Genomic DNA, 71,179 nt, shown 5'->3' on the forward strand with positions numbered 1-71,179 from the left:
CTGCCTCACCCTTTCATATATTCTTCTTCTTTTTTTTAAATAATTAATTAATTAGTTAAATATTTTAACAATAAAAAATAACAATCCCTCCCTCTCAAACTTAAGACCCTTTACAATCTTATAAAGGACAATGGATGAAGGTCTCGAGCTCCTCTAGCTGCTTCAAGCTGGACATGGTCGTCGTCCTACCTATCCTTGGGTCAAGAATCATCCGGTGTTTGTCACACATATGCCCACTTTCTGTTTTGCAAAGAAAGAGGTGTTCAATCGTGTAACAATTCCTTTCCCACAGAGGAATGCCACAACTGCCACCACAAGAACAGCTGCAGACCAGTAGCTGTGGAACCGATCGATGTTTCTTTACCTTTCTTTCTTCCCCCTTTCTCCTCTCTCTAATAATAAATAAATACAATTTAAAAATAACTTTGAGAAGACAACATAGGAGAGAATATTTGAAACCTAGGGTCTGGTGATGAGTTCTTAGGCATGACACCAAAAGCACAAGCCATAAAAGAAAAAAAAATCAATACATGGCGCTTTATCAAAATTAAAACTTTTGCTCCACAAAATACCTTGTTAGAAGTATAGAAAGACTGGCAGAAAATGTTTGCAAACCACATATCTGCCAAAAGACTCATAGCTAGAATATATGAAGAACTCTCAAAATTCAACAATTAAATAACACTAATAATCTAATTAGAAAAAGATAAAAGATATGAAGAGGCATTTCACTGAAGAGGATATAAAGATGGCAAAGAAGCATATGGAAAAATGTTCAATATCATTAGCAATTAAGGCATATTAAAACCACAATAAGATACCACTATCTACCAAGCAGAATGGCTAAAAAAAAAAAATTAGCAGAATCCCCCCACCACCGTTGATTTCCTGACCCATGGAATGAAGAAATCATGGCAGAAAAGTCCAAGTGAAAACCCTTGGAGTTCCACCTTCCTACCAAAGTCAAAAGAAATAATCGCATACTTAGGGGACAACGCCGAAAATTAGTTCCATTATCAAAGACTTGAAAAATTCAGAGAAGGAAATTTCTATCACATCCCCATTTAATTCACCAATTTGACCTGCATAGCAGTTGGTTAGGTCTTTGTAAATGTAGCAGTTTTAAACGAGGGCTCCAAAATTCTTTGACAGTCCTCTCATTGAGAGGTGGGGTTGATGCCAACTCCCTTTTAACTTGGGTAGGCTTGTGACTGCTTCAACCGTACAATACAACAGAAATGATGCTTGGCCCTGGCTGGTGTGGCTCAGTTGGTAGGAGCATCATCCTGCAGACTGAAAGGTCGCAGCTTGGATCCCTGGTCAGGGCACATACCCAGGTTGCTGGTTTGGTCTCTGGTTGGGGTTGGGGTGCCTATGAAAAGGCAACAAATCGATGTTTCTATCTAACACAGATGTTTCTCTTTCTCTCTCTTCCCACCCCCATCTCTAAAAGCAATGAAAAATGTCCTTGGGTGAAGATTAATAAAAAAGAGAGTGAGAGAAACAAATGGTGCTTTGAGACTTCCAAGGCCAAGTCACAAAAGGTTATGAAATTTCATGGTTTTATGCCTTATCCACCCTAACATTTGCTTTTGGGGCCCTGGGCCACCAAATACAGTCTGACTACTCTGAGGCTGCCATGCTCTAAGGAAGTCCAAGCCACATGGATAGAACATGTGTAGAAGGTGCTCCTGATCTAGAGAAACTTGGCCTTTCAGTTACATTCTTAGCACAATTGGAGTCTGTCAGCATAATAAAATGGCTTTTTAATGACACTAAGTTTTGGGATAGTTTGTTATTCTGCTGACAGATTATGCTGAGGATTTCAAACAGGATACAGTGAGAATCTTTTCTTTCTGCTCCATACATAATGTCTGGAGACTCAATGAAATGACTTGATGGTTGAGGGTGGCTGGATGGGTTAGAGGTTATAATATTCTGGAAGCTTCCTCACTCCTGTGCCTGTTGCCTGTGCTAGTGTGCCTATTTTGGCTATTTCAAATGCATGGAATCATACAGTACAGAGGTGGGCGTGAGTAGGTTTACAGTGTTCATAGGGGAAAATATATATACTACAAAAATAAATAATAATACAAAAATAAACTGTGTTTCGTGTATTCACAACTGTAAATCTGCTTTTGCCCACCTCTGTATATGACCCTGTGTGTTTGGCTTCTTTGACCTAGCACGATGTTTTTGAGTTTCCTCCATGCTGTAGCATGTATTAGTACTTCATTCCTTTTTATGGCCAAAAAATATTTCATTGCATGATAGACCACATTTTGTTTCTCCATTCAACTATAGATGGACATTTGGGTTGTTTTTACCTTTTGGCTACTGTGAATCATGCTGTACAAGTCCTTGACATAGTGTTTGAGTCCCTTTTCAAATCTTTTGGGTATATATACCCAGGAGTGAAATTGCTTATCATATGGCAATTCTGCTTAACCTTCTGAGGAACTGCCAGACTGTTTTCCCTAGCAGCAGCACCACTGTACATGATGGTGGAGTGCTGCTGCTCATTCCTGATTTTATGACGGGTGGTCAAACAATGCCCAGTTCATGATGTGCAGCTCAGGTCTTTAGATGACTTGTATCACACAGTCATTCATTTTCAATCAGGGACTAAAGCAAGTCAGGAACCTTACCTCCCAGGAAATTGGTGTGTGTGTGTATGTGTGTGTGTGTGTGTGTCTTATCTTTTTTATCCCAAAATTGGTGTGTGTCTTAGCTTTTTTATTCCAAAATTGGTGTGTGTGTTTTAGCTTTTTTATCCCCAAATTGGTGTATGTGTGTGTCTTTGCTTTATTTTTTATCCCAGATTTTAGAGGCCTGAGCTGTGATTCTCCCATCAAGGTGTGGAAAAGGCTTTGTGTAGCATCTTAATGGGGTATGTCACCTCCAGAAAGAGGCCCGCCAGGCATTGTGTTTCTTTCTTAGTGGTAATAGGGTTGAGGTACAGCATGTCATTTCTCTCTTTAGAGGGAGCATCTCAATAGGCCCACTGGATGCCCAGAAAACTTCATGGAAGTGTTGGGCCCCTGAATTTTCTTGGGGTTTATCTCTCATCCTGTGGTGAAATATTTTCTTCTTCCCAAGCATCAGTCCCAGTCAGCATGATGTCAATGTAGTGAATCAGCATGATGTCTTGGGGAGACAATGAAATGATTAAGCCAGTGCCGGGGGACTTAATTATGGTAATGTGCCAGAGAATTGAAGGGATAGTGCTGGGGGGCTTCCTTTTGACTTTTCTGTTTACAATTGTCCTCAGTCCTTGAGTCAGGAAGTCCCTGTGGAAATGTTTCCAGCTGCCAATTGTGTTTATTCTAATTAAGCAATCAGGAATTGGGAAAAGAGCCACAGGGTGGTCCATTGTGAATGAGACTTGGACTAAGACTACATTTCTGAGCAGTGGAAAGCAGTGGCATTCTATGTCCCCAGGAGAAAAGCAGGAGGAAGGTTTAAAATATAGTATACATTGTAATGTTACAAGTACCTGGTCTCACCTTTACGTGAGGGCTCTGAGCCTGTGAACTGATGGGCAGGCTACCATTTACCATACCTAGTGTTTTTGTTGTTGGTTGTTGGGGTTATGCAGATCATCGTACACTACAGGTGGCTGATTAACAGGATACCATGATCAATTTGTCACCACCAAAGATCCACGGGGAGAAATCATTCTGGTTCCAGCTAGAAGTCTGCTGCCTATCATGGTGCCACTACTTGGCCTCTACTGCTCCAGGACCCCATCATTCCCACTGAGAGTGCAAGTCTGTTTCCATGACAGTGCTTCCTGCCTCTTTTCCCAGACTAGTTTTTCAGAACTTTGACCAAAGTATGTCTAAGTGTGTTGGTAAAAGGAAGGTCCTTTGAGCCCTCTCAGGGTATGTAGTTAAGGGGTGTGCCAGTGGGATGTACTTGACAACTCCATTCCAACATTCTCAGCTCCCTGAGAGTTGGGATTGGAGACAATGAAGGATGGGAGGAGCAGGGCACAAGGAGAATTGGCATCCCCTTGCTCAGCAACTGACCAGGTGATTTCATTACAAGATCTCCATGAAAGGCAGGATCTGCTTTATCAGAAGGGGAGGAGGAGCTGCTTTGATTGGTAAGGAAAGGACCATGGGGCTTTGGGGTTCAAAAGACAGATTCATTCAACAAGTATTTACTGAATACTTTCTAGGAGCCAGGTATATAACAGTGAACAAAACACACAAAAATTTCCTGGCTTCATAAGGCTAATAGTCTAGTGAAGAGACAGAAGAAAAGGGAAGAATGTGCCTGGAGTAGTCCTGAACAGCCAAGAGGCAGTGTGGCTTTTACTCTTAGTGAGATGGTATATTAATTTCCTTGGGCTACCATAACAAATAACCCCAAGCTGGGTGGCTTTAAACAACAGAAATTTATTCTCTCACAGTTAATAGTGGCTGGAAGACTGAAATCACTCTAATCTACCTCTGTCTTCACATGGTCTTCTCCTCTGTCTGTCTTTTCCCTTCTCTTTTAAGACATTTGTTGCTGGATTTGGGGCCCACTTGGACAATTCAGGATAATTTCATTTCAAGATAAATATATCTACAAAAACCTTATCTCCAAATAAGGTCACAATCATGGGGTCCAGCAGTTATTACATATCTTTGAGGGGCACTCTTCACCCCATTATAGAAGGGAAACCATTGAAGGGCTTTGAGCAGAGGAGGGACATGTCCTTATTTAGAATTTAATGGCTCTTTACAGCTGCTGTGTTGAGAAGACACTGTATCTGGAAAAAGGAGAAAGGGGAACTGCAGGAGGCCACGGGAAAAACAAAACATAGGAGAGTCACAATGATGGCATGGACTACAGTGACAGCAGTGAGGGTGGTGAAATACCATCAGATTCTTCATCTCTTTTGAAAGCAAAGCTGACAGGCTTTGCTAACAGATCAGATTACTTTTGAAGAAAGATGAAGCCCGCAGGAGAACCATCAATGAATATCTCAAACTTATTCAGCCAAACATGTACCACTGAAATAATGTAAAATAAAGGGGGAAGTAATGAACTACTCATGAATTGTTTGATATTAGGGACTTTGGTTATCTGTAGTCAACTTAGATCATTATTACTTTGGCATACACCAAAATACATTCTTGATAGACTAAAAGTTAATAGGAAAAACCAATGTTTTTTTTTTTAAGTCACAGTAAAATAAAACTGAAAATTTTCTATTCTTTGGTTGGCAGAGGATTGGAAGAAAATAACTGTTCTCTTTTGTCAGCAGCAACTCATTAGAAAAGATAATGGCAAAAGATTCCACTTATAATTGTAATAAAGGAATAACTAGGGATCAATCAAGTCCACAGAGGCTAGGTTAAGAACCCCCGTTTGAGAGATAGAAGAGTGAGAAGAGCACCAGAAACAGAAGGGAAGAGGGCTTGAACCAGCAGCCACTTTCTGGCTGTCCAGTTCCGCAGACACTGGCCACCTGCGATTGTTGCACCTGACATGGACACCTGTCTGTGGAGTTCAGATCGAGGTGTTTCCAAGTGTAAAACACGTACCTCAAAAGACTTGGTGCAAAAATTAATGTAAATTGTCCCATTCATAATATCGTGTATTTGCTTACATGCTGAGATATTTTGAATAGCTGGGGTAAGTAAAACTCGTTATTAAGAAATAAATTTCAACTTTATCTTTTTACTTTTTCTATGTGGCTGCTAGAAAATTTAAAAGTCCACAAGTAGCTCGCACTCCACTCCTATTGGCCAGTGACTCTAGGTGGCTAGGAATTGCAAGCAGCAAAGGGCTTTTAACTTCTCTGTGCCTTAACGTCTTAATTTTTCAATCGGGACTGATTCGATATCAACCTTAAAGGATCGGCAAGAGGAAGCAATAAGCTACAGCTAACAGAGTAGGGTACTGAGCCGGGTGCCTAGGTACTCAAGCCCACGTTAATCCCGGCGAAGGAAAATGAACAGCGGCCCAGGCCACGCCCACAGGCTACGGCCAGCCTGAGCGAGTTGCGCAAGCCTTCCCAGCCCAAGCTGCTGTGGGCGGGGTCGAGATCCAAAGCGCAGGCGTACGCGCACGCGCAGGCTCATCACCATGGGGGGGGGTATTTGTGGTTGGAGAACCAGCCAATGAGATTGCTCAGTTGGCCCGCGCGCGCCTCAGGCTTAGCTCCTTTACCGTGGCCCCTCCCCGCGGCGCGGCACGCACAGGGACGCGCACAAGTGGGCGGGTTCTAGCGGCGCGGCCTGAGGACGGCGGGAGTCTGTAATCGCTCTTTTGGAGGTGGCGAACGGGGCTCTCACGCTCTGCGGGGGAACATGGCGGATGCTGAAGGTAAGGGTCGTACTTTCACTATTGGTTGGCCTGAGTTTCCCCGACTGGGGTCACCTCCACCGGTTCAGAGATCAGGATAAGGGAACAGCGTCTGAATCCAAGCTCTCCGTTAGCTCCAGCCACCGCGCTAACTCGGTCGCTGCCAGGCCTCCTGCTAGCCTTAACCTCTTGGCCTTGGCTCCACGGGTGAGGGCAAGAATGCGAGAGGTCCTCGCAGTGAGCTAGTGCTACGAGACCCCGGCCTCCCACTGACGGTACAGCTTTTTTAGAGCCCAGGTCGCCGTCGAAAGGTGGCGGCTATGCCACCGACCCTGCAGTGGCAGAAGATGAAGTACCTGTGCTGCAGGCAGCCTAGACGCCACAGTCAGCGGTAGGGAGTGAACGGAGGAAAGGGTGGTTGGAATGGGTGGGGAAGCAAAGAAGTTGAGGGGCTCAGGAGCGGACGTAGTTTCGACACGCAAGAAAGTTGTAGAGGGCACAAACACGGGGGCACAGTGCAGGGGGTCACTTATGGAAATTTACGGCATGTCTGCCGAGCTCTTCTGCAGCATGTGAAGCCCCGCCACCGCCACGTGGTGAACCAAAAGGAAGCCGACACGTGCAACTGCTTCTAGTTGGTTACCGATTTATGCAACCCACGCATTTGGCTTCGCACATCGTTTGCCCCAGTAATTGTAGACCAAACATCCATTTTCCACCTGCCCTGGTTTCCTTGTCTTTATTTTCGGAAAGAACTCCCGTCTCGTGTTTGTTTTTCTAGTATTTACTTCGCCAAAGAAGCATAAGAAGAAAAAAGTGCCCAAGTCATTACCGGAAGAAGATGTTGCAGTGAGTAGGAATATGTTTTCCTTTGTTTTGATTAAAAATAAAGATCACTTAGATAACAAATTATAGAAAATATTTTTAAAGGCTTTGAAGAAATAGGCTAGGATTGGGCAGTCATTGTACACAATCCCGGCTATCCTAAATATCTCCCATCACATGTGGTTTCCTAAGTGGTGTTGGCCACACCAGCTGCTTTCCCTGAAATTTTCTTTTTACTCTACCTGCAGACCCACTATCCCTCTCTCTTTAAGTAGGTGAACCCTTCTTGGGGGCACTTCACATACCTTTCTGAGATCTGGCTCATTTCTTCCCTTTCCCTTGGAGGTCCCGGTGAAGAGGCATAGACTACCTTGTTTTCTACTGAAAGGGCATAGGCTTCTGTGGTAATAATGGAATTGTTCAACATCAAGTGGGAAGTCTAATAGGGTGTGTTTCTGTCCTGTGGAAGGAAATACAGCATGTTGGAGAATTTCTTATTAAACCTGAATCCAAAGTGGCTCAGTTGGACACATCTCAGTGGCCCTTGTTGCTAAAGGTATGTGGTTGAGATTGCATCAGGTCAGTGTCTGTCTTTTATTTCTAAGTGTTAACCAGTTCCTTAAGAGTTCTTAATTTTCTTGGGAAATGCCACATGATACAGTGTAAAGCAGTGTTCTTCAAGGTGTCTTGAGATGAAGGACCAGGTTTTTTGTTCATTTCCAGTGTACCTAACACTATCGTAGAATACAGTTAAAATGTTGAAATCACATCAAATCGCTATCAAAGTTTATAAACAATTAGTTCTTTATTTCTGTACTCCACTTTACAGACTTGGAAGAAAAAAAGTTTGTGGGCCACACTTGGAATAGGACTGACTGCTTTAGTGCTTGAGAAGCATGGGCTTTGAAGCCAGACCAGTTTAGGTCAGGCAGTATGTGACCTTGGGCCAGTCATTTAACCTCTCTGAGTCTGTTTGCCCATAATATATTAGGAAGGGAAGCCGAGGGCTACAGGAGGTAATTCCTGTAATGTGTTTAGCCACAGTGTGTGGCATGTAACATGTCGTCTAGAAATTATTGACTTATTATGTTGGGTTTTAAATAGGGTAGTTTAGTAATGAGTTGAATTGTAAGTTACATAACAGACACCAGCATAGATATTAGGAGGAAAAGGTTAAGGTAGAAAAAGTTACTGAAAATACCCCTTGACAAAGTTTTAATAAAACCAATATATATATGTGGTAAAAGAATGAGATTTGCTTATATAATTTAACACAGCTCAGTTTTTGCTTGGTCAGATGTGTCTGCCATTTAGATAGCATCTGCTTTTCTATTGGAGGCCCTGGGAATATGCTAGTGAACCTGGTAGGCAATGTCCTTTCTGTGATGGAACTTAAAATCTAGGGGTGGGAAATAGATAAAATAACTTATTTATGGTAAACTATGATGAAGCTAAATTGGGTGATATGAAAGATGGGCTTTGAGGAGAACTCTTTCAGACCAGTGACTGAGCCTCAGAAAGTAGAGTAAAAAGGAGCAGATATGAGAAAGCAGAAATAGGAGGATCTGGAGCAAGAACAAGCTAGTCATGTTTGAGAAACATTGCTGCCAGTCCTCGATTTAGCTCTCTCTTGTCCCTGACAAAATCAAAGCTAGTCCATGCTTTATTCATAGGCCTGCATGGTGAAGCCCAGTCTGTTCTGTAGTATCCCAAGAAGTCTTTCTAGAAGAGTGACCAAATTTGTCTTATTACTCAATAATTTTTTTAGTATGTAAGGAGACTTAACAGTCTGTCACAGCAGATAATGAAAATACAGAACAGAATCCAGGTCTATGAATTTGAAGGGAAACCATATCATGGTGATGCTGATTCCTTGTTTTCAATATATTAATGGTTTCTTAACTTTATTTTGTGTTGTATCATTGCTTTCTAGAATTTTGATAAGTTAAATATAAGGACAACACATTATACACCTCTTCCTTGTGGTTCAAATCCTCTGAAGAGGGAGATTGGGGATTATATCAGGTAAGTGTGTTGGGAGCAAGCACTATTCAAACTTATGTTCTTTTCAAAATAACCCTTTTTACGCCAGTTGCTCAGAGGTAGTGGCATCTTCAAGTGGCAGTGTCCTGAATGTCATACAACCTGTACCTATGGTGAAGTGTTTTTCACTCTTCAGATTTAGTTTTTAGGGGACCAGAATTGATGCCCAGTAATTTCTTTCATTCTAGGACAGGTTTCATTAATCTTGACAAGCCCTCAAACCCCTCTTCCCATGAGGTGGTAGCTTGGATCCGACGAATACTGCGGGTGGAGAAGACAGGACACAGTGGTACTCTGGATCCCAAGGTCACTGGCTGTTTAATTGTGTGCATAGAACGAGCCACTCGCCTGGTAAAATCACAGCAGAGTGCAGGTATGTGGAAGAGAAAAGGAACAGGTGGCTAATTTGAGAGTGTAAGGCTTTCTGTATTTCCTTTCCCATCTACATTTTGGCTCTTGAAATTAATTTCTTCATTAGTAAAAAAAAAAAAAATCAAAAAAAAAAAAAAAAGCAGAGATACTCTTGTTTTCTATATCCCTTCTGTGTTCTTTGTCTGCCTTTTCTTGGAGTGCTTCCTTACTAGGCATGTGCACATTGAGCCATCTACTTCCGTTCCTAGCCCTGAGGCAGACCTGTGTTCAAGTGCAGCTCTCAGCTTGTCACTCCAGGCTCCTCTGGCTTTATGCTGCTGCTTCTGCCTAAATTGCCCTTCCTGCATTTTCATTTGGGAAAATTTTACTTGACCTTGCATAGTTTTTTCCAGGCAGGCTCTACACCGGGTACTCCCAACTGTCCTTGTCATCACATTGAAAGTTGAAGTCCCCATGAGAGAAAACGTCATCATTCCTTTCCCACATTTGCACAGTGAAATTTGTCTTAATGTAAATTTTACAGAAACAGAAGGTCAAATTGCCTGCATTTTCTGCTGCACAAACTGGAAGTGATATGAGTACATAAAAAATACAGAAAACTGAGTCGCCATACCTGATTACTCTTTTGTCATTTTTCAGGCAAAGAGTATGTGGGAATTGTCCGGCTGCACAATGCTATTGAAGGGGGAACTCAACTTGCTAGGGTAAGTCTGTAATTATAGGGAGGGCATTTTTTGGTGCCTTGGGTCTCTGAGCCTCTAGGCTTCTGGAAACAGGTCAGCTTTCCTAGCTGGCCTCTTTCATGCCCGTTTCAGTGGGCTGTCTTAGCCAGCCTGAACAGGTGACTAGATGACAGGGGCACTTCCGGTCATGTCCCTTCTGAGGAGAGTTCTGATTAAGCACTGAGCCATCCCTGTGTAGTTGAAGAAAGAAGCAAAAATTGAAAGGACATTTTAGATCTTAATTTATTGAAAGAAATCTTGTATGTTTCAGTTGTGTCCCTAAACTCCCAAAATATGCCCTTTGATTTTAATTGAGAGCCCATGCAATGAGAATCTTTATTTTGGTTTGTGCTTGTTCTTAGGCCCTAGAAACTCTGACAGGTGCCTTATTCCAGCGACCCCCACTTATTGCTGCGGTAAAGAGGCAACTCCGAGTACGGACCATCTATGAGAGCAAAATGATTGAGTATGATCCTGAAAGAAGATTAGGTGAGTAATTAGACATGTGAGGAACTGAATTAACAGATCGTACATGGGGAGGAATGGATTCTTGAAAATTACATTCTGATGTTAAAGTAGATGCCCTTAGTATATGGTGCAGCCATGGCCTGTGTCTACTGTTTAGTCTTTCTGGCTCACATAGAGAATAACTGGGTTTCTCAACTGGTGATATGTTTAATCTGGAAAATATGTGATACTTTTGTGTGTGTGTATCTTAGGAATCTTCTGGGTGAGTTGTGAGGCTGGCACCTACATTCGGACGCTGTGTGTACACCTTGGTTTGTTACTGGGAGTTGGCGGTCAGATGCAGGAACTTCGGAGGGTTCGTTCTGGAGTCATGAGCGAAAAGGTACACACCATTGTGGGGCTAGCAGTTTTAGAGCTGGTACTTATTACAGGAAGGGACAAAAGTAGGTCTAGACTTGTGAATATGTGGAACACAGAGTTTATTCTTGTGTTATTATTATTGTATTATTTTCCATACAAATAACAATAAACCTACTTTTGCTCTACCCTGTATATTCTAGCTCTTGGTGGAACTCCACCTGCTTCACGTCCTGGAAAGGCAATTTCCAAAGTGTTGAGTTCAGTTCAGGGCAGCTTCCCTGTTCTGTTAATTAAACTTTGGGACATTGAAACACAGGCTAGGGGAGATGGTTGGATAGAAAGCATTGTTCTATTCTTTTATCTCTCAGCCTACAAAAATGCTTGCTCAGATTTACATATATCAGCAGGTTAAAGATGTCCAAAAGAGAAGTGATTCTGAAGAAACTGAAGACTAATGACCTTGGATTAGCAGATCAGACTAAATTCATCCAGTTTTTGGAAGTTTAGCATCCATTGGACTATTTGAGGAACAATGACAATGAATAATTTTTATACATGGCTGCTTTTCAGGACCACATGGTGACAATGCACGATGTGCTTGATGCCCAGTGGCTGTACGATAACCACAAGGATGAGAGTTACCTGCGGCGAGTTGTTTACCCTTTGGAAAAGCTGTTGACATCTCATAAACGGCTGGTTATGAAAGACAGTGCAGTAAGTTCTGGGTGTCAGGTTCATATTTGGACAAAATGTGTCTTGAAAGATAAAATGTGGTCCATGTTCTAAAGACTTTATTTAAAGAGGTGAAACATGATGTGACTTATTTTCCTTGGGGTTTCTGGGTTATGGTTGTTACTGTTTGTCTTTGGTTTTGCCTTTTTTTCCCCCTGGTTTTGTAGATTGGATCTGGGTTCTTTTTTTGTTAATAATGGAAGTATTTAAATTAATTAAAACCGAATATACTGAGTTAGCCCTGAATGGTATGGCTTGGTGGGTTGGACATCATCCTGCAAACCAAAAGGTTGTCGGTTCAATTCCTAGTCAGGGCACATGCCTGGGTTGCGGACCAGGTCACCAGTTGGGGGGCGCATGTAACTCTTGCACTTTGAGATTTCTCTTTCTCCCTTCCCTCTCTAAAAATAAATAAAATCTTTTAAAAAGAAAACCAAATATACTGAATTAAAGTTTAATGCTAGGCCTAATTCTATTTTTAAATAAGACAAATTTACCTAAAAGTTTTCCCAAAGTAACTTCATTCAAGAAATAGACTCTCCGCCCTGGCTGCTGTGGCTCAGTGGATTGAGCGTCGGCCTGCGAGCCAAGTGTCACTGGTTTGATTCCCAGTCAGGGCACATGACTCGGTTGCACGTCAGGTCCCCAGTTGGGGGCACGAGTGAGAGGCAACCACACAGTGATGTTTCTCTCCCTCTTTCTCCTTTCCCCTCTCTCTAAAAATAAAATAAATAAATAATTTTAAAAGAAAGAAATAGACTATCAGTAGTACATGGACTTTGCCCTCCCATAAACTGATAGTTCCGCATGTGCCTAATAAACTGGTTTATTTAAATAACTGCTAGAAAAAGTTGTTTTGATGGTGATAAGAAGTTGAGACTAGAGAGTTCCAAAGATATATTTCTCTTTTAGGAATTTGAAAAGACTTAGTTATGTTTAAATAAATCCTAATTTTAGTCTATAAAACCTAAACATTACTGGGCCTTTCAAGCTTTTTTTTCTTAGCATATTTACGAAGTAACATTGAGAGTAGTCCTCTTAATGATGTGAGTAAATATGTAGTTAATTATGTCAGCTTGGGTTTCCTCTTTAGTAGTGATTTAAGGATGAGTTTCTTTTTAAGTAGTCCAGAATTTTATAAACAGCCTTTTTATTCCTAACGGTATTGTGGTCAGCCTTTTATAAATTAAGATCGTCTTTGTGACCAACTGCATAATCAAGTTTTCAATATTAGGAATAAAAAGTTCTCTTAACTTTGAAGGGTATAAATTCTGTGTATATTTAATAATTTGAGGTTTATCATTCATATTCACATCTTGTGGTATATTTAGTGTATCTTTTATATGTTATAGTTCATAATAAAAATTAATGATTATACCAAAACATGCGACTATAATGATTGAAAACACTTAACCACATAAAACAGAACAACATAAATGTGATATACCCTCCTTTTGCTGGGGTCAAACTGGTAGCTCCTGGGAAAATATAAGGGGAAGGTGGAGTGTGCTCAGCAAAAGAGATCTAAGTGAGGGAAGACAAGATGGGACAAGACAGATGGTTGCACTGAGTGCCACTGAACTCAGGGAGAGGTGGCCTTGTACCTGTTAGCCTTTAAGTTATGCCAAATCTGTGTATAATTGGCCTTGGTGATCTTGCTTGCTAATTACTTCAGGATCCTGTTACTACCCAAATCTCCCAATAGATCTAATAGATCTCCTTGTTCTGTCAAAGTGTTTTATTCTCTTAATGATAAGAAGTAGAGAAGAGCAATTAAAGGAAACAAAGGCTGGGTTTTAATTTAAAGTGAAAACACCCTTAAGTTCCACAGACATAAAGGAGCAGCTGTTTAAAGTCCTATTTAACTTTTCTAAGTCAGCATGTGTAAAGTGCCTAGTGTGTGGTGAGTGGTTGCTATTCGGAATTCCTTCACATGCTGATTGCAGCCAATGGCTATCAATGGTGTCAGCCCCATTTCACAGGTTGGGAGATGCTCACAGGCCCCCTCCCTCGTGTCTGAATTTACTGTGGTGTGGGGTGGAGGGCAGTGGCTCTTACTGGTGATACCATCTTTGTAGGTGAATGCAATCTGCTATGGGGCAAAGATCATGCTTCCGGGTGTTCTCCGCTATGAGGATGGCATTGAAGTCAATCAGGAGATTGTGGTCATCACCACTAAAGGGGAAGCAGTCTGCATAGGTAAGAGGGGAAGTTGTCTAGGCTCCCAAAGAGCAGCAGGTCTCTAAATCCTGGTCTCAGTTTGATCTCACTGTATTGCCAAGGATCTATAGGGGTGGTCACAGCAAAGGGCCATGTCAGACAGCCACAGGTGAGGAGAGGATAAGTGGGCTTTACCCCTATCTCTGAGGCTGCTGCTAGAGGCCATGGTTCTCCAGTGAGAAGAGGACATCATTAAGAATGGGAATAAATGTCCATGGTTATCAGTGAAGAGTCTTTAGTTCACTTCTCGTCTGCACATCCATATGTACGTCCTCAGTGAAGGACACTTGAATTAAGGCAATAGAGTTAGTTTTAAAAAGTTGTATAAAACAGTGGCATTCGGGCTTACCTTTAAGTCATTCTTCTATCTCTTTGTGACACCTGTAGCTGTTGCACTAATGACTACAGCAGTGATCTCTACCTGTGACCATGGGATAGTGGCCAAGATCAAGAGAGTGATCATGGAAAGAGACACTTACCCTCGGAAGTGGGGATTAGGTCCAAAGGTAAGTGGGACTGGGCTTGTGCCCAGCCAGGTTATTTTGTTTAGCATTGTTGAATACTTGGGCAGCTTTTGGCATAACCACTGTGCCACAGCCTTGTCTTATGCTGGGCTGTGGGGGATTTGATGGTGAGTAGAAACTGTCCTGTCTCAGATCATAGAGATTGCTGTTTCATGGGAGGAAGCAGATTGGCATCATTCAAATTGCACAGTGGAACAGTGAATTTTAGCCAGAGTGAGGACACCTGTACAGTCTGCAATGAAAGGGCTTGACCTGTTTGAGGGGATCTGTGTAAGGGAGCTTCACTTGAGTCTTGCCAGTGTGAAGGATGTGACATTAGATGTTGATAAGGAGAAGAGGGGAGGGAGAGTCTAGGGCAAGTGGCAGTAGTATACTGTACAAAGGCCCTGTGCCGCAAAAGGGCACTGCAGAGGTTCTCACTGAGACAGTAAGCTTTGTGACCTTTAACAAGTCCCATGTTTGCTCCTATTGGAGAGAGTGGGGGAATTTTGAGTGCTCTGTAGAGGATGTAAGGAGTGAGAATACACAAGGAAGAAACTTTACTTGAGCCATGTGTGTGCAGTCAGAATACTTGCTATGTGTGTTGACACCCTTCTGACATTGAAATCCTGACATCCACCAGGCAAGTCAGAAGAAGCTGATGATCCAGCAGGGCCTTCTGGACAAGCATGGCAAGCCCACAGACAGTACGCCTGTCACCTGGATTCAGGAGTATGTTGACTACAGGTGAGGGCAGGACATTTTTAGACACCCAGGGCAGGCAGAGACTGCACACTTGCCTGGATGCACTAGTACCTCAGCTATAGGTTAGGGTGTCAGCGGCAGTGAGGACAGGAGGGTATTGAACTCAGGGTAGACATAGCATGCTGGCTACCTGGATGAGCACATCAACTACAAATGAGGATAGGAGGTCATGGGGCCCAGGTGAGGGGCAGGTTTAGTTGGGGGGGGTTGCTAGATGTGGGAGCAGAGGAACCCATGAGACTGCTTGGAAAGCCTTGGGGGCTGTAGGGTAGCAGCTGGTTGCTTTGCCTTGACTACCCGGGTCATTTGCTTGGTCCCCTGCAGCAGACAGTTATCCCTTTCTAGTCTGGCTTGTGGGACTCTAGAGGGAGTCAGTCTGCAACAGTAAGTGGTAAGTTCTTTTGTCCAGCGTCTACATTTTGATGGTGGCTTTAGACTTGCCAGATAATTTGGTTGACTGCAGGTGAAGCAGTCCCTCCATAGAAAGCTGTTCAGTGAATCTTAATGTTGCTACCTTTCCTTTCAGTGACGTGAAGACTGAAGTGGTTGCCGAAACAGTAAAAACCCCAAAGGTGGTAAGTGGCATGCTGTGATTAGTTTGGAATGTACTTTGGGAGATGGTTCTGTTTGGCTTGTCTAGCAACTGTGCAGTCCAGCCATATATCTTGCTTAGTATGGCAGGGTCCCCCGCCCCCGTGGGTGCCTGGTGCACAGAGAAATTATGTGTTGTGTTTGGGTTCTGTGGGTGCCAGTTCACTTTCCTGATGTGTCTGTTGGGAGAAATGTGGGCTCAGGAATTAGACTGGCTTCATCTTCCACCTCAGCATAGGCAACACCATTGAAACAGTGTGGGGTTACATTTTATTCTGGCCTCACCCTGGGTCAAGTGATGGCATAGGTGTGTTGAAATCGGAGGCTGTGACACTTGGACCTGTGCGGGGCTGAGCTGGAGCAGTAGTAGCACCTGAGGCTGGCAGCTGTCTAGACAGCACCAGTTCAGTGTTTCAGAAGTCTAAAGGAAGCATGTGGTGGCAGTTTGGTTTCCCGTAGTTGGGGACCACTGACATTACAGCACAGAGTGACGTGTGGCACTGAGTGACCTGAAGCACGCTGTCTGGAAGAGCTTTTCCTGCCATGCCTGCTAACTTGAGGACTGGTGGGCGCACCCCTAGGGGACATATATAGTTCAACTTTTCATACTAGTGAATTTGGCATCCCAAAAAACAGCTTGCTCAGTGCCATTCATTCCCTGAGCTCCATTCTGCTGCTGCGTTGGTGCTCCTGCTCTTTGTGGGGAGACTGTCTTTGGATCCTTGGTAAATTTAAGGACTCATTAGGGTTCATAATTATAAAACTTCCTGTTTTACCCAGTCAGGATCTTCAGGATCTTTTCTGGTGTCTCTATACCTTTTGACTTAACCTTTCTATCGGTTTTGCCTGAGATCTAACATTTCATCAAATGTCTCCATCTTAGCAGAAGCGGAAGCGAGAGAGTGAAAGTGATGAGACTTTGCCAGAGTCTCCACAGCTGATCAAGAAGGAAAAGGAAAAGAAGAAGAAGAAGGATAAGAAGGCCAAAGCTGCTCTGGAGAGTGCAGGAGAGCCAGGAGATGGGGTGTGTATAAACATGTTCAGGATACCTTGGCCTGCTTAGTCCTTGGGGGAGTGGGGAGCAATTACCCATTTGGTGCCAGCTTGGTTATTCGGGAAGCTACCCTGTATTACTAGAGTGCTTTTGCCCCCCACTGCCCCAGTGGGATGTACAGAGACAGGCCCAGGCATTTTATAGTAACTGCTCATAGTTACAATTCTGTTGATGGTAGGTGGGGAGGCTGTGTGGCTTGGGAGTCTGAATGTTCTTGTTTATAAAAGTGGACCACTGGGGCACCACCAAAAAGCATAGGACTTTGTGTTATGTGCAAAAATGATTTAACCTGGAATATCCTTTGAGATCCTAAAAAGGCTTACTCGACTGTGTGGAACTTCCCTGAATTCTTTTTGGGAGTGTGGCAACGATTCTGTTAACAGATTTTGTGAGCTTGCTTTTTTTCCCCCCCCAGGACAGTGATACCACCAAAAAGAAGAAGAAGAAGAAGAAAATAAAAGCAGAAGTAGTTTCTGAGTAGTGGACATCACTTTAAGCACTGGTCCCCTGGGAGGAGAAATTAAAGCCTTATTGAGAAAACAGTTCCTTTTGTTCTTGAGGGAATGGAACATAGGTCCCAGAAAGGTTGGAGAGCTGAGGCACATTTTAGCTGCTATCTGAGACCTCAGTGATATTACCTGGTCTGGTCAATCCCATCTTGTCCTGTTTTAAGGATATGGGTGTAGGAGGCAGATTTGACACCACCCACTTCTCTGCTTGGAAGAGTTGGGAAGCCTTTCCTTCAGACCCAGCACTGCCCAGTAACCACCTGTAGCGCTTATTTCCTAATGGCTGTTTAAACATCATTGTCAATTACTCATTTGCTTCTGCCACTCCCCCATACCCCTCTGTTTAAAGTTTGTAAGAATTGCAGTGAAATGGGCTAGAGTAAGTAAAATAATACAACAGCCATGTTTACTGAGCCGGGGGCATGAATCTCCAGTGTGCTATGAGGACAGTGGTCTATTCTGGTGTCAGAGCCGCCTTTCTAACTTCATAGATATCTCCCAGATAAAGGCTTGGTAAGAACTCGTTTCTTTTTTTTTTGTTTTTTGTTTTCATCTGAAAGGCTATTTCCAGTTCTTCTGGCCTAAGTAGTTTGTGTACAATCAAGCTTGTGTGTACAGGAAGCCTCATGTACCTGAATCCATCTGCCTACTTGTGTATGTGACAGAATCCAAAATGTATACTCTTGTTTTTATCCTCTTTCAAAGGATGCAGTCATTTCTTGCTGGAAGAAGGTTGTAATTTTTACTTATTAAAGTTGACATTACGTCGTTTAAGTATTTCTGTTGGGTTTTCTAATTATTAATGATCTCAAACTAGTAGAACAAAAATAAAATAATTTGATTAAAAATCAAATTTGAAATGTAATGCTTTCCCTTTGGTTAGTTTTCTTTCTGGTTCTGTGTCTTGCAACATGCACCTTGGGGTGATCAAACATTGGAACCTGAAATGAAGACTAAATTAGATAATAGGAATCACCACAAATTCAGTAATCTCCAAAGGAACAGGAGAAAGGTGTAACTATTATGTAATGGGTCTGGCAGAAGGTGTCAGTGTGTGTGTGTGGTGGGGGGTATACCTAGAAAAAGCCTGAGGAAGCATGAAAGAGCCAGATCTTGACAGAACCAGTGAATATAGGTACATGGGGCTCAAACTTGGTGATGGAAGCCCACTGAAGTTTTGTGCTGATGGCCCAGTGAGTGGCAAAAACCTGGGGGTGGTGATGGATGGATGTTGAATCTGAAGGGCCTTGGTGAGGTCTAGGATTGCTTTCAGTCTGGTACCAAAACCCAAGCAAATGTGAGCAGCCTGGTGGGGGGTAGTTCTCCAGATGCAGGGAGGAGAGGCCCTTGCTGGTATGTGTATTCCAGTGCCCAGGATCCACCACTAGGCCCAGAGGCTTGTCCTGCCTCCGCCCCCAAATGTGACCAGAATGTAAGCCTCTACTTGCAGGAAGCTACAATAAACGCCTGCTGTGTGCTAGGTTACCGGATAAGAATCCTAGGTGGACGACAGGCTTGAGACAGGGGGTTGGCTTTTTTTTTTGTAATCCTAGCAGTGGCTCATTTTCTTGAGTTTTAATTTCGGCAGCCAGCTGTGGGTTTTGAAAAGCATTACTTGTGAATAAAAATGCTGCAAGGATTGACTTAGGGAAAATGGCGAGATTTGGTTAGGCATGTCATAAGGCCAGTGCAAGTGGAAGCAAAAATGCTATTTCCCCATGGAGCAAAAAGTGGACAATCTTACACCTTTACTCTAAAAATATGCTTTACACATTGCACGTGTACATGTACACATATGTGTAAATACACCAAATGGTGCCCTACCCAGCACATGGACACACCACCACAGACCCTTATGATTGTTAAAGGCTTGAGGGAGGCATCTTGTGTCTATGCCATCCTCCATGAACTTAAATAAAGGGGGTGACGTTTCCCTTTCCAGAGGCTTGTGTGGGTGGAAACCCCATAGAGTTATAAGGTCATTGGCATTTTAACACAGTTAACATTTTTATTGCTTTACAGGGGTTTCCTAGAGCAGACATCATTCTGTTGCACAGCTGTTTCATTTTGGCATTTTAGAAATTTGCAGTAAAAAAGTTTTCTTCAAAGTAAAGACAAATGAAACACCCAGTGTGATTAAAGGTGAAGGAGCGCAGGCTTAAGCGGGACACAGTACACTGCTTTTCCTCCCTGTATGCATCATCTTTGATTAGCATTTGCATTGGATAGTGCTTCTGGACCCCAATTTCCAGAGATCTTTTTGAAATATGATCAATGGGGCCACAGGTACCAGGAAAACCAGAGCCCTGCCCTTCAGGACCTTGAACAAGACTGATACCCACTGGCCTAATTAAGATAGTTGCATAGAGCTGGAAGCTGACACAAATTAGCTGGCGGGGGACCCTGTTTGTCTTAAAGCAAGGGGAATGGAGTTCCAAATACTGGAGTGGGCATACAGTAGTTCCCCCCATTCTGCAAGCTTAGTAAACCCAGGAGACAGGCACCCACTGTGGAGAACTGCATGCCCGGTCAAAGGCTTCTTGTAATTTCTTTAGTGTTTCATCAACACCATTATTGACCAGTGAGAGGTCAAAGTAGTGAGCATACTGGCTGCGGATGGCCTCTGAGTCCTTCTGCAGCTGCTGCAGGGATTCCGTCTGCAAAGAAGAGCAAGAGCCAGTGATGAAGCAGGCTGCAGCATGCCCAGCCCAAGTGGCTAGTGACAGCTTTTAAGTGGCTGTTGACTGTTATGACCATTGCCTGGCTCCCAGTCACCTGCTTAAGAGACAAACCCAGAAGACCTTGCTTTAGAATGTTAACAGAGAAGGGCACAGAGAGACAATCAATTAAGAACAATTCTCAGAGGATCTCAAATGAACCTTCAAACTAATCAGAATCTTCTGGAAGATCAATAGCCATTTCCCAGTTCTTGTCTTTGAATATCGAGAGCCATTTCAGCAACCACCAGAGCTGCAATCCCAGGACAAGGTTAAGTGTGACTTACAACCCCAGGCCTCTCTAGAACCCAAAAACAAGTGGCCATGAAAAGACTGATAATTTAACTCTATAAAATTAAAATTGTTTCTGTAACAAATACCAAAAGACACACCAAACTAAAAAAAAAAAAAAAAAAAATGCTATTGATGTCACAAACGGCTAATTACCCTAATACAAAGTTCCTAGAAATCAACAAGAAAAAAGCCAATAACCCAGCAGAACAATAAGCTAAGGACATGACCAGGTGTTAACATAAAAGGCAATACAAATGGCCCTTACGAGTCTGACAAAATACCCAGCTGCCCATAGTACAAACTAAAAGTACAGCCCTGGCTGGTGTGGCTCAATGGGTTGAGTGCCGGCTTACAAACTGAAAGGTCGCGGGTTCAGTTCCCTGGGTTGTGGGCCGTGTCCCTGATTGGGGGCGTGTGAGAGGTGGCCAATTGATGTTTCTCTCCCTCTTTCTCTTTCTCTCTCCCTTCCCCTCTCTCTAAAAGTAAATAAATAAAATCTTTAAAAAATGATAAAAGTACAGTGAGATTCATTTTCCCCTCTATTAGACTGGCCAAAAATGAAAGTTTTGAAAACATGATCCTGGCACAGGGAAGCAAGCACTCTTTCAGGTAATAATCTCTGTCTGAATTCCCAATTCCCAAAGCATGCAGACTTGGACCCAGCAATCCTGTCTGGAATTTTTCCTACAGATATATTTGCACACATGTGAAATGCCATATGTACAGGGCCATTGGTTGCCATATTATTTATAATAGTCGAAGTTTGAAAACAACCCAAATAGCTATGAGGGAATAGTGATACAAAATAATTATGCTACATACATGCAATGGGAGATCATGCAGATAGTAAGACTGAAGAAGCTCTCTACACACTGATTCAGAAAGATCATTGTACTCAGTGAAAAAGCAGGGTGCAACAAAGTGTGTGTATGGTGGGTGTGGAGCAGGTAGGAAGTGCAGAGTAGGGAGCAGGGGAGATTTTTCACTATATTCCTGGCCTCCCTTTTCTCCCATGCTCCCCACATCTACCCCACATCCACCCCACACCACAGGGTGGGTTCCATTTCCTTCACAGTTCCCCCTGCTCATCCCACTTGAGCCCACACCAGAGTGTCAAGATTTACCTAATTGTCCAACTCTGTCACTGGACCCTGAGCACTTCTGGAACAATGACTGTGTCCCCATTACCTAGCATGATCAATGGCCTAGATAGTGGTTTAATAACCGTCTGCTGAGTGAATCAAATGTACATATGTCTTTTGGCTTCTTGGCCTTGCAGGAAGGACAGCAGTAATCAGTAAACTAATTGGAGATTTCATCACAAACTGAAGAGGAGCTCCAGCCAGTACTCAGAGCAATGATCTGGACTGATGTCCCAGTCTGGACAGGTCTAGAGAGTGAACCCATACCCACCCTGCACAGGCCCCTCCTTCCCACCTGAGTGCCCTGGTCAGTAGGTGCGATAAACACAATGAAAGGTGAAAGTTCTGCTGTCCGGACAATTTTTAGAGTCTAGAAAAGAGAAAGGGAAAGGAAGAAAAGATTTTTTTAAAAGTTAGCTGGCATGATGCATTCCTGCTAGTAAGCATCTCTGGGCTTCACCAAGCCCAGCAGTATTTCCATCGTTTCCAGTACTACCTTCCTTCCATTTGACCCCACTGAAAGTATATGAAGCAAATCTGAACTTCCCAAAGATTCCCATGAGCCTTGCTCTTCAGCACCCCCTCCTGATCCACCCCTGCCTTTCTATGCCTACCCACCTGGGGCTCGATGTCAAGGATGGCAATCTTGTCCTGCTTATGAATCTGGTGCACTGTTTCAAATTTGGTGCCAAACATGTTGCCCTGGTAGCTACCAAACTCCAAGAACTCGTTGGCAGAGATGCTCCTTGTCATCTCTTCCGTGGAGATGAAGTGGTACTCCTTCCCATCTTCTTCATTCTTCTTGGGAAGCCGTGTTGTATCTGTGCACAAGAACCCAAACCCCTGACAAACTCAGGGTCCTTGCCATGGACCACAGCGTCTGCTGAAACCCTACTGCCTTTGGTGCAGAGAGCTTAATAGAGGCTTTTCACCCATGGAATCCTTAAGGGCTAACAATAGGAGATGATACAGATCAGGAAATCCCCCATCCACCCAGAACATATTTAACCTTCAAGAGGCAAAGCCCAACATAAAAAATCCCTGTCATCATTTCCCCTAACATTAAGTTGCATCTCTCAAACCACCAACCCCAGGAATACTGAAGATCAAAAATGGAGAAATTGTGGGCAACCACTCCTCGTGGTTTAAGGAATTGTAGACCCGGCCTGAGCATGACGAGCCGCCAGCGTCCTGGCCGTGCTTGTCTCTAAGTCTCAACATACGGCTGTGTGCGGAACATGACTGACAACCACTCAGAGGGTTGTCATGGGAATTAGATCAAAGAGTGCTTATTAAGCTCATTGTGCTTTAAAACTTGCTCTGCTTTCCTTATCAGCAATGTAGTATAAGCTATCTTTAGCAGGGAGTATATGGAACCCTGCACCTGGTCTGAATGTTTTATAGACCTTGACTCTAATCAGTCAGTGTGATTCCCGAATTAGTGTATGTTATCTGTTACCGTCAAATGCCTGAATACAGTAGACAATTTATGAATTTTAACCTTGTATCTCTCATATGTATCCTCCTCAATAAAAGACATGAGTAGACAATATATGAATTTTAACCTTGTATCTCTCATATGTATCCTCCTCAATAAAAGACATGAGGAATGAAGGTTTGGCTGCTGGTCTCCACTAGAGAGACAGTCACCTTCTTTCTCCCAGACATAATAAAGTGTCCTGGGTAGAAGTTTGTTCCGCCGTGGTCACGAAGCTTCTGCTGGACAGAGCAACTTCCAACCGAGCCTAGGGTGTGTGTGGCACCTCTGCCATAAGAAATGACCACTGGAAATATTTTTAAAACAGATTTATGGGCTATGGTCAGGATTTCTTGGAAGTATATTTAAAGTTTTCATAACTTGGAAAGAAGAATACTTTGGTTTTATTTAAACTCATACTGTTAAGTGTTAGAATGTTCTTAAATAACAACATCTACCATTACTCATATAAATTGTCCTCTAAGTAAATATGCTCCAGATATTGTAGCTTAAAACACAATCCTCCCCAGCCCTCTCCACTGGACCTCTCCTGCTTTCCATCTTCATCATCATCTCCCTTCCAGCTTATAAAACAACATCTCTTCTTTGATCTGAAGTTATTTTGACCCATCACCCTCTTTCTCTAACTCCCTTCTCAAAGTTATTAAATTACAAGCCTGTATTGGTTATTTCTACTTCTAGACTTCCCCACTCAGTCCTCAACCCAGGGCCGTTTGCTTTCTGCCCCCAGGATGTGACAATGTCCCTAAAGGCAAAATGGAGAAGGAATAAAAAAATACTAATATAAGGTTCAGAATCTGGTTTTCTGCTTTGATAAGCAGAATCTCTCCCTGGGAATAGACACAACCATACTATGCAGATTCACTAATGGGAATGGATAGTATCTAACTCCTCACCTGACCACTGGCCGGATTCTCCCCATATTGAGGATTGCTGAGAGACTGTGCCTCACCTGAGCACTGCTTTGATTTAGGAGACATTTCATGAAAAATAGAGTCTAGACATCAAACAGAAGTGGGGTAGCTAAGGAAATTACAGAGTTGCCAGCCACTCAATGGACTAGAAGAAAGTTCTCAAAGTGATTAAGGCACACAGGAAAATGTTTATAACGTAAACTAAAGAGAAAAAGTAATATAAGTTTAAATAACATATTACTTAATTTTTAAAAGCAGGATAAAATTGTTTACTACCACTTCTGTTATGTATGTGAGCAGCATAGAAGAGAATAAGAAAACACAGTTACATTGTTAGTTGGAGCGATTATGGGTACAAATTTGTATCTTCTCTAAATTTTTCAAAATTGTGTTCTGTTTTTAATAATCAAACATTTAAAATAAATGTATCTCGGATAGAGAATGGTGCTCTCACTTGCCCTCTGAGGCCCCCAGAGCTACTTACACGGGGCAGGGTACTCAAACTTCTCTGGGTCTTGGTTGAGTAGGGCATTCTTAATGTGGCTGCGACCCACTCCGCTGGCTCCTGCAGAGGGAGAGAAGAAAGAAACCAGGTTGCTATGATTTTAATTAAGGCTTCCATTTCTTTCCCCAACGAGAAAGTAGGAGATAAGAGTAGGAATAGGATACGGGTTTTCATCTCTCAAAGCCTGAAATCGCCTACAGGTGAAAGTGAGTTGGCACAGCATCTGGGCTGGGGTCAGGTGCAAGCCTTCCTTTAACCACAGGGGGATTTGGGGCTTTGGGCCCTGTGTTCTAGTTAGGAAGGGAGACTCTTTCTAAAGGCTGAAAGTCAGGACTCAGAACATAGCTGTTATTTCCACAGAGGATCCACCTAACACATGGGGCTTTCCATTTTCTAAGGCTATTTGCTTTACTGAGCTCTCCAAAATGAATAGTGCTGAATTTAAGCTGGTATTTTTACTGGGAATTTCAGCAGAATCCTAATACAGATCTTCTAACCAACTTATATTTAATTCTAAAGACAGGGATGTGAGCCAAGGCCCACATACCTGGGTTTGGAGCAAGGACTCATTTAATTTTGAGGACAGGGCTCATGTGCATGACTGAAGAACTCAAAATACTTTTCAGGGCCACTTACATTGCTAACAAAGCACTCTAACCTGTGTACTTTACAAAATGTGTAGGACTGGAACACCCCTACAGCCAGCCAGATGAACAAAGCAAAACCCAGTTTAGGACTGGTCAGCACCAAACGCAACCGAAAAGAATGAGCTGCTGAAAAACTTGTAAGGTTTAGTTTGACTTGTAAGGTGAACCCAGATGAGGTGAGAACTCAGACAATTCTTTATATCTGTTCTATATGTAGAACCCCAGAGACCTTACTTCCTTTCCCCCCCTTTTTTTTCCTCACTGTCTAGTCTTTTTTTGGAAGATGGGTTATATACCACAGGCAGGAACAAAAGGACAGAAATGTACTCTAACTCGCGAAGCAACATGGGGGCTGATGAGAAGATACCGATCAGCACCAGGGTCTTCCTTTTGAATGCAGGGAGCCGAACAACTTCCTCGTAGGAAACAACGTCCAATTGGTCAAAAACTAGAGACAAAGAAAACCAAGCAATGTTCATTTCCAGAGCCAAGGAGAAATCACGCCAGATGTTTTCAGTTTCTGTGATTCTCTGCTGCTCCTGTCTGTATCTAGAGCAGGATGGAGGCATTTGACAAGTGGTATATCATTCATTTGTTATCTACAGTCTGCTTGAGAACTCATTTATAATTTTAGTATATTATATTTCCAACCATGGTAGGTGAAAAACAAAGCCAGAATTAGTTCTCAGGAAAACATGCTGTTCTCTGGGGTTGTTCAGACCTTCCAGCTGGTCATGTTGATGGTAATGACACACTGAGAAAGGTATGGAAAGGCTTTTCAGTTGGTTACCTGAGGGGTGAGGATAATGAGTTGCTGAGAACAGACTACTAGCCTTCCTTTATAGGTACTGGCATTGTCTCACTGATTGCAGCGAGCTTGGGAAGATGAATGTAATAAAAGAAAACCAGAAGAAATGGCATGCTTTCTGCATAATGTATGTTCCACTGAGCACATCATCTCCACTTGCCAGGAGCCTGCAGAGAAGAGGCCCAGGAAGCTCAAGAAAGCTTACTTGAGCTGTGCTTGGCCAGGTACTTGTCTTTGTACTTCTTCTTCTTCCCGAAGGGACTGCAGCTCGGGGCTTCACTTGGAGCAGACTGAGCCACACTTGCCACCCTCCTAGTAGGAAAAGATGACCAAGGATGTCAGTGAACTCTCAAGTGTGAAAGCCCCAGGGTCATTCGCCTGTGTGTTGACAGAGCTCAGTGATTGTCTTTCCCTTCCACAAAAAACCTCCAAACTAAACACATCGGCCTCCTTCCCTTTGCACTTGCCAAAAAACTTCACATTGTTCTTGACCCCACTCCTTCTCTCTCATACCCTCTGCCAGCCACTCATTCTCTGTGTGTGTCTAACACTTCCCCGCTTCACTGTCATCTTCTACCTCTCAGTCCCTCACTATCTGTGTGTCTCTCTGAGACCCACCCCGGTCTCTCAGCCTCTCTCTTTTAGTGTCCGTCTGTGTGTGTCTCTCTCCCCTCCCCTTACTCCCCATGTCTCTGTCTCATAATCTCCCCTTTCTCATCTTCAAGTTCTCATATCCTTGCTCTAAGTCTCTCACTCACTCTCTGCATCTGAGCCAGCAGCCCCTCAACCTCCCCGTATTTTTCTCTCTCTCTCTATCCATCTACCCTCCATTCCCCTCCCCTTCTCCCAGCCTCTCTTGTGTGTAGAAGGCTCTGGGTTTGTGGTGAGCAGGGTTTAGAGCAGTATGGAGGAAGTGAGGAAAGAATCATTTGAACCAATGTGTTCACAGTATTCTCAGTATGTATCACAACTGGATTTGAGCTGCCTAGAACTGAGGGGTCTGCAAAGAGAGGTGGCAAGAGCCCAGCTGGAATGGTCAGGCTGTGTTAATGGGAGAATGTGGTGGGAGTTCACTTCCTCCTGAACACATTTCCATTGCCAGGTATTTGAACACCCACATGAGAACTCTCCAGAGAGGCGAGAGAGGTGGGTAAGCCCTGAGAAGCCCTGGGCAGCTATCCCTGCATTAATCTGGATGGCAGCTGGCAGAGGGCCTTAGGCCTGGCACCCATCTCTGAGCTGATTTGTGATAAAGGTGACACTGCACAGTGGGGAAAGCATGATCTTTGTAATAAGTAGTCCTGGGTTAACCAGATAAGTATATGGGATAAATGTTGATTCTCACCTCATTTGCCATATACTGGGAATTTGCATTAAGAACACATATTTAAAATTTGACTGTTTTCAGCAGGACTCAGAAAAATCTTCTCAGAAAGGCACTAGCCTGGGAGGCAGGAGATCAGGGAGGACTCCAGTCCCAGCGCTGCCACTTCCTTTTTAACCACAGAGAAAACATTTGAGGAAACAGAGGCCCACAAACAAATGGAGAGCTATTTTGGCTCCTTTTCCTGTAAAGGCCTGCCAGTTAAGCTTATCAACTGATTGTTACCCCTGCCCCTACCCATTATTCCAGGGAAGTGGGAGGTTGGCCTGGTTGAGAAATAGAACCTACACACGACATGACAGACTTTTGAAACTAAACCATTATTTGTAGTAGGCATGGGTCCACTCCATCTGCAAATTCCACCTGCATAAAAGTAGCTCACCATTCCTGCAGCTCAGGAGAAGGAATCAATCCTGCTGACTCCTTGGAGGAGCCTTCCACCCGCCCTTGCCACCAGTTACTGTCATCTTTGTTGATGATCTGGATAATGTCCCCAGTAACAAACTTCAGTCCTGCTTCTTTGCAAGGAATCAGATTATCTTTTTTTGGATCATAGTCAAACTGTGCTCTCATGAACATCTGAAAAAGAAGGAAGTGCAGTGGCAGCTTCAAGAGAAACACCAGCATCAGTACATACAATAAGTAGGGTCAGGACTGAATGAATAACAGAGGCAAGAATGGAGGGGGAGCTGAGTGACTGGAACTGGTTACCATTGTGTTTGTGGAGAGGTCAGACCTGACCCCTCCCACAAGAAGGTATAAAATGCCTTTCTGGGTTATTGATCCCACAATCCAATTCTATGCAAAAGCTGTATGTTACAATGTATGGATAAGTATGCTTAGCACAGAATTATTTATAAGAATGAACTATTGCAAACAACCTAGTTTTCCAAGAATGGGGAATTTAGTTAATTTATGGTCATCTACTGAGTATATAACCAAGCACTTATAAAAATCAGTTTGTAGAAAAATAATGCCCTTGCAAAATGCCCCTGATACAACAGTGAATGAGAATATCATTCAAGAAAAACAATACCTAGTACACTTGACATTTTTAAAAAGTACTTATTTATACATAGGAAAAAAAAAAAGACTGGAATAAACTACTTCAGAACTTAATACCAGTTACCTCAGGTAGGATGATTAGGGGTGCAGATCCAACCCAAAGAAAGAAGAAAAATAATAAAGAACAGAAACAAATGAAACAGAAAATAGACTTGAGAGGACCAACAAAGGCAAAACTGGCTCTTAAGAATCATGAAATTAAGAAATCCCTAGCAAGGCCAATTAATAAAATAGAGAAGATACAGTTTCCCAGGAGAGATCAGTAGAGATCCAAGAGATGTTTAAAAGGTTTTCAGATGTTATGAATAATTTCACAACAATACATTTGACAAATCACTTGAAAAACACAATTTACCAAAGGTGATAATAAAAAAATTGAAAATATGAACACTAATATATCTATTCAAGACCCTGAACCTGCTATTACAGTAATTTGCAATAGAGACTTCAGGGTTGCTTTTTTTTTTCTTTTAAACTCCTTCCACATTCGGCTGCCAAGGTCCTGTCCAAACTATTTCTCTCTTTGATGGTAAGACTGGATATGCTTAATGCCTCTGGTACTTTTCCTCCTATGAATGATCTCTTCATTCTCTTTGCCCACTTTCCCTCTTGGAGTTGTAGAATGAGGAGATTACCCTTTCCTTTCATATTCATGATGAATAGGCAGCAAAGTACCAGTCCTGCTGGTGGTCAGAAAGAAGGTCTGCCTGTTTGTAACGGATGTTAGTTTAGTTCAGAGAGCACCAGCAGCTACATTTGTAAGATATATAGAACTTTAAAGTTTGAATCATATCACTTCAATCAAATCTCATCACTGGTCCTGAATTCTGCCATTATCACAACAGAAAAAATGGTGCTACCTACCTGTAGTGCAGGAAGACGATTTTGCTGGTTGGGAATAACTTTTAATGAGATCATTCCTTTGGTTTCTTTCTATTAAAAATGAAAGGGGAAATAACATTTTAAGGAAGACTAATCTTGGATGACTTGGAGTTTCATAAACTCATTTTCCCCCTCTCAAAGTCCCATGTGTTTTTTTTCCCAACAGCTATTTTTACTGTACACTGAAACTTTGTATTAGCACAATTTCTCCTTCAATACAAGTGTCACGTGCCCCATAAATCACCTCAACAACATGGAGATGTACAAAGAATAATGAAGAAAAAACTAATGCTTTCCCCTCCTCCCCACACTCGACCACAAAAGGTCCCCATATGTACCTAAAATAAATCTTGGCACGCATATATTCACAACTTTCTTCACACCAATAAAAACATTTACAAATACACACACACACATACATATTCATATGTATGTATTTTTGCTTTTTTTAAAAAACAAAAATGGAACTATACTATGTATATTACTCTATAACTTGCTTTTACTTGGTGGATATGCTTCCAGGTCCACGCATGAAGATCTCATTCATTCTTTTTAATGGCTATGCAGCATTCCACGCTATGGATGTATCACACTTTATTCAGCCATTTCCCGCATTATTGGGCATTGTGACTGGTGCCAGTTCTTTTTCACTATAATCTGCTGTAATAGACATCCTTGAACATATGTCCTTATATTTGTATTTTGATTTCTTTAGAATAGAATCCTATCATGGAAACGCAGAATTGAAGGATAAGAACACTTGAATAGTTATGCTCAAATTACTTTTCCAAACAATAGCAATTCCACTCTCTTGTTCCTGATCTTAGAGGAAAGGCTTCCAGCTTTTTGACATTGAATATAATATTAGCTGTGGGTTTATCATATGTGGCCTTTATTACGTTGAGATATGTTCCTTCCATACCTACTGTGTTGCAAGTTTTTATCATAAAAGGATGTTGTATTTGTCAAATGTTTTTTATGCATGTATTGAGATAATCATATGGTTTTTATCCTTTATTTTCTTATTTATTTATTTATTTTTAAATTTTATTTTTTGATTTTTCAATTACCGTTGTCCCATTTTTCCCCCATTGCTCCCCTCCACCCAGCCCACCCCTTCTCCCACAATCATATCCCTCCCCGTTGTCCATGTCCATGAGTCATTTATACACATTCCTTGACTAAACCCTTCCCTTACTTACCCCACTTCTCTCCCTCCCCTTCCCCCCTATTGACTGTTATTCTGCTCCTTGTCCTATTTAGTTCGTTTGTTTATGTTGTTCTTTACTTTCCTGTATTAGGTGATATCATATGGTATTTTTCTTTCTTTGCCTGGCTTATTTCACTAAGCATAATTCTCTCTAGTTCCATCCATGTTGTCGCAAATGGCAAGAGTTCCTTCTTTCTCTCGGCTGCATAGTATTCCATTGTGTAAATGTACCACCATTTTTTGATCCACTCATCTACAAGTGGGCACTTCAGCTGTTTCCATCACTTAGCTATTGTAAACAGTGCTACTATGAACATAGGGGTGCATAAGTTCTTTTGAATTAGGGTTTTAGGATTTTTCGGGTATAATCCTAGCAGTGGAATCACTGGTTCAAAAGGCAGTTCCATTTTTAGTTTTTTGAGGTAATTCCATACTGTTTTCCATAGTGCCTGCACCAGTCTGCATTCCCACCAATAGTGCACTAGGGTTCCCTTTTCTCCTCATCCTCGCCAGCACTTGTTGTTTGTTGATTTGTTGATGGCCATTCTGACTGGTGTAAAATGGTATCTCGTTGTGATTTTTATTTGCATCTCCCTGATGGCTAATGATGTCGAGCATTTTTTCATGTGTCTATGGACCTTCTGTATGTCCTCTTCGGAGAAATGTTTGTTCAGGTCCTTTGCCCATTTTTTAATTGGGTTGTTTGTTTTCTTGATGTTGAGTCATATAAGCTCTTTATATATTTTGGAGATCAGTCCCCTGTCTGAGATATCATTGGTAAATATGTTTTCCCATACGGTTGGTTTCCTTTTCATCTTGCTGATGTTTTCTTTTGCTGAGCAGAAGCTCTTTAGTTTGATGTAGTCCCATTTGTTTATTTTTTCCTTTATTTCTCTTGCCTTAGGAGATGTATCCATGAAAATATTGTTATGTGGGATATCTGAGATTTTCCTGCCTATGTTTTCCTCTACGACTTTTATGGTGTCATGGCTTACATTTAAGTCTTTGATCTATCTTGAGTTGATTCTCACATGTGGTGTAAGTTGGTTGTCTAGTTTCATTTTTTTGCATGTCCCTGTCCAGTTCTCCCAGCACCATTTGTTAAAGAGGCTCTTCTCACTCCATTTTATGTTCCTTCCTCCTTTATCAAATATTAGTTGACCGTATAGTCCTGGATTAATTTCTGGACTCTCTATTCTGTTCCATTGATCTATATGTCTGTTCTTATGCCAGTACCAGACTGTTTTGATCACAGTGGCTTTGAGGTATTGTTTGATGTCTGGTATTGTGATTCCTCCTGCTGTGTTTTTCTGTCTCAAGATTGCTTTGGCTATTCGGGGTCTTTTTTTGGTTCTATATGAATTTTTGGAGTATTTGTTCTACGTCTGTGAAATATGTCATTGGTATTTTAATAGGGATTGCATTGAATCTGTAAATTGCTTTGGGTAGTATGGCGATTTTGATGATGTTGATTCTTCCCATCCAAGAACATGGTATTTGCTTCCATTTATTTGTATCTTCCTTAATTTCTTTCTTCAATATTGCATAATTTTCAGAGTACAGGTCTTTTATCTCTTTGGTTAAGTTTATTCCTAGGTACTTTATTTTTCTTGTTGTTATAGTAAATGGTATTTTCTTTTTTGTCTCTGTCTCTGATATTTTATTGTTGGTGTACAGAAATGCCTTAGGTTTCTGTATATTTATTTTGTATCCTGCTATTTTGCCAAAGTCACTTATTATATCGAGTAGTCTTTTAGTGGAGTTTATAGGGTTTTCTATGTATACTATCATGTCATCTGCATATAATGATAGTTTTACTTCTTCTTTCCCAATTTGGATGCCTTTTATTTCTTTGTCTTGTCTGATTGCTGTGGCTAGGACTTCTAACACTATGTTGAATAGGAGTGGAGAGAGTGGACAGCCTTGTCTTGTTCCTGATTTCAGGGGGAATGCTTTCAGTTTTTGGCCATTGAGTATGATGTCGGCTTCAGGCTTCTCATATATAGCCTTAATTATGTTAAGGTATGCTCCCTCTATTCCCTAACCTTTATTTTCTTAATGTCCCCTTTTTTCCTAGTTTCTTAAGGCAGAAGCTGAGGCCTTTCTTGTTTTCTAATATAGGCATTTTGTGCTCTAAACTTCCACCTTGGCACTGCTTAAGTAGCAATCCACAAACTCTGATATACTGTTTTCGTTTTTATTCACTTCAAGATATTTTCTTATGTGGCCTGTCGGTTATTTTAGAAGTGTGTTGTTTAATTTCCAATATTTAGGGATTTCCAGATAGCTCCTGTTTTTGATTTCTAATTTAATTTCTTTGTGGGTAGACAACACACTTTGCATGATTTGAATCCTTTAAATCTGTTGAGGCTTGTTTTATGACCTGTCTTGGAGAACGTTCTATGTATACTTGAGAAGAATGTGTGTTCTGCTCTTGCTGGGTTGAGTGTTTTGTACATGTCTGTTAGGTCAAGTTGGTTTATAGTGATGTTTGCCTTTTCTGTATCCTCACTAATTTTCTGGCTACTTGTTCTGTTGATTATATTAAGAAAAATATATTGAAATCTTAGATTATAATCATGGATTTATATTTTTCTTCTTTCAGTTCTATCAGTTTTGGCTTCAAGTATATATTTTTTAATTTGCCAATTTTTAAAAAATAATTTGTTTGTTTATTTATTTTATTTTTAGAGAGAGGGGAAAGGAGAAAGAGAGGAAGAGAAACATCACTGTGTGGTTGCCTCTCACTCGTGCCCCCAACTGGGGTCCTGACGTGCCACCTAGTCATGTGCCCTGACTGGGAATCGAACCAGCGACACTTGGCTCACAGGCCGACGCTCAATCCATTGAGCCACAGCAGCCAGGGCTTTCAATTATTTTGAAGCTCTGTCATTAGGGGCATGGGCATTTAGGATTTGGGTCATTTCAAGAGGCAGGGTAAATATGGTCCCTGTTCTTCATCTTCATCAGAAGCAGAAGTCTAAACAAGGAGTTTTGACTAAAGCAAATCCCAGGTCTATCCTGAAAAACCCATGTGACTGTTGACAAGTTTCAAAACTCTCCAAGGTATAGTTTCTTCATCTCTGTGTCAAGTGAAAAAGCACATTTTGGTTCAAATGACACTTTTTCCTGAATTACTGTTCTCTGGTCACCCTGGCTGGTTTGGCTCAGTGGATTGAGCGTCGGCCTGCGAGCTAAGTGTCGCTGGTTCGATCTTCCAGTCAGGGCACATCAGAGAAGGAAAACTCTGACTCCAAAAAACCTCCGCTGCCTTGTGGCATACCTCTTCAGGGGAAAGGCTAAGGGAGTAAACCCAGACAGAAAATCCGGAGCCGGAGTCCCTAAGGCAGTTTGACGTTGTAGTCAACACCGGCAACTCCTGCGGCGCACCTGAAGCCAAGCTGTATTGACTCCGTCTTTCCCTTGGACCCTTCAGCTGCGAAGAGAGGGGGGGTCTGCTGCATGGGCAACAGCAGACCCTCCATATCACCCTGCCCAGGCTCTGTAGCTTCAGCTTCACTGGAGAGGACACTCCAGCGTCATCGCAAGATGTCGATTCAACACGGGAGGAGACAGATACCGTGTCACTCCCGAGTCGGACTGCACAACCATTCTCGGCGGTGCAGATAGACTCTTAAGAAGCTACACCATCGTCTCTCGAGACGGACGGCTGCCGAGGACTGTTCTCTGGTTCATTCTCTGGCTGGTACCCTAGTATCTCATTCCTGAGTGCCTGAGGTGTGGCTCCTGCTAGCAGTGGCCAATTTCCCCATGGGTTTCTTGACGCTTTGGTTATAGGAATGATCTCTGTTGTGTGTAGAGGTGGAATATGGTGAAGAATCTGGAGGGGCAAACAGGATGGCCAGCACAAACACCAAGCACATGCTTGCCACTTAGTAGGTGCTAAACAAATATCAATTTAATATAAACAGCACACTCCACTTTTCATTATAATATCCCATTTGCTCTTCATAACAAATCTGTGACATAAGAATAGGAATTACTATCTTCATTTTACAGATGATTTTGAGAAGTTAATTACTGGCTCAAAATCACAGGGCTACAACAAAGTAGAGCAGGGATTCAGAGCTGCCATTAGAGACCAAGGTCTTCTCACACACAGTCCAATGTTCTTGCTAGATAGATGCTCTGCATTATTTGCCTTGTTTTAGAAGTTTAGTAAATGAAAGCAGAGAACTCACATTTCTTGCACAGAATAAAGATTAGCAATGGTAATAGTCTCCTCAATGAGATGCAAAGACTTTGACAGAAAAATGAGGTACACTGACACCACTGTGGATTCACACTTCACAAAGACAATGACATAGCAAGTACCCACCATCGCTTTCTGCAGCTGATCTACTGAGTGGTTAGTCACATTTGTGCCATTGATTTCTAGGATCTCATCCCCGACGTGAAGGGAGCCTACCACAAAATGAAAAGTCAGTACACAAAAGGATAATTGTTCAACTTTGTACAGTATATGATTGTCTTACCACTAAGCTGTACACCTGAAACCAACACAAGATACCACTCAATGTAAACTGGAATTGAAAAATTTTTTAAAGGAATAGATGTTCAAATAAAAGCTGTCAATATAACTAAAAGTACCACAGAAAAGAAACCATGATCTAGAGCTTTTTATACAATAGAGTGTGTAAAATACTTAGGATTTTACACAATTCAACCATGAATGTCTTGATTCCGTTGGGGGATGTATAGAGGCAAGTACTTCACAGCTTAAGACTATCTCTTCCTCCCTGACCTCAGTACTCCAACAGCAGAATAAAAGCACCTCATCCTCAAAGTTCCCTGTCACTAAAGTATCTATAGATCCCAGGAGGCTATGACACACCTGTATGTGCTAAAAAGGATAGCAATGCAAAGTAGAGAGCACAGTACCTCTCATTCACCAGCAAGTTCGATACTTCTTTGTTGTTTAGTTAAAACCCCCAAATGCTACTTAATGTAAACTTAATCAGTGTGTAGATTCTATGTGAAGAGTGCTTACCAAAATTTGCACCACCCTAGATACAAAACTAAACATAAAAGGGTAGGAACTAATGGGGTAGGAGGTTATGTTTAATGTCTATCTTCTCAATCTAACTGCTAGCTCCACAGGTACAGATGGTCTGTTCTCTTCACTACTCCGTACTCAAATTCTAATTCAATTGGCTGTATAAACCAATTTCTCAAATATTAACTAACTAGAAAAATACTTGTCTATATAAATAGGTGTATAAGAAATGCTCAGAGGGAGAGACGATGGCACCTGGCAATTCATATGAAGATCTTATCACACAATTATTCTAAAGAGCCAGTTAGTAAGCCACAAAAAATCTCTTGGCACACATACAAAAATGCTCCCAGTTCTGAAGAACAGAAGCTTCATGTCCCTCACCACTGCAGTGGATGAACACAATTTAGGAACTGCACAGAGTACCTTGTCTATGAATCATGCCACCATGAAGGATTCTTGCTACCGTACAGGACTGCTTTTCATTCAGCTTCAGAGTGATTCCCTGAAATAAAGACAATGGTACATTATGCTTTCTTGCTTTATCAATCAATTAATTAATTAATTAATTTTCCTCACCCAAGGATGTCCTTATTGATTTTAGAGAGAGGTGAAGAGAGACTGAGAGAAACATCAGTGTGAGAGAGAAACATTGATTAGTTCCTCTTATATGCACCTTGACTGGGTATTGAATCTGCAACCCAGGTATATCCCCTGATGGGGAACTGAGCCTTCAACATTTCAGTTTAAGGGATGATTCTCCAACCAACTGAGCCATACCCCAGAGCCAGTATGCTTTACTTTAAGCCCTTTATGAGGTTATCTTGAAGAGAATTTAAGGTACTTTCTCAGGAGAAATATTTTCCATCTATACGTGGAGTAGTCCTCAACTAGAATGGGCATGAAGCCTTTTTTGAGGAGAAGCTTGAGATGGAGATAGACAATATGAGAGCTGGCCACTGCTCTAACTCAGCCTTCAGAGTTTACTTCAGTGGCCCAGTGACTTAAGCAGTTGACAGTAAGCAGTGGGTGAACATATGACAAGGGATTACCATAGGCTCCTCTGTGACCTTCTCGAACTGTATGAGTCGCACCTTCCGCACTTCCTGGCCCTTAGCCTGGGCAGGGCTACCTGGGGCAGCAGACCCATTGGTATACATGTCCTCAGTCACGGCATTCAACTGGTGCGACATGGCCTGTCAGGTCAAAACAACAGAACAGTGTATGAAACAAACAGCAAAAGCTCACCGTCATTCCGTAACTGCAATTCTAACACCCCAAGGCTCTGAAAACCAGCAGTTATAAGTTTGGCATCCAATCTCATTTGAACTTATGTGAAGCTGTTTATAAGCTTTATTTATCCAATTTAACAGATATGTTTATAGTTTGCTGCAGAAATATTAATCTGTTCGATTTATAGGGTACTGCCCTGGACCCTGTTGGGAGAATTACCTAAAATATAATACAATCACAAAATTTTTTATTTCTAATGCACATTGGGCCTCAAGAACTTCTGATAAGAACTATGTACCCATATGGGGCATACACACATGTGCACATACTCTACAGCAAAGACCCAGGGTGGGTTTAATTCCTAATGGGAGGAGGCAGAGGGGATAAGGGAAGTAGGAAGGCACCAGTAAAGCGGAGATGTGAGCACTGGTCATTCCAACAATGAGCACTTCTCCAGTTGCAAGAGCACACTGGTGAGCATCAGACACAGTTGCTCTATTCCTTCTTTACTTCCTGATGCTCTGGGTCACAGAGCAGGAAAGGTGGTTCAGGTTTGCATCAGTCTCTCACAGTCCACTTCTTAGGCTACAAATCAGTTCTATTTGGACTGGAAAATTAGGCACTTGTTACCAGTCCCTGGCCCACGATAACAATAGTAGCCACTAAAACCAAGCGGCTACCTGTAGATGAGATAACAACTACTGCCATTAACTCAAGATGACATTTCCACTGTGGCCTCTTCCCCAAAACTTGATGAGAATAATGATGGACAACATCTACTACCAAATAGCAATACCTCTTTATTACAAATCTGAAGTAATCCAAAGCACTGTGGTATTGGCTGGAGAACAGATAAAAGACCAGTGTGACAGAATAAAAACTTCAGAAACAGACCCACACGTACACAGTCAGCTGGTTTGGAGAAAGCATGGTCTTTGTAATAAATGGTGCTGGGTCAATGAGAAAAGCATATGGGAAAAATAATGTTGATTCCCACATAGTTTTATTTTATTTTAAAAAGATTTTATTTATTTATTTTTAGAGAGAAGGAGGGAGAAAGAGAGGGGGAGAAACATCAATGGGAGAGAGAAACATCGATTGACTGCATCCCGTACACACCCCAAACAGGGACCAAACATGTAACCCAGGCATGTTCCCTGACCAGGAATAGAACTCATGACCCTTTACTTCTGTGGATGATGCCCAACCAACTGAGCCATACTGGTCAGGGCAATTCCCACCTCATTTTATACACAAAACCCAATTCTAGAGGGACTGCAGCTCCAAATATGAAAGGTAAAACAACCAAAGCTTCTTATCAGAAGCTTTGAGAATAAAACAGCATATTTTCATAACCTTGGAGTAGGCAGAATTATCTTATAAACAACATAAAAGATCTTAACTGTAAAATGAAAACTAAAAAGATAAATACTTTAAAATTAAGAACACCTGTTCACTGAAAAACTTCCTTGATTTAGGCAAAGGTTTAGTAGACGCAAAGAGTAATAATCATAAAAGCAAACAACTGACTTCAGCAAAATGAAAAACTTTTTAGCAAAAGACACTTAAGCTAAAAAGATATGACACAGTGGGAGAGTAAAATTTACAATATTTCCATCTGACAAAAGACTTGTGTGCAGAACATAAAAAGGACTCTTACAAACTCAATAACAAGATGACAAATGATGAAAAGTTAGACAAAAAATTTGAACAGACTCTTCACCAGAGGTGACATATATATAGCTAATAAGCACATGAAAAAGTGCTCAACATCACTGGAATCAGAGAAATACAGGATGCCACTACACACCCACTAGGAAGGCTCAGATGAAAAAGACACAGGATGCCAAGTGTTGGAACGCTCATACACTACTGGTGGGAATGTTAAATGATGCAACCACTGTGGAAAACAGTTTGGGAATTTCTTAAAGTTAAACATACATTTATTTACCTTATGTCCCAGCACTCCTGCTTCTAGGTATTCACCCAAGAGAAAAGAGAACAGATGTCCACAAAAAGGTTTGTATATGAATGTTCATACCAACTTTATTTATAATGGCCAAAAAGTGGAAACTACCCAGGTGTTCATCTGCCAGAGAATGCATAAATCACTTGTAGTACACCCATATAATGCAAAACTTCTCAGCAATAAAAGGATCAAACTGTTGATATATGCAGAACATGGATGAAACTCAAAAGCATTATGTTGAGGGAAAGAAGCTTTATGTAGAAGAATGCATACCATATGATACAATTTATGAGGTTTTAGAACAAGCAAAACTACATTAAAAAATATAAAGCATTTAGTTGCCTCTGATGGGATAGGAAGAGGCATCAGAGAAACTTCTTGGATGCTGGTAAAATATATCATGACAGGGGTTTGAGTTACACGGGTGTATGTATCTGTTAAAACTCATCCAGTGCAGTTAGTATATGTAAATTGTACCTCATAAAAAGAAGAAAGAACCATAAAGAAATACTGAACTCTAGCCAATGATATACATGCTGAAGCTTTTGGGGTTGAAGTGTTCTGATGTCTGCAATTTTGAATGCAAAAAAAAAAAAGGTGGCTAGATGGATTTTTTTTTTTTGATAGATATGTGATAAAGCAAACATAGCAAAATGTTAACTGCAGAATCTAGGAGATGTGCCAAATAGGGGTTCTATAAAATTCTTTTATCTTTTTAGCGAATTTGAAAATTCCAAACAAAATATTGGTGGGAAATGCATTAAGAGAGTGAAGACGCAAACCATGGAGCAGGGTACTGTAACCTCCATGCCCAGCAGGTGGGAGTGCGAACCCTGTTAGTCTCTACCAAAGGGCCCAACCATTCCACTGCCACTCAACAGACACACATAGCCATCTATGTACACCAAAAGACATGGATAGCAATTTCATTGCAGCACTTTTTAAAAAATGATAAAATCTAAATTTTTAATCATTTGAGCATAATCTGAAGACACCATGCTCCTTAACTCATAAATGCTACTGTATGTTTTCTAAGAACAAAAACATTCTCAAAAGAGAAAATTTAGTATTCATACAATACTGTGATCTGATCCTCAGTTCATATTCAAATTTCATCAACTGTCCCAGTGATGTCTTTCATAGCTATGCATTTTCTTTTTTTTAGACTAGGATCCAACCCAGGATCACGCACTGTGTTGAGTTTGCACATCTCTTAGTCATCCTTAATTTGGGAAAGTTCCTCAGCCTTTCATGACCATGGCTTTTTTGAAGACAGGGCTACTGTTTTATAAACTGTCTCTCAGTTTGGGTTTGTACAATGTTTCTCATGATTAGCCTGAGGTTATGCATCTCACAGACAATCACTGTTTTTCCTTTTTAAAAATTTTACTTTCGTTCTATTAGAGTTGTCCCAATTTTCCCTCCATTGCTCTCCTCTGCTTCATCCACCCCCTTCTACCACAGTCAGTCCTCACCCTGTTGTCCATGTCCATGGGTCCTTTATACTAGTTTCTTGACTAAACCCTTCCCCTTCTCCCCCTACCCCCGTTACTCCCCTCCCCTGCTTCTGGTCACCGTCAGCCTGTTCCTTATTTCCATATCTCTGGTTCTATTTTGCTCATTTGTTTGTTTTGTTCATTAGGTTCCACTTATAGTGAGATCATATGGTACTTGTCCATATGGTACTTGTTTTTCACCGCCTGGCTTATTTCACTTAGCATAATATTCTCCAGTTCAGGGTAGGAATTCCTTCCTCCTTTCTGCTGCGTAGTATTCCATTGTGTAAATGTACTACAATTTCTTAAAATTTATTTATTGTTTTTCTATTGCATTTGTCCCACTTTTCCCCCCATTGCTCCCCGCTCCATTCTACCCACCCCTTCTCCCACAGTCAATCTCCACCCCGTTGTCCATGTCCAGGGTCATATATACTAGTCCTTTGAATGTACCACAGTTTTTGATCCGTTCATTTACTGATGGGCTCTTAGGCTGTTTGCAACACTCGGATCTTGTAAATAACACTGCTATGAACATAGGGGTGCACAGGTTCTTCTAAATTGGAGTTTCAGGATTCTTAGGGTATAATCCTAGCAGTGGAATTGCTGGATCAAAAGGCAGTTCCATTTTTAGTTTTTTGAGGTAATTCCATACTGTTTTCCATAGTGGCTGCACCAGTCTGCATTCCCACCAACAGTGCACTAGGGTTCCCTTTTCTCCACATCCTCACCAGCACTTGTTTTTTATTAGTTTGTTAATGATGGCCATTCTGACCTGTGTGAGGTGGTATCTCATTGTGGTTTTAATTTGCATATCTCTGATGGCTAGTGATGTTAAGCATCCTTTCATATGTCTATGGACCCTCTGTATGTCCTCCTTGGAGAAGTGTTTGTTCAGGTCCTTTGCCCATTGTTTAATTGGATTTTTTTGTCTTCCTGTTGTTGAGTCATATGAGTTCTTTATATATTTTGGAGACCAAACCGTTGTCTGGGTATCATTGGCAAATATGTTTTCCCATAGGGTTGGTTCCCTTTTCATTTTTCAAAAGATTTTATTTATTTATTTATTTATTTATTTATTTATTTATTTATAGGAGAAGGGAGAGAGAAAGAGAGGAAGAGAAACATTAATGTGTGGTTGCCTCACACGTGTCCCCAACTGGGGACCTGTCCCACAACCCAAGCATGTGCCCTAGCTGGGAATCAAACTGGCGACCCTTTGGTTCACAGGTCAGCACTCAATCCACTGAGCCACACCAGCCAGGGCTCCCTTTTTATTTTGCTGGTGTTTTCTTGAGCTGTACAGAAGCTTTACAATTTGATGTAGTCTCATTTGTTTATTCTTCCCTTTACATCCCTTGCCCTAGGAGATATATCAGTGAAAATACTGTTGCGTGGGATATCTGAAATTTTACTGCCTATGTTTTCCTCTAGGACTTTTAAGGTGTCACAGCTTACATTTAAGCCTTTTATCCGTCTTGAGTTTGTTTTGGTGTATGGTGTAAGTTGGTGGTCTAGTTTCATTTTATTTTTCCAAATTGGAAAGGAGGAAGTAAAATTATCATTGTTTGCAGATGACATGATAGTGTACACAGAAAACCCTACAGGCTCCACCAAAAAACTACTCAACCTAATAAGTGAATTTGGCAAAATAGCGGGATACAAAGTCAATATTCAGAAATCAAAGGCATTTCTGTACACCAACACTGCAATATCAGAAACAAACTAGGAAAAAAATTCCATTTAGTACAGCAACAAGAAAAATAAAGTATCTAGCAATAAACTTAATCAAGGAGGTAAAAGAACTGTACTCACACAACTACAAAACACTGTAAGAAGAAATTAAGGAAGACACAAATACATGGAAGCATGTACCATGTTCATGGATTGGAAGAATTAACATCATTAAAATGTCCGTACTACCCAAAGCAATCTATAGATTCAATGCCATCCCTATTAAAATACCAATGACATATTTTATAGATATAGGACATATATTTCAAAAAGTTATATGGACCCATAAACAACCCCAAATAGCCTCAGCAATCTTGAGAAAGAAGAACAAAGTAGAAGGGGTCACCGTACCTGATATCAAACTATACTACAAGGTCACTGTAATCAAAACAGTCTGGTACTGGCATAAAAACAGACACATAGATCAATGGAACAGAATAGAGAACCCAGAAATAAACTCAGGTCTCTATGGTCAATTAATATTTGACAAAAGAATGTGTTCCTGGCTTAACTGGCAAAGGGAATATAATCTTATTTGAAGTGAGGTGACCACACATGACTGCAGTAGATACAGTGAATCTCGGCAGAGCTTTCCCTAATCCTACTGTATGATGACACTGGTTTTTGTCAGGCTCTGGAAAAACTCACTTTGGTTAAGCCATAGCCTTTGTATACTTGTGATTTATGTCACTATACTGGAAAAAATTATCAGTTAGTTTCTGGTTAAGGGAATATTTACAAGCATTGGAGTCACATCTGCGTCTTTTTCTAACATTGATAGCTGTCAGTCCCCTGGCTGGTTTGGCTCAGTGGATTGAGCGTCGGCCCACGAGCTAAGTGTCGCTGGTTCGATCTTCCAGTCAGGGCACATCAGAGAAGGAAAACTCTGATTTCAAAAACCTCCGCTGCCTTGCGGCATACCTCTTCAGGGGAAAGGCTAAGGGAGTAAACCCCGACAGAAAATCCGGAGCCGGAGTCCCTAAGGCGGTTTGACATTGTAGTCAACACCGGCAACTCCTGCGGCGCACCTGAAGCCAAGCTGTATTGACTCCGTCTTTCCCTTGGACCCTTCAGCTGCGAAGAGAGGGGGGGTCTGCTGCATGGGCAACAGCAGACCCTCCATATCACCCTGCCCAGGCTCTGTAGCTTCAGCGTCATCGCAAGATGTCGATTCAACACGGGAGGAGACAGATACCGTGTCACTCCCGAGTCGGACTGCACAACCATTCTCGGCGGTGCAGATAGACTCTTAAGAAGCTACACCATCGTCTCTCAAGACGGACGGCTGCCGACGACGATTTGACAAAGGGAGCAGGAGCATAAAATGGAGTAAAAATAGCCTCTTCAATAAATATTGCTGGGAGATTACAGATGATCATTCTTTTCTCCTTGAAATGCTCCTTCTCAGTCTTTTTTGCTGGCTCTTCCTCATTTTTCTAATCTATTAATGTTGAAGTAGCCAAGGTCTTAGGGTAAGAACTATGACAGTGGGGAATGCCAAGTGGAAACCTCTAAATGTGCACCACCCCACCCCAGGTAAAATACTAAATCAAAAACAATATGGAGGAGAAGAAACAGGCTGAGATTGGTTTATGGAAGGGTCAATTTGGTATTTGAGTACAAGGTGAAAATGAATGGCAGTTGCATTCTAGCCAAACCCAGGGGTGCCTCTCGAAGACAGTGGGGCTGTGAGTGGTGCACCTTGTCATCTATTTTGTGGGGAAGGAGAAGTGGGAATCAATTGATCTTTTTCCATTCATTCATTCATTCCTGGGAAGTGCCCAATGGCCTACCCAAGGGCCTAGATGGGAAAGAATTGGAAGAACAGAGACAAGGAGGTTAGAGGTTTGTGGATGGACATATGTGTTATAAGACATGGGGTATTCCTTAAAAAATAAATAATATATTTATTATTTTATTTTATTGTTGTTCTAGTACAGTTGTTCCAATTTTTCCCGCATTGCTTTCCACTTCCCCACCCCCACCCCCCACTCCCACAGTCAATCCCCACTCTGTTGTCCCTGTTCACAGGTCATTTATACACGTTCCTTGACTAGAACGTTCCTCTTCTTTCTCTCCTTCTCCCCTTCCTCCCTCCCCTCTGGTCAGTGTCAGTCTGTTCCTTGTTTCCATGACTCTGGTTCTGTTTTGCTCATTTGTTTGTTTTTCTCATTACGTTCCACTTATAGGTGAGATCATATGGTATTTGTCTTTTACCGCCTGGCTTATATCACTTAGCATAATACAAAAATAAATAATATTTTAATTTTAATTTACTTCATCCTTTCTAAGAGTTTCTACTCTGATAAGATGGTGACATTTGAGGTAGTGTTAGTTACAGAGTGGCCTCAAATGAGGGAAGTACTGAGAAAGAGAAACTGCCTTGTGTAGCTACTAGGTTCACATGACACCAAGTCATATGGCACTACTATTAAAACAGAATTGTCTAAGATCGGGTTATATTTATAAATTCAATTTATGATACATGGAAGCACACAACCCCACATAAGTTCAAGTTTCTCTATAGTAGATGACTCAATAATATAGTTAACGCTGTATCTTATGGGGGTATCCTGGCATAAAGACACTAGGTAGCAATGAAAAAGACATTCTGAGGTCAACCTTGAAGATACATTAAGAGGAAAAAACCCACTGTGAGGAAAGATATGCTATCATCAGCATACACAGTGAAAAATGAATATATTCATATTTGCTTATAAGTGCATAAACTATCTCTGGAAGGAGACACAAACAGTGGTTGCTTCTAGAAAGGAGAATTGGGTGACCACAGGATGGGGTGAGAAGGAAGTTGTATTCACTGTGTTGTCACTTAAATCTTTCAGATTACTTACTATGTGCATGTGTTACTGCAACAAAAGACATCAGTAAAAGAAAAAAGCACAGGTTACAAATCTTTGGCATGCATTTTAGCAGAAATATATGCAAACTGTCTGTGTTTGAGTCCTGACTCTTTTAACTAACAGCTGGGTAACTTTGGGCAAATTTCTTGACCTCTCAGTGTTCCACTTACAAATGTGGGCTGTTGTCAAGATGCTGTGCCAGTCTATCTGTGGGGTAGTGCTGAGATATATTTAGAACCCTGAAAATACTGCTGAAGAAAATGTTCAGCATTAAAAATTTCATGCATCCCTTCAGTTTCAATTAATTTCTATACAGGCAAATGAACATCTATTATTCCTAAAAGCTCCACAAAATACAATGCTTTCTATTCTGGTGAGATAGAATTTTCATAAGTGACTGTGATTCGGGTTCCAGTTGGCGGCCTAAGTACCAGTGTGCACCCCAGATCTTGTTTAAATGAGAGCAAAGAGGGCAAGGAACAGAAACACATTAAAAAATGAGGAAGTCACCAGGGATGAGAGATTTCAGTAACTTTCCAGAAGATGGAAAGCAGATGGGGGAATGAGCATTGACAAAGCAGAGTTGAGACAGCAGAGCCTGACATGTGCACAGAGGGGGAACTGGCCGAGGAGAACTGTGTCACTCTGCAGAGCACAACAGTCTGCGGCTCCAAAGTCCCTGTTAAGAGAAAGCAAAGAAAATGAGCTTGGGCTGAAAACATCTCCTGAAAAGCTGCCAACTGAGCCTTCAGCTTCACTCTCAAGACAGGAAGAAGGAAAAAGGGCCAGGACAGTGGCATCTGTCCCAGAACTTCTCCAGTGGGCATCTGTTCATGCCTCATCAGCCAGAATTATAGAACACAGTCACCCTAGGTTGCAAAGGGGGCTGAGAAAATAAGAACTGAGTTGCACCCTGGCTGGGATGGCTCAGTGGAATGAGTGCTGGCCTGCAAACTGAAAGGCTGCTGGTTTGATTCCCTGTCAGGGCACATGCCTGGATGGTGGGCCTGGTCCCTAGTTGGAGGCCATGCGAGAGATAGCTGATCAATGTTTCTCAATCTCTCCCTATCTTTCTCCCTCCCTTCCCCTCTCTCTAAAAATAAATAAGATCTTTAGGAAAAAAAAAATGAGTTGGGCATCTTGCCATCCCAAACAACATCAGGAAGAAGTGGGATAAAGCTGTTGGGTCATGCTGAGTGGCTGCCCCTTGCAGATAGGCACATGTTCTCCAGGTCATTCCCTACTGCTCCCTGGTGCAGAAGTCAAGTGTTGGCTGCTGATTCCTCTCCACCTGGGATATTACTTTTCTTCTTTTTTTTTTTTTTAATTTAATCCTCCCTGGAGGATATGTTCAGTGATTCTAGAGAGAGAAGAAGGGAGAGAGAGAGAGAGAGAGAGAGAGAGAGAGAGAGAGAGAGAGAGAGAGAGATTGAATGGCTGCCTCCCGTACATGTCCCTACAACCTAGGTACATGCCCTAATTGGGAATTGAACCCATAATCTTTTGGTATATGAGAGGACACTGCAACCTACTGAGCAACCCAGCCAGGGTGGATGTTACTTTTCTTATACACAATCAGCTTCACTCACTTGACCCATGTAGGTTACACTAAAAGCACCTGTAAGTGACTTTAAAAAATCATATACATGATATAAAGGCACGGGCTCTTGAACAGCTAAAACAATTTTGAAAAGAAAGACAGTAAAGGAATCAGTGCACACACAGTTTCAAAACTTATAGAATTATAACTAATCAAGAATGTGTAGTACAGACACATAGATGAATAGAACAGAATAGAGAACCCAGAAATAGACCCACACAGATATGCCCAGTTGATTTTGACAAAGGTGCAAATGCAATTCAGTGGAGGAAGGATAGGCTTTGCAACAAATAGTGCTGGAGCAATCGGATACCTGTAGGCAAAAAAAGAAACACTAACCTAAACAGCACACCTTATAAAATGGATCATGGACTAAAAAGTAAAGCGTACAACAATAAAATTTTTTAGAAAAAAGCATAGGAGAAAATTGTCCATATTTAGGGCTAGACAAAGAATTCTTATGCCTCGCACCAAAAGCAAGATCCATAAAAGGAAAAATTGATAAATTGGACCTCTTAAAAATAAAAATAAAAACTTTTGCTCTGTGAAAGCCTGTGTGAAGATGATGAAAAGACAAGTTATGACTGACAGAAAACATTTACAAACCACACATGCAACAAAGACTAGTATCTGGAGTATATAAAGAATGCTCAATATGGGATAATAAAAATAATCTAGTTGAAAATGAGCAAAAGACACAAACAGATATCTCACTAAAAGGATATGTAAGAAAGGATGGCAAATGAGGGATATGAAAATATGTTGAATATCATCAGGGAGAAATGCAAATTAAAACCATAATGAGAAACCACTATATACTTCTCAGAATCACTAAGGTTAAAAAATAGTGACAACACACTAAATGCTGAAAAGGATGAGAAGAAACTGAATCTCTTGTCCATTGCTGGTGGGAATGTAAAATAGTACAGCCATTTGGTAAGAGAGCTGGATAGTTTGGTAAGAAATGTTCACACAGCCCTGGCTGGTGTGGCTCAGTGGATTGAGCACCAGCCAACGAACCAAAAGGGTTGCCAGTTCAACTCCCAGTCAGGGCACATGCCTGGGTTGCAGGCCAGGTCCCCAGTTGGGGGCGTGAGAGAGGTAACCACACGTTGATGTTTCTCTCCCTCTCTTTCCCTCTCTCTAAAAATAAATAAATAAAATAAACCTTAAGAAAACGAAATGTTCACACCAAACCTGTACATGAGGGTTCATAACAGCTTTGTTCATAGTCGAAACATGGAAGCAACCTGAATGGCCTACAATTGGTGAACAGTTTAACAGACTCTAATCCATTCTTACCATGGAACACCTCTCAGCAATAAAAAAAAAAATTAAACTATTAGATCAAATAACTTATTGGATCTAAAAGGCATTCTGATGAGTGAAAAAAGCCAGTCTCAAAAAGTTGCATACTATATGATTCCATTCATATAACGTTCTTGAGATGACAAAATTATAGAGATGGAGAACAGATTAGTGGTTGCCAAGGGTTAGGGATGGTGGAAATGAGGGGAGATGTGACTATAAAGGGGTAGCACCAGGGAAGTCTTTGTGGTGATTGAGCTATTCAATCTATCCTGTCTATGTTGATTGTAGTGGTGGTTATGTACATTTACACATGATAAAATGACATAGAACTATACTCACACATCATACAAAATGTCAAATCCATGGTTTTAATGCTGTACTGTTATTGAGCTCCTAGTAGAGTTGAGCCTGTTGCATAAAATAACTAGCAGAATGGCTGGCAAGTAGCCCTTGTTTGCAACCAAAGAACTATAACTAAGAAAGATTAGTACCAAAGAATGGGTATAGGGAACACATCCTTGAGAAATATGCAGTATACAGTACCAGTTTTCAGACTATGAGATTCCCACTCATATTCTGAGATGGGAAAGTAAGAGGCCATGATACACAGCGACCAAACAGTTCCTCAAAGTGTTGCCCATGGTGGCCTGGGACCATGTGGTTAAAGCTTTTCAAAGTTAGGTAGCTACTGCTACAGATCCACTTAAAAGGCATGAGATCAAATATCTCTCTAAGTAGATTCAAAAAAACCAGAGGAAAAGCAGCATAAAGTTGGAAGAATTGCTTTTCCCAAATTAACCATCTGTATTATTTGTATGTTTTTACCATGTGCATGTATTACACATAGAGTCGAGAATGAGGAAATCTGTCGGCCTGCGAACCAAGTGTCACTGGTTCGATTCCCAGTCAGGGCACATGACTAGGTTGCATGCCAGGTCCCCAGTTGGGGGTGCGTGAGAGGCAACCACACAGTGATGTTTCTCTCCCTCTCTTTCTCCCTCCCTCTCCATTTCTCTGAAAATAAATAAATAAAATGTAAACAAAACAAAACAAAAACAAATCCTTTAAAAAAAAAAGAATGAGGAAATCAAGGACCACCGATTGAATAATTGCTGCCAAAAATTATGAGCTCAAATCTCACATTTCTAATTAAAGCATGAAATAAAATTAAGGACCTTCTTTGACCTTGACTTATGAATCTGTTATCACTCGTAATTGTGGGGCTGACAAAGCTGAAAAACCAAACTTGGAAATTAATTTTATGGGTTTATTAGCAACTACCACTTGTGTTAGTAACGATAGCAGTACAGAGGTGGTTTGGGAACATGGATCATATTATTTTATCATATGCTGTAATGTACCATCAATAAACCACTTATGATGATTCACCTACATTTTCAGACTTGGTGAACCCTGTATATAATGTTCTAAATAATGACAGATTAGAAAGTCTCAGTCCACAGAACACAAAATGACCTTTGAAAGGGTGAGAAGCCTACATGATAGTGTACCTAGATGAGGCAGATAAAATTCTTACTCAGCTTTATTATAAAGATTGATTTTAACATGTCAGCCTTTAAATTAAGGACTCAGGCAAGCTTATCAGAGGCAAAATACATTCCAGTCAGAAAAGTTCAAAAGTTGCTATCCCAAAGATTGGCCTTTCAAATGTGCTTATCTATCAAGTCATTCCCCTTCATGATGACTAAGAGTCACTATCATACTCACCCAGAAGTTATAAATGATGACTAAGGTAAACGGAAACCTCCAACATGGTAAGTAAAGAACCAACATGCAATAGTAAGGCTTTCAAAAGCAAAGCACAATCTTCTCCACCATGAAGTTGTCCCTGAGCCACCCTGTCTTCCTAAGACACACTCTACCCAGCTTACTAAACCTTCCCTAGGGCCTGTCTTCAATGAAACTTCTCTCAAAAAAGAAGGGCTAGTGGCTCCTAGACCACACCTTACAGCAAACTCCTTCAACTAGCCCCCTTTATCTCCTCACTACAGAGAATTGTAGCAGCAAGAATATGCAGACATACACTTACACTTGATGTCTGTGTGTACATGTACACACAGAGAATAAAGGCGATTGATTACTTAATTCAATCTGTTTGTCTGAGACTACATTAAGTGCAAGGGAGCTTGACATAGTTAAGCATGGTCTCTGCCCTTCAGCAAGCATCTCACTATGATACGATATCCTCATTCATTCATTAATCCAACATAAATGATAAACGGGAAAGATATCCTCTGTTGAGTTTAAGATTGTCTTAGACTGTAAGTGCTCAAAGGCCACAGACCAAGGTTGTCAGCTTTCTTCAAAACTAGCAAATGGAGCCTTGCAGAAGCTTTCTAAATAGTGAGGATGGCACCTACAGGGGAAAGAGGGCAAGAAGACAGGAAGTCCTGAGGAAGGACGAAGGGAAGTCTGCTCTTCAATAGGAGGCAAAGACAAAAGAACTGGGATTCAGACGCAAGTTCTGCCTGATGAAGCTACATCCCAGTCTGCCTGCTGCACAACTAGGAGAGACTGGGCTTAGGAGAAAGGGGAAGATATTTGCCTTTGACTCAGGATAACTAACTTGTTCAGGTTAACCACTTACACTGCAATCTGTTCCACCTGTTCATCCAGTCCCAGTGCCACATACCAGGCACCTGTCCTGGCTCCTTTATCTCTTTTAACTTGCATTCTTTGCACAGCTGGTAATACATTTCAATGTGCTATGTATGTTTTACTTGTGTATTCTCTTTATTTTGTCTCCCCAAGCTGGAATTTAAGTCCCACACAGGCAGAGCTCTTTGCCTGTTGTCTTCACCCATGGACCCAGGCACCTGGAACAGTGCCCAGCTCTAACAGGAGCTTGTTCAGCATTCACTGATGACATGAATGGCTACCAAGGCATGCATGCATGTGCTGCTGTTTTTTCAGTTTTGCTACCATCATCACCACCACACCACCATGTGACTGGTAAGTGACATGAGCAACGTTGACAAACAGTTCCCTTCACAACTTCAAAATTAGCACCCTCATCTCTAGTGGACTTGGGAAGCCCCAGGGCTCTGGTGGGCCTGCCCCCTACCAATGACAGGCAAGGTGGAGTGACTGCGTAACGACTGTTCAGATTCAGGAGAAACTGGGGAGTAAACATGACTGTATGTCTGGCCTTTGCTCTGCAACCTCTTGGCCTTTAATCTCACAAACTGCTGGAGTGGCAAGGCTGCTGCTCTGAAACTCCCTTCGGAGGAAACATCTGCAACAGGGTTTAAAGGGCAGAGGTTGTTGGTCAAAGGAAGTTGGGATTAAAAAAAGAGATGAAAAACAAACTGGGGGGTGGTAGGGAAGAGTGAATAAAGCAGGGGCAATTAAAGTTGGTTTTCTCACTCAAACAACTGAATTACAAAAGAGGGACAGTGACATGGGAAGGAACATAGTTCAGCCTACTGTTACGCTCTTTGCCAACCCCACAGTGGCAAAGAGACTTAGGAAAAGGCCCAGACCATGAAGGTGAGCAATCACCAGAGGGAAGACCCTGGGAACTGCCCCACAACAACTGCCACCCTCCCACAGCCCAGGGCCCAGCGGACATGCAAACACCCCACTCTTTGCCCTAGCAAGATTCTATTCCACTTTGGGGGAAAAAACAAGACAACTATGAGAAAACAAAGAGTGCTCCAAGGCATTAGAAAGAGATTAGCACTGTTTAACCACAAATGACCAAGAGCTGAGGAAAAGGGTTTGGGGGAGAGGAAGAACTAAGAGCCAAGACTTTCTGGCAAGTACTGACTTAAAATTATACATTAACTAGGTGCATTGTTTTTCAGGCAGTAAATCCATTTGAGAACACATACATCAATCCAAAGGCCAAGTCTCTAAAGATCCTTTTCCAATGCGCTTTTATCTACCCAGTGTACTATGTACACAGGCAAAGGCTTCTCCTTCCACTGAAGGAAAACAGGAAACTCAAGTAGCTCCACACAGAAAGAAACACAGGACTGCATAAGCCAGATACTGCCATTAAATGAGCACCTGGACTGTGTACATACACCATTCATGAAATCCTCTTCCCCATTCTGTGTGAAATGGTTTAGAAACTTGTCTGACGTTAAAGGACTAGCAAGTTTCAAACTCTAGGACTTATGAGCATGGGCTTCAGAGTTTGTGAGGGTTGAAGGAGAGAATGCAGGCACAGCACTTCCCTAAGTGCACAGCACAGAGGTGGCCTTTATGTTAGGGGCGCAAAAGGGTGTTAATGGACGTTCTTTCCTTTCAGAACTGCAGGGCACCTTTGGCTCCCTAGTCATCTACTCACCTGGAGTCCAAGTGTCAGGAGGGATTTTTCTCCACACATTTGGGCAAGCTGAGCCCCGTGATAGGTGGAATCCCCATGAGAGGACCAGTACTCATCTTAGGAGGATATATGCAAGTGCTTGGGATACAGCAATGAGTAAAAGGCAAGACCCTGTGCTCACAAAGTGGGTTCTAGTGGGCAGATTCAGCTACTAAATAATCTGCACATTGGACAGGATATCCAAAGTTGGTATGTGCTATGGAGGAAAATAGGGCAGAAATGGGGTAAGGGGGTTTGCAATTTTAAATAGGGTGTCCAGTATAGACCTTGCAGGAAAGGTGACTTTTGAGCAAAAACATATATGTATTTTGTTCATGTATATTTCCTTATAGGTAGGAAAAAAGAAAAAGTGAAGACCCAGAAAAGAAAACTCCATGTTACGAAAGTTGTATTCTGGTTTCCTATAATTTAGAGTTTTTCTTCCTGTTTCCCACGTCTGGGGTTACTTCCCCTCCCTCAGCTGTTTTTGGAAATTTGGTTATTTACTCTTGCCTTTCTACATTCCATACCCAGGGTCTTCCTTTTTTAACAACACTGAAAGTTTTGAGCAAGTCACTGCTTAGAGACAATCTCCACATCAATGAAATGTCAACTGATTTCATCTTCCTTGCCCCAGGGTACATTTGGCAAGGTTTCAAGACATTTTTGATTGTCACAACTGGGGAGGGGGACAGGTATTACTTTTCCCAACAAAGAATTACTAAACCCAAAATGTCAATAATGTCAAGGTCAGAAAAACTCTGATTTAAGGGAATTGATTTTGACCTGGAATATCTAATTCAATGTCAGAGAAGAAATGAGTTAGAAAAAGTTATCTTCTCTAATGTAAAACATTGACTAGGATTTACATGATAAAACTTTAATGTACTTAGCCTCCAAGTAGTCAAAAAAGACATCAGATTATTATCTGCAAGGTATACCAAGTCATTTAGTTTTGAAGGCAGTCACAAAGTTCCTATAAGGGAAGGAGTCACATAGGCTGAGACCACACCTTGTACTGGGAAAGTGGGGGAGAGGAATAAATAATTTGAAAATGCACTTTATTTTCTATTATCCTTTCTGTGAAAAGAAAAGACTCAGGCTCCAACAGCTTCACAGCACCCTACACCTGCCTCTGTGTTCTCACGTATTGACTTCTTAGCCCCTCATCACGCTGGTACATAGCAGGCCAGCATGAATGATGACCAGTGTGTAGTAATGCTGTACCTGATGGCTTAAGAATCAATAGGCAGGTTTTCTCAGTGAAAACTCGCCTGGGCCTGACTTATTTTTAGTTCATTTTTTGATGTGGGATAGGCCTGCGTGAAGTTTCAGGGATTCTCGACCTATTTAATGCCAGGTCATGGGAAAAGTGCTGCTTCGAGTAAGACTGAAGAGAAAAGTAGTATTAGGAATTTAACAATCAATTTTATGTGCACTAATGGATACTACTGTAAAGAACAAGACCAGAGAGAGCTTAAAAAATTAGTTTCTCCAAGGAAGGAGCACTAATTAAATTTGGAAGATATGCTACAGTTCAAATTATCATTTGACAATACAGTATTCAATGTGGACTATGGTGAAAAGTAAAACTTTGGGTTTTGAGTCTTGAGAACTTTTACACAAAGTAATCTCTTTAATGAAGCCTTCAGCAACATAATTTTATGAACTCCATTAAAACCAACAACTTCTGCAGAGGTTTTCCTACTTCTTGCCAGGGTAGGAAAACATGTTGACTGCTACTGGATGGACAGGCAACTCTTAGAGGGATGTTGGATGTTTCAGTGTGGTTCAATTTCCCAGTGTGGTCTGAAGTGCCTGACAAGTATTACTTCAGGTCAACATCACCACAACCCTCCAAGCAGGTCCATTTACAGAGAAGAGAAACTTAAGGCAGGAGAGTTCCAGCAGCTTGCCCAAGGCCACACAGCAAGTGAGAGGTAGAGTCTAGTGTTCACAGAAAAGACTGGTAAGAATCTCAAAGGGAAGGTAAACCTCACAAAATAAGAATCAGTAGGGTCAAGCCATCAGTTACCATGTGGATATTCTCCCTCCAATGTCCACATCTTGGCAGATCTGGATGCTATAATATTTCATTCAGGGCTTTAGTAAGTTTTCTTTTTTCAGCTTCTTCAAATCCTTTAATAACAACAACACAAATGGCTAACCCATAAACTATTCAGTATTTTAGGATAAACTCACAGCTCCACAAAAACTGCTGTTTACTCAGACAGTGCACCCACAATGTAACTCTTGTCGCGACAGGGCCTCTTTTCAAAAAGGCAGATAATCTCTCAAAACCTGCCCATATGGTTTACACAAGGTCTGGTCATGGAGTTATAAATGGGGCTCAGGTTATGCTGAGTGAAAGGAGCCAGACAGAAAAAGACTGCACACAGTTGGATTCTCTTTCTCTCTCTCTCTGGACATTCATTGGTACCTGGCCACCATCCATACCCGTGAGGAAGGCCAGGCTACAGGAAAGGGCAACTGGCATGTCTTGTGGGTGATGGCTCCAAGTAAGAGCCAGCTTCAGCCTCCAGATGAGTGAAGGAGTGAGTGAGCATTCTGGTGGCTGCATCCCTGCCTGAGAGACCCTGAGAGACAACCTTACTTTCCTGGGTCCAACCCATACCCAGAACTAAGAGAAATAAGAAAATGATCAACCTCCCCTGCGGGCATCTTTGAGGACTGAGGTTAACAGGTATTACAAGTCATTATAGGAATTATAGGGCAGCATTACTTCTGAAATCCTTGCATTCCTTGTCCACCCACAAGTACACACAGGCTACTGCATTTGCACACTAGCACAGGGGTTCTGCCTAAATGCAGAGGGACAGTGAGTGAGCACTTTAGAGCCAGAGCTGGCTTTTACAATCCTTTCTGCTGACCAAACACAAGCATTTCAACACCAACGAATCAGATCTACTCTTGGATCTGTTCCTTAAAGTCTTTCTGTTACAATGACTTCCGTCCACGAAGAAGTTTTCCTTGACCTTAATAAGCACTCCGTCCGGGCCCCGGCCTGTCCTGATTCCCACATAGAACGGTTGCTGGGGGCAACCACCCACCGCACCCAAAACTCCGCACATGCTGCCGGCCAGGGCGGCCTTCACCTCGGGCCAGGACCCCGAGGGCAGGCCCCCCAGAGACAGGGCTGCAGACGGAGGAGGTCCCGAAGTGGGCGGCGCGGCCGAGTGCTGGCTCTGCACCCCGCGCCCTGGGGACCCACGGAGCCCACTCACCTCGGGTCTGCTGCGCTTCTGCAGCAAGTGCTCCAGGTAGAGGTCGGAGAGTGCTGTACGCATGCTGCTCCCGCTCTCGCCCTTGCTTGCCTTGAGCGTCATCTTGCGGGAGCCGGACGCGAAGACGCGGAGACACGGGGACGCAAAGAGTAGGAGCCAGGCAGAAGCTTGGCTTGCGAGGGCCGGATGTCTGCGGGGCAGCTAAGGCGGCAAGGGCGGCGAGGGCGGCGGAGACAGCGCGGCTGGGCCAGTCTCCACCCCGCGGGCGCCCGGCCCACTGCCACTCTCGCCCCGCCCCTGAACCGCCTACGCCCGACCCCCCGCGGCGCCCGTCTCTTGGTTTCTGAGGGCCACAAGGAGGCACAACTCTTGTCAAGGCCGTTGTGGCTGAATTCCTGAGGCTCTTGAGCTCCAAAACAGCGCAGGAGCCCTCAGCTGCGCGCTAGGTGAACGCATAGCCCGCTCCCTGGCCAAATTTGTGGGGATAGCAGGAAAGCATCTAGGGGCCGCGAATGCCTCCCTTTCGACTCCAGGCTCTACCCATAAATGGATGCGGGTACAAGTCATTGCCAAAATGCCTTTAAGGTGCCTGTGCTGGTGATTACTTTGTCATTTGCACTGCTGTTCAGTGCTCGTTTTGGCAGCACATATACATTGCTATCCAATGATGAAAGACCTGATTGCCTCCCGAAGCAAACTGTTTTTATTTGCCTTAGGCCACACCTTCTGCTGATGCCTCAAAATTCTTGACAGATCAGTGGAAGCAAAGGGAGACGACATTCCTTAGGAATCCCAGAGCAGGATTCCTTAGCGTCCTAGCGCTTAGAGACGTTAAAAAAAAAAATCTTTTTACTGGACTTAGCAGGGCTCAGGGCTGTTCACCGTCTGTAGACAGCTTTACCTGGTAAAAAACCTGGTCTCCTTTACACCAACCGAGTAACATCACAGTATTTTTTTTAACCCCAAAGTATTTTAAGTAGTTCATTACTCTATGTAATCTTATTTGGATCTTCCAGTAACTCAACTAACAGGAGAAAATCCAAGGGCAAGAGTTTGTAGCCAGAGGCCCACTTTTGTCTGTTAAGAGGCTGAGCTGACATGATTGACAGCTCCATTCCCCAAGATTACCCTAAAGGGACTATAGAAGGCAAAGACACACACACACACACACACAAACACACACACACACACACACAGAGTGGGGGGGTGAGAGAGAGAGAGATCTCAAAATTAAGAGTGTGATACTGGTGCAGTATAGACCAAGCAAAGGGATAGGTGAGGGACTGCAGAAACATACTCTTTCATGTGTAAAACTGTGGTATATGATAGAGGTGGCATTTTAGGTAAGTAAAGAGGCACTTTTCATTAAATGAAGCTAGAAAATGGTTATTTATACTGAAGGAGATGAAATTGTAATCCTGCTCCATGCCGTAAACATGCACACAAAATCTATTCCAGATAGATGAAGGACTTAAATGTCATAAACACAGCTTTAAAGTTCTTGACAGTAAACATCAGCAAACAACTTTTAGACTTTGAGATGGAAGATTTATTAAACAATGCAGACAAACCATTGACAATAAGACAGAATATTGATAACTTTGATTTTGTTAACATTAAGAAATTTTACTCATCAAAAGATAAATCAAAGCCCTGACCGATGTGGCTCAGTGGGTTGCGCATCATCACACAAAGCAAAAGATCTCCTGGTTTCATTCCTTCTCTGGGCACATGCCTGGGTTGTGAGCCAGGTGCCTGGTTGAAGCATGTAAGAGAGACAACCCATCGATGTTCCTCTCTCACATTGATGTTTCTCTTCCTCTCTCTCCTTCCTTCCCCTCGTTCTAATATAAATAACAAAAATTTGTTTAAAAAAGCCAAAACAAAAAGCAAAAACAGACTAGGTATGCACTGGGAGAAAATATTTCCATTACACAAGTGACAAAGGATTCCTATTATGAATACATGTGTATGAGGTAGAATATCTGTTCATATACTCATTGGTCATATATGTGACTCAAACAGTCCAGTAGAGAAATAGGTAAAAAAATATGGGTAAACATTTCATTGACAGAGAAACACATATGACCAATGAGTATATGAACTGATATTCTACCTCACTGGTGATAAGGGAAATGTAAATCAAGACTACAATAAAATACTACAGTACACCCATTCAATTATCCACAATTGAAAGGTCTAATAATACCAACTGTTGGAGAGTATATGAATCCGTATGAGTTCTTGAATATTCCTGGTGGGAATAAACATTGGTACTTAACAGAAAAAACAGTTCTCCATTATCTCTTAAAATTGAACATGCATCTACCCTCCAATAAATTCTTAAATATGTACAGCAGGGGACATGTACACCAAAGTTCATAAATACACTTTTCTTAATAGCAAAAACTTGTGAACAACTGAGATGTTCATCAACTTTGGTATATTAACACAATGAAATATTACTGAAACAAGAAGAAATCAAATCAGAGATACATAAATATATAAAATAGAGAAAAATCCTTCCTTCATTCCTTCCCACTCCCCAGAGGAGACAACCTTCCCCAGTTTGGTTGCTAACCTCTGAAGCCTTCCTCTATGCACATACAAAATATTCAGAACCAGCACTGGCTGGTGTGGATCAGCGGATTGAGTGCCAGCCTATGAACCAAAGTGTCACTGCTTTGATTCCCAGTCAGGGCACATGCCTGGTTTGCAGGCCAGGTCCCTAGGTTGGGGTGTGTGAGGGGCAACCATGCATTGATCTTTCTTTCCCTCTCTTTCTCCCTCTCTTCCCCTCTCTCTAAAAATAAATAAATAAAATCTTTAAAAAATATTCAGAACCAGAGCTGCCTTTTTTGTCCAGGAAGAGAACCAGTAGTACACATGGCCTTGCTCCTCCTGAGCCAAACAATTCTTCATTTTTCTCACCTCCCAATGAAGCAGGCCTCCTTTGAGGACTGGTCCAAGACAAGATTTTATAGCTGGAAGATTGGTTTCTGGGTTCATGGGAAAACAAAGCCTGAAGCATAACTTTCAAGGAAGGGGAAGGATTTGATCTCCCAGCAGGTTTTGACCTCATCTCTCTCACTGGTCAAAATTTACTCAAATGGGTGTTAGTTTCCCCACACCTCTGAGTTATGTTACTTTGGTCCTGGCTGTCACTAGGAGTCAGATCCCACATGTCACAGTTCAGTGCTGAGTCAAGAAGTGCTGGAGTCAGAGCCTCCATGAGTCTGTTCACTGAGTTTGAGGGGTATAAACTGGATCCAATTTTCCCAGTGTTATATGTTAAGTAACTGTAGTGATTGATATAAATACTTAGAGAAATAGTTTCTGTCTTTTTCTCTTTCCATAAAATCCATCCATTTAAAGTGAACAATTCAAGTGGTTTTTAGTATAATTACAGAGTTGTACAACCATCACCATTATCTAATTTCAGAACATTTTCAACACCCCTAAAGGGAACCTCATACTCTTCATTAGTCATTCCCCAACCCCACTCCCCCAGCCCCTGGCAACCACTAACCTATTTTCTGCAAGACTACTAATGGAATCTACCACAAAGGGCTAAAAAAAAAAAACAAAAAAAAAAAAACCCTCTCTTGAGATTTTATAAGTATAGATTGGCCCTTGTGTTGGTTGGTAGCCCAAAGTCACAATACTGGGTGGACTGACAAACCTTAAGTGGATAATTTAAGTGATTTATTGACTGACCGAGCCCCTAGATGCCTAACAGAAACACAATAACTTTCTAAAGAAGTCTTCATTAATACCAAGCCTTCATTTCTACACATATTTGCCAATAAAATGTGCACTTCACATTAAAAAAATCACTACACATGAACAAAGAAACAAGGCCCCATGGGTGAGATCCAGTAGAAATTACAGATAACCAAATAGAACCAAACACTTCAGATATTGGAATTTGAGATTAGCTTAACATTAGAAAATGTTTTAACTCAATTTACCACATCAACATGTTAATGAGAAAAATTCTATTATATCAGTAGGTAAAAAAAATTCAATGCAATTCAATATCTATTTTTAAAGTATGTTTTATTGATTATGCTGTTACAGTAGTCTCAATTTTCCCCTTTTCTCCCCTCCACCTGATATCCTCCTTTCCTCCAGCAATCCTACCCTTAGTTCATGTCTGAGTCATGCATATAAGTTCTTTATCTTCATTTTCTTTACTATTCTTAACATCTCCCTGTCTATTTTGTACCTACCAATTATGCTTCTTAATCCCTGTACCTTTCCCCCATCCTCTTATTTCCTCCTCCCAGCTGATAACCCTCTGAATGATTTCTATACCTATGCTTCTGTTCTTGTTCTAGTAGCTTGCTTAGTTTGTTTTTGTTTTTTAGGTCCATTTATTTATATGTAGTTGTGAGTTTGTTGTCATTTTACTGTTCATAGATTTTATCTTCTTTTTCTTAAATAAATCCTTTTAACATTTTATATAATAAGGGTTTGGTGTTCATGAACTCTAGCTTTACCTTGTCTGCGAAGCACTTTATCTGCCCTTCCATTCTAAATGATAGCTTTGCTGGGTAGAGTAATCTTGGTTGTAGGTCCTTGATTTTCATCACTTTGACTACTTCTTGCCAGTCCCTTCCTGCCTGCAAAGTTTCTTTTGAGAAATCAGCTGACAGTTTGACAACTCCTTTGTGAGTAATTCTCTGCTTTTCTCTTTCTGCCTTTAAGATTCTCTCTTTATCTTTAACTTTTGGCATTTTAATAATGGTGTGTTTTGGTGTGGTCCTCTTTGGGTCCAGATTGTCTGGGACTCTGTGCTTCCTGGACTTGTATGTCTATTTCCTTTGACAAATTAGGGAAGTTTTTTTTTTTTTTTCATTATTTTTTCAAATAAGTGCTTAATTTCTTGCTCTTCCTCTTCTCCTTCTGGTATCTCTATTATTTGGATGTTGGCACTTTTGGAGATGTCCCAGAGTCTTCTTATTCTCTTCTTGTTTTTTTGAATTCTTGTTTCTTCATTCTGTATTGGTTGACTGTTTATTTCTTCCTTATGTTCCAAATTCATTGATATGAACTCTGGCTTCCTTCCCTTCATTATTTGTTCCCTTTGGATTTTTCCTTATTTTACTTAGTGTAGTCTTCACTTATTCCCTTATGTATATGCCATACTCAATGAGCTCTGAGCATCCTTATCACTGGTGTTTTGAACTCTGCATCTGACAGGTTGGCTATCTCCACTTTGTTCAGTTTTTTTTTTTTTTTTTTTTTTTTTTTTTCTGGAGTTTTGATCTGTTCTTTCATTTGGGCCATATTTCTTTGTCTCCTCAATTTGGCAGCTTCCCTGTGTCTATTTCACTATATTACGTAGAACTGTTTTGACTCTTTGTCTTGACACACCTGTTACATTGTAAGGGGAGGAACCTTAGGTATTTATCAGTGTGGGGAGACCTGTTTCACTGCTTTGTGGCACTGTATGTGGGGGAGGTCTCAGCAAGGGAACAATGCTGATTTATTGGCACTTGCCCCTTTCCCAGTGGCTTCACTCACTTCTCAAAAGTGACTGATGCTCCTCTAGCTGTTGCCCTGGTGGTGGTTCCCAGAGTAGGTGGATTTGTGTGTGTTCTAGGACCATGGGGGCTCTCCAAATGGACTTTTATGAGAGGTTGGCAGTTTCTTCCGCTGCCCCAACCCCCATTAGTTTTCACAGTCAGAAGCTATGAGGCTTTATTTTCTTGGCACTGGAACCCTGGGCATGTGCCCTGACTGGGAATCGAACCAGTGACCCTTTGGTTCACAGGTCAGCACTCAATCCACTGAGCCACACCAGCCAGGGTTCCCTTTTTATTTTGCTGGTGTTTTCTTGAGCTGTACAGAAGCTTTATAATTTGATGTAGTCCCATTTGTTTATCTTTCCCTTTACATCCCTTGCCTTAGGAGATATATCAGTGAAAATATTGCTGGTGTCCTTCCTGGCTTTTATCCACCATACCTGAATGTGGGACTGCCCAGGTTCTGCCTGCTGCTGCCGCCTTGCCACCACCACACCATGTCCTCTCTACCCCAGCTCCCTAACTCTGCCCCTCCTATCCCTCTGGATGAATATTTTTTCTTTAAATCCTTGGTTGTTGTGTTTCCATACAGTTCAATTTTCTAGCAGTTCTGGTTGTTTTTTTGTTTTGAAGTTAGTTGTGATCCTTCTTATGGTTGTGTGATGAGGTGAAGCATGTCTACCTATGCCTTCATTTTGGTCAGAAGTCTGTCTCAATATCCATTCATGGTAGTAAAAAAAAAACTTTTAACAAACTGGGCATAGAAGGAAGCATCCTTAGCCTGATTTTTAAAAGCTGTTTGTAAATAATATACAACAAATATCTTAGTAGTGAAAGCCAAATGCATTTCCTTTAAGATTTTGAACAAGACAAGAATGCCTCTATAACCACCTTTTTTCCCACATGTACTGTAAGTCCTATCCAGCACAGTAAGTTAAAGTGAAAGTATAAAGGTATAAAGATTTGGGGAGAAGAAAAAAATTGATATTATCTGCAGATACTTACCGTCTTTGTAGAATATTTAAAAACCTACAGATAAATTATTAAAATATAAGCACTATTAATAAGGTTTCTGACTACAGTCATAATGTAGAACTCAATTACATTTCTGTACACCTGCAATACATGAAAATATAACTTACAAAGTACCATTCATAACAACATCTAAAATGATCAAACACCTAGGAATAAATCTTTCCAAATAGACTGTATGAAAATAATTATAAAACTCTATTGGAATACGTTAAAGAAAAGCTTTAAAATGGAGAGATAGGTCATGTTTGTGGTTTGGAAGACTCAGTTTTATGAATATGTCAGTCTTCCCCATATTGGCCAGTAGATTCAATGCAATTCTAATAAAAATCTCAACAACTTTGTTTGGTAAAACTTTACAATCTAATTAAAAAATATGTGTGGAGTTGCAAACAACAAGAATGGCCAAAACCTCCTAAAAGAACAAAGTGGGGAGACCTGCCTTCCAGATAGCAAGACCTGTGATAAATCTATGGTAATTAAGAGAGTGTGGTATAGGCACAGAAATAGACAATAGACCAGTGAAACAGAAGAGAGACTTGAAGCAGATTTATGCATATTTAGACCCTTACCAACATGACAGGTGGTACTGCAGAGCAGTAGGGAAAAGATAGGCATATTGTTGAGCTGTATCATCAAAACAGAAACTGAGACTGGTTAGAGGTGACAACAAACACTTTATGCAAACTACAGTAGGAATAAGTTCAAATAGGGTGACTCCTTGAGCAAAATTTAGCAAAAATTTTTGTTGAGGCAAAGCTCAGGATAGAATAGTACTGGGAAAACAAGTTGTCTGAATCAGAGGATAGTCTTTTTTCAACATTCCCATGCCTTTTTCTAGTCAGCCAGTTCCAGTTTAGGGTGCTCATTGCTCAGAATTTGATTTTGCTCCTCGAAATTTATTGCTTCTTGGAATTTATTGCAAGTATTTGCTTTTCTCAATTCTTAGGACTGCCTTTAGACACAGAAGTTCAGTTTAAAGTTCATAAGAAAAAGGATAGTTTCTCAGAATATTATTGGGTTGGCCAAAAAAGTTAGTTTGGGTTTTTCTGTAAGATGGCTCTAGTAGTGCTTAGCTGTTTTTAACTTCATTGAAAACAATTTTGTTAGATTGTATTGTGACAGCTATCATATCAGCATGTATTTAAAAAATTTATCAAAATTGGTGAGTTTTTGTGTAGCAATTTAAATACTGAAGATGGAAGAAAATAAGCAATATTTTTGGCATATTTTTTTCAAGAAAGGTAAAAATGTGATTGAAATGCAAAAAAATAAAAGTAAAAGATTTGTGCAGTGTATGGAGAAGGTGCTGTAACTTATCGAATGTGTCAAAAGTGGTTTGCAAAGTTTTGAAGTTTTGTGCTGGATATTTCTTGCTGGATGATGCTCAATGGTTGGGTAGACCAGCTGAAGTTGATAGCGATCAAATCGAGACACTAATTGAGAACCATCAACATTATACCACCCAGGAGATAACCGATATACTAAAAATATCCAAATCAATAAAGTTATTGGTGAAAATGAAAAATGTGTCTTTTACAGAGAAAACTAAACAAACTTCTTGGCCAACCCAACAAAAAAAATAAAATTAAACTCTACCTTACAGCATACAAAAATTAATCTGGAGTAGTTTAAGGACCTAAATATGACAAGCATCATAACTAAAAAGCTTTTAGAAGACAATGTAGGAAGGGAGGAGGGGGTGGGAACTGTTTGAAAGAAAGTGAAAGGATTAGTCAAGGAATATATATGAAGGACCCATGAACATGGACCTGGACCTGGACCTGGACAAGGGGTGGAGACTGACTATGGAAGTAGGGGGTGGGCTCAGTGGAGGGGGGCAAAGGGAGAAGTGATTGGAACAACTGTAACAGCATAAACAATAAAATATATAAAAAAGACAATATAGGAGACTTTCTTTATAACTTGGAGTAGAAAAGGATCTCTTAAATGGACAGCAAAAGCACTAACAGAGAAAAATAATTGCCAAATTTGACTGCATTAAACCAAGTACTTTCACTCATCAAAATTATCATATTGAGAGTGAAAATACAATCCTCAAACTGGTAGATATTTTCCATAGCTATAGCCCACAAAACATTAGTATACAGAATATATAAAGAATTCTTACTGATTAATAAGGAATAAATGAAACTACAATTCAGAAAAATGGGCAAACTTCATTAACAGAATTTTTTAAAAGAGTAAGACAAATGATTCATAAATACATGATAATGATCTTTAGTCTCATCAGTTATCAGGGAAATGAAAAGTAAGAAAACAGATACAATTTCTCATCCATAAGATTGGCAAAAATTAAAAGACTGATGATATTGCATTTCTCAAGGATGTGGGAAAATGGGAAGATTACATTCCAACTACTAGTAGGAGTATGAATTGGTGCAATCACTTTGGGAAATTGGCATTGTATAATGAAGTAAAGCATGGACTTACCCTTTGACTCAGCAAGTTAATCACAGGGTGTATTCTTTAGAGAAATTCTTGTATATGGTGTGCTATAAGACCTGCAATAATATTTATAGAAGCTTTATTGAGGATAGAAAAAAATCCAGAAACAATCCAAATGTCCTTCTACAGTTGATGGTATAAATAAGTAGAGCTCTTTTCACATAATAGGATGTTACACAAAATGGAAGAAAACGGGCTAACTATACTGAAAGCATCAACATGGATAGATCTTAAAACACAAAGCAAGTAAAAGGAGAAAATCACAGAAGAATACATATATATGACTTAGTTTTTATGAAATTTGAAAACAAACAAGGTTATTGTATTGGAAGACAGGTCAGAGGTTACATTAAGGGTGAGGAGAATGAAGAATTTATTTACTTTGCGGTAATTCTTAGAGTTGAAGGTTTATGATCTGTGCGTTTTTCTGTAGGTACGTTATCTTTCAAAGAAGATGTTTAAAAATTCTGGGGCATCAAGCCTAGAGATACTTCAAGAATTTAAAAAATATAGGCAAAATTAAGTATATATATATTGCCAAATGTAACAGGCAAAAATATAAAGAAAACCAAGGAAATAACACAATGTTCAGGACAGTAGGAGGAGGGAGGGCTGTGAGCTTGAAGTGAAAATTGGTACAACCATTATGTGGATCAATATAATGAAACATAAAATGGTCATAGCCTATAACACAACAATTCCACATTCAGCAACCTAAGGAACTTGGAGAGGATATAAAGCCTATAAAGATGTGTGTAAGGATGCTCGTCAAATTGTTGTTTGTGTAGCAGAGTCACAAATACTACTAACACTGAAACTTGGACGTTCAGAAAAAATGCAGCTCTTCTGTTTTATTGTAACTTATGACTTCCCAAGCTTCTGCCTGCTGGTTATTGGGGAAAAGTGTATGTCCAATCCCATTTTTAGCTCAGTGTAAGGTGATAAATTAAACAGTCATTTCAGGTTTGATAAGAATGATGGTGTCCTGACATGTGGGGGTGTGGGACAAAGGGTGCGTGGCTTTTACTATTTTTGGAGTGGAATTGGCCCCCTTATCTCAGCTTGCAAGCGTGAGCTGGCACCCAGTGGTGTCCACAGGGATGTCGTTTATCCTCCTGTCCCTCCTATCCCCCCTTGGCCTCTAGGGCTGCCCACAGTCATTTGGTTTGAGCAAGGCTCTCACTAGCCTCTGTCAGGCCTTCCACCTAGCTTTGGTGTAGTCTTAACGAAGTTCACTTTGCCACACAACAAGCCAAGTGACTGGCAGCTGGCTGGATGTGACCTCAGTATCAATTATAATATGACTTCAGTCCTTCTTTCTCTTTACATTTTCTGTGTAGTAAATTCTTAATCTCCTGTAGTTTATCAGCTCAATAAATGACAATTCTGTCCTTTCACATGCTCAAACTAAAAGTCTGGGAGGCATCTTTGAAGCCTCACTCTTCCCTACACCTCATGCACCCCATAACCAAATTCTGCCAGTTCCCTCTTCACAATATCCCCAAAATCTGACACTTCCTATAACTCCATTGCTCCCCACCTGAGTCCAAATGAAAGTGTCTCTCACCTGGATTTTGGTAAAGCCTTCTGACTGGTCTCCCTGCTTCTTTCTTTACTCCTATACATTCTCAACATGGCAGCTGAAATGACCCTTTAAAAACATCTATCAAATTATGTCCCTTCTCTACTCCAAACCTTCTATTGGTTCACTTATTGCCCCCAGGAAGAGCCCAACTTATTTCAATGGCCCACGAGGCCCTATTCTACCCCTCGCTGACTCTAGTTTCTTTGCTGCTACTTGAACATACCAGAAGTGCTCTTGTCCCAGCAACTGTGCCCTCTGCACATTCTGTCTGGAATGCCTGTTGTTGCTGTTTGAATAATCTGACTCCTTCCACTAGCATGGGTGATCCACAAGAGCTAGGATTAATGTCTGTTTTGTTACCTGTCCAGAATAGTGCATGGTTCCCAGAAGGTGTTCAATAACTGTCCACTGAGTGAATAATTTCAAACTCAGAATGTCAAAGTGGAAAAGCAAATTAATAATTTATAAAATTATTACCTGCATTATATTTATATTAGTGAAAATATAGAAGCATCTTAAACACAGTCACATATTACTAAAGGATGAGGATGTTTCTGAGAAATATGTCTTTAGGTAATTGCATTGTTATACAAATCGTCATAGAGTGCATGTACACAAACGTGGATGGTACAGCCTACTACACAACTAGGCTGAATGGTATAGCCTATTGATCCTAGATTACAAGTTTGTACAGCATATTACTGTATAAAGCAACATGAGATTAAATCAAGAACAAGAGAAAATGATGCAATCAAGAGATGAGATGTATGAGGCTGCTGCTGGCATAGCACAGCATACTGTTTTACAGCAAAATTTTTTGTAAGTAGAAAGAGTACACTCAAAAATAATTATATAAGGAAACCACATCTATCCAGACTGAGCTGGCAAGCTGGTGCCATATCTGAAGCTCCATCAACCTGGCTCACACTGTTTGACTGCCTTGGAGATCCCCAGAGACTCCACCCCACCCAACTTACAGGCCCACCCAAGCTGCTTTTCATATGAATGGCTGGTCTTGCCTCATGCTTCACAACTTCTGAAAACCTCTCAAACAGCAACAGCTGGCTTCAGTGATCCCCAGGACAGGCACTAGCAGCAGCCAGCTTAGATTCACAGTTTGGCTTTGCCTGGGAATCTCCAAGCCCAGCACAAGTAGCAGCCATCTCAGATTGCTTTATAGCTCAGGCAGGGTGGCCTCAGGCAAAACAGAGGTGGGGGCTGACCTTGGTCTGCACCACCCAGGAAACCGCAGGACCACTGCACATAATGGACAGCTACAGACCATGTCAAAGCACCACCACCATGCTCCTGCACAGCTGATCTTCCATGGAGGGTGGAGTTTGGTGGTAAGTGGTCGCAGCCAATCTTTGCAGCTGACTAGACTAGCTAAATCCCTCCCATTGACCTTCCAACAGCAACCAAACTCAACTACAAGAGGAGGGTGTACTCAGCCCACATGAAGGGTGCACATTGAGTACCCAGCTTGGGTGATAAGGGAGGCTGTGCCTCTGGACCCTACAGGACACCTACAATATTAGGCCCTGCTACCAAGACATGGAGTCAAAGAAACTTTACCTAATACATAGAAACACACACAAGGAGGCTGTCAAAATATGGAGACAAAGAAGCATGGCTCAAATGAAAGAACAGATCAAAACTCCAGATGAAGAGCTAAACAAAATGGAGATAAGCAATCTACCAGATGCAGAGTTCAAAATGCAGGTGATAAGAATGCTCAAGAAACTTAGTGAGGACCTCAACAGCATAAAAAAGATCCAGCCAGAAACAAAGGATACACTAATTGACATAAAGAAAAATTTTCAGAGAACCAACAGTAGAGTGGACGAAGCTGAGAATCATATCAATGATTTGGAACATAAGGAACCAAAAAGCAACCAATCAGAACAACAAGAATAAAAAAAGCCCAAAAATATGAGAATAGTATAATCAGCCTCTGAAACAAGTTCAAGAGGTCCAACATTTACCTCATAGGTGTGCCAGAAGGAGAAGGGAAAGAACAAGAGTTTGGAAATTTATTTGAAAAAATAGTGAAAAAAACTTCCCTAATTTAGTGAAGGAAATAGACATGCAAGTCCAGGAAGCACAGAAAGTCCCAAAAAGGATGGATGCAAAGAGGCCCACTCCAAGACACATCATAATTAAAATGCAGCAAGAGGAAAGAAGTTGGTTGCCTACAGGGGAGTTCCTATAAGACTGTCAGCTGACTTCTCAATAGAAACTTTAAAGGCTAGAAAAAATTGGCAAGAAATATTCAAAATCATGAAAAGCAGGGACCTACATCCAAGATTGCTCTGCCCAGCAAAGCTATCATTTAGAATTGAAAGACAAATAAAGAGAGCTTCTCAGACAAGAGAAAACTAAAGAAGTTCATCATCATCAAACCATTACTATATGAAATGTTAAAGGGACTATTTAAGAAAAAGAAGATCAAGGCTATGAACAATAAAATGGCAAAAAATACATATCTCTTAGCAACTGAATCAAAAAAGAAAGTAAGGAGAGAAGAACAGAGACAGAATCGTGGATATGGAGAGTGCTTTGATGGTTGCCAGATGGGATGGGCATGTGGGGAAATGGGTGTAAAGGTGAGGGGATTAAGAAGTACAAATAAATTACAGAATAGCCATGGGGATATAAAGTTCAGTATAGTAAATGGAGCAACCATAGAACTTATACACATGACCCATGGACATGAACAATGGTGGGGAGATTGCCTGAGGGAGTCAGGGATGCTGGTGGAGGGGGGCAAAAGGGGAAAAATCAGGGCAACTGTAATAGCATAATCAATAAAATATAATAAAAATTAAATGATAAAATTATAGTATAGTAAATACATAAACCACTAACATGGCTGTTTATTATTTCAAATACTGTGCATAATGATATGTACTGTACTTTTATACAACTGGAAGCATAGCAACTTTGTTTATACCAGCATCACCACAAACACATGAGTAATGCATCGTGCTAGGATGTTAGGACAGCTACCATGTCACTAGGTGATAGGTACTTTTTAGCTCCATTGTAATATGGGACCACTGTCGTATATGCTGTCTGTCACTGACCGAAACATCATTATGTGGCACATGGCTGTAATTAGTATTATATGGGGGATGGCTAAATGACTTATGTCATATCCACTGCAAGGAATACTGTGCAACACTTAAAATTATGTAGACATATATTTACTAACATAGAAATATATTCATGATATGTCATAGTGAAGAAAAAAATAAGCTACAAAAGAGTATGCATTGTACATTATTTGGTAAAAGAAAAAGCATCTATGTGAATGAATTTCTGTGATTGTATGTGCATCAGCATTTCTAAATTCCATGTTCAAATTTGTTTGGGAAATTCTGCACATTATATCCTCTCCTGGAGATTCCTATTAGCCTTTAAAGCTTCTTAGAGGTCCTAGAACAAAGATACAAACAAAATAGAAACAGACTCATAGATACAGAGAACAGAGTGACAGCTGTCAGAAGGGAGGGGTTGGGGGCTAGGTGAAGAAGATGAAGGGATTAAGCAAAAAAAAAAAAAAAAAAAAAAACCCTCCTCATAGACACAGACAACAGTATGGTGACTACCAGAGAGAAAGGAGGTAGAAGAGGGTATAGGAAGGATAAATGGTGATGGAAGGAGATTTGACTTGGGGTTGTAAATCCACACTACAATATGCAGATGTATTATACAATTGTAACACAAAACCTATATAATTTTATTAACCAGTCACCACAATAAATTCAATAAAAAAGAACTATGCTTAAATTTTTAAAATCCAGCATCCCTCAAAACTCAATTGACCACAGAGTCCTTATGTCTCATAACATTAATTAAAACAGAAATATTGCTTCATAGAACAGATTTTGGGAAACTGGTACTATAAACATAGAAAAGTTTGAAAGGAGACACACCAAAATGTTAATAATGTTTATTTCTGGGCTTTACGATTATGGATATTCTTTCTTCTTTCTGTATTTTATAAAAAATGTTTGCAATGAGTATGTATTACTTTTATAATCAAAACAGGGTTAAAACTATTTCCATTTTTCAACTGCATGTTCTAAAAGAGAAAATAAGGTAACAATAATTTCAGATGAAGATAATTTAATTTTAACTAATAGATACTTCTTTATTGTAAGCACATTTTTCCCCTCTCTTGGAATCCATCAAACTAAACTCCATGCTTGTCCAGCTGAACCTTCTAGTACTTCATTGGACTGGTTCACCTACAAGAATACTGGGAAAGGAAGAGAGAATAATGAGTGCTGAACAAAGTTTAAATTCCTATACATTCCCCTGGTCTCGACAGTTACTTTGTTGTTACATCACCTTTTCCAAGATAGGATTTTAGAGAGCTTCTTCTCTTAATATGAACCACATGATTTTATATGAACAAACTACTTTGATGACTTGAGAAAATGAATAAGAATGTGTTTCTGGTACAGTTGGGATTTGAAGTAGAGGTAGAAGTATGGTCAGATAGTTTTTCTTCTTTTTTTTAAATCCTCACCAAGGACAAGCTTATTGATTTTAGAAAGAAGGGAAGGGAGAGAGAGAAAGAGGAAGAGAAACATTATGTGAGAGAGACACATCTTTCGTTTGCCTCTCAGAGCCGCCTTGACCAGGGACAGAACCCGCAACCCAGGCATGTGCCCTGACTGGGAATCAAACCTGTGACCTTTTGGTTTGTGGGATGATGCTCCAATCAACTGAGCCACACTGGCCAGGGCTCTTCTTTTCCTTTAAAGTATCTTTTAAAAAATATACTAATCAAACAATACAGTTTGTTGTGGAAAGATTAGAAAGTGCAGATAGTAAAAAGTAAACATGAAATTAAATAACAACAATAGTAATAATAATTAAAACTGCCTATTCACTACCACAAGGAGATAACCAATGTAATATTTTGGTAAGGTCCTTAAAGGCTTTTCCACTGTACATATAGTTTTTAATAACAAATTGGATTAAATTGTATATCCTGTTATAATATGTCTTTCTACTCAACAATATTTAATGAATACGATTCCATGTAATTGTCTTTTTACAATGTTTTGGTTACTATACAATACTCATTGTATGAAGAATGCTCAATGCTTTCTTTAACCAACCAATGGATGTTTAAGTTGTTTCCATTTTTTTCACTATTATAAACAGTACTAAAAATTCCTTATACACGTATCTTTGCATACTTGATAGTGCCAGT

The 71,179-nt window shown here is 41.1% G+C and overlaps 3 protein-coding genes and 3 non-coding genes across 9 annotated transcripts in view; 3 read left to right on the plus strand and 3 right to left on the minus strand.

Moving 5' to 3' along the window:
* Positions 1–212: 212 nt before the first annotated feature.
* On the minus strand, positions 213–345 carry LOC149991283 (small nucleolar RNA SNORA41). Its single transcript, XR_016508789.1, has one exon. It is a non-coding gene; the product is annotated as a small nucleolar RNA SNORA41 (small nucleolar RNA).
* Positions 346–6,209: 5,864 nt separating this feature from the next.
* Positions 6,210–18,244, plus strand: DKC1 (dyskerin pseudouridine synthase 1). Of its 2 annotated transcripts, none has more exons than XM_090264591.1 (15): positions 6,210–6,324; positions 7,085–7,152; positions 7,598–7,684; positions 9,062–9,153; positions 9,360–9,544; positions 10,183–10,247; positions 10,628–10,754; positions 10,985–11,115; positions 11,664–11,807; positions 13,904–14,024; positions 14,433–14,551; positions 15,192–15,295; positions 15,840–15,888; positions 16,788–16,928; positions 17,374–18,244. In XM_090264591.1, the coding sequence occupies exons 1-15, from the start codon at positions 6,309–6,311 to the stop codon at positions 17,437–17,439; spliced, it is 1,515 nt and encodes a 504-aa protein (XP_090120717.1). In that variant the 5' UTR covers positions 6,210–6,308; the 3' UTR covers positions 17,440–18,244. The 2 variants fall into 2 exon arrangements, with proteins under 2 accessions (XP_090120717.1, XP_090120718.1); XM_090264592.1 differs by having other exon boundaries at positions 16,791–16,928.
* Positions 11,337–11,470, plus strand: LOC149991285 (small nucleolar RNA SNORA36 family). Its single transcript, XR_016508784.1, has one exon. It is a non-coding gene; the product is annotated as a small nucleolar RNA SNORA36 family (small nucleolar RNA).
* LOC149991286 (small nucleolar RNA SNORA56) lies at positions 15,635–15,763 on the plus strand. The gene has a single exon (XR_016508795.1). It is a non-coding gene; the product is annotated as a small nucleolar RNA SNORA56 (small nucleolar RNA).
* Positions 18,245–19,449: 1,205 nt separating the features above from the next.
* Positions 19,450–55,586, minus strand: MPP1 (MAGUK p55 scaffold protein 1). Of its 3 annotated transcripts, XM_090264493.1 has the most exons (12): positions 55,333–55,585; positions 36,603–36,746; positions 35,977–36,055; positions 34,873–34,958; positions 29,306–29,374; positions 27,759–27,955; positions 26,198–26,304; positions 25,552–25,632; positions 24,517–24,597; positions 22,239–22,441; positions 21,916–21,990; positions 19,450–20,124 (listed from the first exon to the last, which is right to left on the minus strand). In XM_090264493.1, exons 1-12 carry the CDS (start codon positions 55,432–55,434, stop codon positions 19,948–19,950), a joined length of 1,401 nt encoding a protein of 466 aa, XP_090120619.1. In that variant the 5' UTR covers positions 55,435–55,585; the 3' UTR covers positions 19,450–19,947. The 3 variants fall into 3 exon arrangements, with proteins under 3 accessions (XP_090120619.1, XP_090120620.1, XP_090120621.1); XM_090264494.1 differs by lacking the exon at positions 21,916–21,990 and having other exon boundaries at positions 55,333–55,586; XM_090264495.1 differs by lacking the exon at positions 25,552–25,632.
* Positions 55,587–70,185: 14,599 nt separating this feature from the next.
* Positions 70,186–71,179, minus strand: part of SMIM9 (small integral membrane protein 9) — an 8,132-nt gene continuing 7,138 nt past the window's right edge. The window contains exon 3 of the mRNA XM_090264093.1: positions 70,186–70,213. Coding sequence (XP_090120219.1) covers positions 70,186–70,213 — 28 coding nt within the window. The remainder of the gene's footprint in view (positions 70,214–71,179) is intronic.

This window comes from Furipterus horrens, unplaced genomic scaffold (assembly GCF_987537825.1).
Source record: "Furipterus horrens unplaced genomic scaffold, mFurHor1.1.pri manual_scaffold_17, whole genome shotgun sequence".
In the NCBI taxonomy this organism is placed as follows: domain Eukaryota; kingdom Metazoa; phylum Chordata; class Mammalia; order Chiroptera; family Furipteridae; genus Furipterus; species Furipterus horrens.

What these genes read in the sequence shown, in the direction of transcription:
- DKC1 (XM_090264591.1), top strand. An exon ending in AGTGGCCCTTGTTGCTAAAG is followed by an intron (nt 7,685 to 9,061) that starts GTATGTGGTTGA and finishes ATTGCTTTCTAG; the next exon opens with AATTTTGATAAGTTAAATAT. An exon ending in AGTGGGGATTAGGTCCAAAG is followed by an intron (nt 14,552 to 15,191) that starts GTAAGTGGGACT and finishes GACATCCACCAG; the next exon opens with GCAAGTCAGAAGAAGCTGAT.
- MPP1 (XM_090264493.1), bottom strand. Translation starts at nt 55,434, where the DNA reads ATGACGCTCAAGGCAAGCAAGGGCGAGAGCGGGAGCAGCATGCGTACA. An exon ending in GAAGACCCTGGTGCTGATCG is followed by an intron (nt 24,598 to 25,551) that starts GTATCTTCTCAT and finishes CTCCCTCTGCAG; the next exon opens with GAGCCAGCGGAGTGGGTCGC. An exon ending in GTTTGAGTACCCTGCCCCGT is followed by an intron (nt 22,442 to 24,516) that starts GTAAGTAGCTCT and finishes TCTTGTGCACAG; the next exon opens with ATACAACACGGCTTCCCAAG.